The 55,000-nt window shown below is 42.1% G+C and overlaps 2 protein-coding genes across 2 annotated transcripts; both read left to right on the top strand.

Annotated features, from left to right (window-relative positions):
* Window positions 1–6,606: 6,606 nt before the first annotated feature.
* tspan18b (tetraspanin 18b) lies at window positions 6,607–40,521 on the top strand. Its single transcript, XM_080729948.1, has 8 exons — window positions 6,607–6,731; window positions 34,133–34,216; window positions 34,591–34,785; window positions 36,055–36,129; window positions 36,469–36,567; window positions 37,780–37,944; window positions 39,077–39,160; window positions 39,756–40,521. The coding sequence occupies exons 2-8, from the start codon at window positions 34,154–34,156 to the stop codon at window positions 39,801–39,803; spliced, it is 729 nt and encodes a 242-aa protein (XP_080586074.1). The 5' UTR covers window positions 6,607–6,731; window positions 34,133–34,153; the 3' UTR covers window positions 39,804–40,521.
* Window positions 22,037–23,854, top strand: LOC308288388 (bifunctional polynucleotide phosphatase/kinase-like; the record flags this gene model as incomplete). Its single annotated transcript, XM_080729811.1, has 1 exon — window positions 22,037–23,854. The coding sequence occupies one exon, from the start codon at window positions 22,037–22,039 to the stop codon at window positions 23,852–23,854; it is 1,818 nt and encodes a 605-aa protein (XP_080585937.1).
* Window positions 40,522–55,000: the final 14,479 nt, after the last annotated feature.

Raw genomic sequence — 55,000 nt, 5'->3', positions numbered from 1 at the left:
CTGACAGAACTTATACAATCTCACTGTTACAGTGGCTGTCCCCTGTCAGCTGCTGGAATGTGTCCATACTCTGATGGACTTGGTTGCTCTGTGCTATCTCAACGTGTATTCCAGGTCCAAATTCACACTTTATGGGTCTGTAACTCGGAGGGTGTGTACAAATGGAAATATTTGAAATCTTTGGAACCCATCCACACCGTTAATTCAATTCAGAGTTACAGGTCCGGCTATGGGGCTCTGATCTGCTCGCAGCTGGGCCCGAACAGAGTCCCCCCTTAGGAAGTGTATCTGAGAAAGAAGCAAAGGAAGGTTAGTTACTGTGGATGCAGATGCAAGGAAGGTTAGTTACTGTATATGAGGAGGAGAATGGGGTGGAGGTGGGATGCGAGAAACTGAGCAGGAAATGCCGGATCCATATGTGGACCCCCTGGGTCGTTGAGAACCTGTGCTTTAAGCTTCCTTAAAGGTTTGTAGACTTGGTATGGGATCATTTTGTGGAGGTGTTTTTGCACTTTTGTGGTTTGAGTGTATGGTATTTCAATCAAGTGTTTGTGGCTGTGGGGCGACCCTATAGCTGAATGTTTAGGGTGCATACCACATGGGCTCTAATGCCTGACAGAGAGTCCCTGCTTCCATCCCCGGCCTGACGGACAATTTGATGCATGTCACTCCCCTACTCTCTCTCCCTCTGTGTTTCCTGTCTTTCTACTCCAGAGATTTCCAGAATATGAAAAATGCAATACAACAAGAATGTCATGGTGTTTTTTCTTTAAACATTGACAAGTGGGTTTTCGTTGTGATACCAATTAAGTATATGATCGTTCAACTGATCAAAGCCGGAGCACAATCGATTGATTGACCATGAAGATAAACATGCTTTGAAAATGCACAAAGCCCACCCATCTGACCACTTTTTAGAGTGGGCCCTGCTGCAGAAAAGACAGTATACTATGAAAATAAACACTCAGAAAAAGCCCCCCAAGAATAAAATAACTGTTACTGCTTGTGATAGACACAAGAAACAAACTCTTGTTTATCGGATGTTTACAAAATCTTCCAGAAAGCATTCATACATAATCTTTCAAAACAGGAGAGCTTGCTGCTAGGTTTCACCTGGATGGTAAACGTGTATATTACTCCAGGCAACCAGAAAGTTTGTATTCTGAAATTAATTTGGTGAAAGGGACACGCCACTGTGCTAGTTGGTCTAGCGGTCCAGGTACATACCACATAGGTTCTGATGCTTGACAGTGTGTTGTGGGTTCGAGTCCCGATCCCGGCGACCTTTGCTGCGTGTCACTCCCCGTCTCTCTCCCTGTTTCCTGTCTACCTACTGTACTATCAATAAAGGCACAAAAAATTAAAGATAAATTGAATAAATATTAGGTACAATGTAGGTACATTATAGTTAATGACCAATTAATGTTCTCTCTCACTAGGAAAATGTATTTCTTTTAAATCAACATGGAACAACATAAACTATGTATAGGTCCTACAGTATACCGTATGTATATAGACCATGGTTTTGCTCTAGAATCGTTTTTATGACTTATTAACAACTAGATTCAGACCTGGGTGTGACTACACACCTAAATCAATCTAATCGATGCACAACAGGATGAATCAGCCATCCCCACACACACATTCAGAGGGAGAAACAGAGCTGTCAGGACAAAGTGTGTGGTGTGGTCGCTTGGAAATAAAGAACTTTGATCTCAGAACCTCGGCTGTCATCTATCCTACCTTTGAGCATGTCACAATAACACTTTAAAAGTTTAAAATATGTATCTGTTGTCTATAGTTAGCCCATGGTATGTCCACCTAGAGAATTACAACTAAGGGCCCAATTTTGGGTAAATAGGTGGACCAGCACATGGGTGAGGCTCGGTAACAGACCTTTGGTATTTTGCAGGCTAGAGAAGGAGGGAAAATTATGCCCAGGCCGTAAGGCCTGGGCAAGCGCACAATAAACGCATGAATGGGATGAAGATCGCTTGCTTTACAGTCTGTTCGCCCAACTGGAAATTACAGTCGGACGTTGGACAACTGGGACTAGCCCAGAGAAGGATAGAGGACCCACAGTGCAGTGGAGATGTGGGTTGGATGAGGCTGAATATATTATCAGTGGATGTGTTGCAGATAGATTCAATCATGACCTATCCAATAATCATTGTTCATTACAGTTAATAAGAGCAGTGCACTGTGCTATGGGCTTTGTTCACAGTATTGTGGAAGAAAAACATCATCAGAAACAATTTCACACGAGAACAGCATTTGTTCTCCCACACAAGGGCATTTCATGTCCTTGTGTGGGAGGTGCATCAACAACAAATCTACAGCACCTCAAACAGACCAAACCAAGAGCAGATGATGTCAAATGATCTCTGGAATGTAGTTCATATGTCTGGCACTGGGAAGCTTTTCATAAGAAACAGTTATGTGATGTCCAGTGATGAGCCAAATAGAAACTGGCACTGGTGTGTGTAATAATCTATCTAGGCCAGTCAGTAGGCTTTTATGAATATAAAATCTATAATGTATGTATCGCCTCTGTCGGGTGGTAACTTCATATGTGCAAAACTTGAACATTTTCAGGATTCAAATTCAAAAATAGCAAATGTAGCAGATCTGCTACTTTTGATCATTTTGTGTGATGCTGTTGTATGATCAAGTAGGGTATTAAAGTTAAAAAGTTAAAATATGGCGATTAGAGGTCACCAAAATCAATAGGGTTCATCCTTCAATCTCTGTATGAGATATATTGTATGCAGTGTTGATATTTTGCCCTGATGGTGCCATGGGGTCACTCAAATGTGATAGAACATGTCAACGTAGAAAGAGGATAATTCAAGCTTTCCGTACAGCTGCAATGTTGGTGAGTTTAACGTTGTTTAATACAATCAGATAAGACTTTTCTATTTGGATTCATGGGCTGTCAATGGTTGACAGATTCAACATATCTAAGAGTTGCATATTTATATTTATTTAAACGCATACTGTACAGTTAAAAGTTTCAATTTAAAGTTTACCTTTTTTTAACACAGGCTTACATAGGGGAACAAAATAATCAATCTGCTCATTCTGCCAAGCGCCTGTGGGCAGTCTTCCTGTTGCCAGAGTCCTTCGTATACTCTGGAGACCTGTCAAAGTTCATCCATCAGACACCTGCAGTGGGCATCTCTGTGCCAGTGTGCCCAAAGTAACTGACAGGGGAGCACGTGGAGGTAATGGGCATAGACAGAGCATTCACTATCTAAAATGCACTGAACATAACTCTCTGGCTTAGAGAGGAGGGAGAGATCTCAAGATATCCTTTGGACAACACACAGTGACAATTTTAGCTTCAACAAACAAGCTGTCTTTTGGGATGAAAAATTATGTTTTTGTCTGTTGAATTGGGTTCTTTCATTCACGTCTTTATGGAGCCTATTTTTTATGCTTTCTGTATCAAATGGCAGTAAGGAAATTGGGGGAAAGCCTTTTGTGTATTTGGAATCCTTGGCATGGAATATGCTCCCTAATGACTTGAAACTAATGAATTATAATCTTATATTAAAATTGGCTAATGGACAATGCGGTCGGTCAGTCGGCCCTTGGGGGCCCGACAGCTCTACTGCAGCAGGTCTCCACGTCAACCATGACCATATATGGAGTTCCGGGTTGACCATTATGTTCGCATATGATGGAGTGTATGAAGTCACTCACTGTAAGTTATAGTAACCTAGGTCAACCCTAGATGATGTGAAATCCACCGTAAAACGTAAAATGCACATAGTGTTGGAGTCAAATACATATAGCTCCTGTCAATGCACTGATGTCACATCAAATACATAATATGGAGATCAACATGCACTGATGTCATAGCGGTGTGTCTAGAGTGGTTTCTGCTTCTCATATTATTGTTATTTTTCTTAATATTTTCTAAGATGGAGATTAAATCAAACATTTCATATAGGGTAATATAGTTGGTTATGCATGCTACTGCCTTTAGTATTGGTTAATTATACACTTCAACACTTTTGACTTACAGTAGCTGTGAAGACGCAATAGTAGGCAACGTTCCTTTCGGAAAGTCTAATTGATGGTTGGCTTGGGGCAAGGAGGCAGAGTTGTGAGTTAAGTTTTACATGTCAGTGATGTGTTCTGTTTCCCGCTGTGAAACCTGCTGTGTTTTCTCACCCACTGCGAGAGTGGAGAATGTCTTGCATTATTTAACACACCCTCCAGACGCAACCTGCGAGCCAATTGGAAAATTATTCATAGCTCTTTCTCTCTAAAAGGGAAACATAATAACAAACCATTGATCTCTGTTGTTTTTGATTTGTTTTTCTGTGTTTTTTAATAACTTTTTTTTTACATCACTTGGACCACACACAGAGAGAAGCTGATACTGCTCATGAATAGACACTGAACACATTCTAGCAGATGGTTGCTCTCAGGGGCGTCACAAGGGGTAGGAAAGTGGGACTGAGTTACTAGGGCCCAAGTTGGAGGGCTTTAGCTATTGAAAAATAGCAGATATGATATACGAGTGCCGCGCTGCGAGCTTGTAGATCTGCTATTTTTGAATAGTCGTGAAAATGTGTGCAAATCTTTGAATATATGTATTTTTTAAGCGAACGTTTGTAACTCAAATTTTGCTTCTGGGGTGTCCCTGGAACTAAATATTTTGAGATGGGGGTCCGTGGCCAAATACATATAATTTTGGGGTCCTTCACATGAAAAGGTTTGAGCACCACTGACATGGAAACATAGGTTTCTTGCACACATTTTCACAATTTTTCAAAAATAGCAGATCTACAAGCTCGCAGCGCGGCACTCGGTGCCGCGCTGTGAGCTTGTATATCTGCTATTTTTCAATAGTTAACATTCATGGGGGGCCCACAGTGAATCCCTGTACCCAGGGCCCAGAATTTGGTGTGACGCCCATGGTTGCTCTGCCAGCAGTGAAGGGAGCTGTAGGCATTTAGCAGACACTCTTATCCAGAACAAGAACAACTTCCAAAGAAATGTACCAGATCTGAGTAAACAACATGAACCAACAGCATATAATAAATGTGTGCTGTAAATATCTTCTGATTAAAACAATGGGTTTTGTTAAAAGGTTGAAGTACTGTATTCTGATTCTGATAATCAAAGAAATATCACTTAAACAGCCCCAATAAGTACTACAATGTTACTACTGTTGAATAGCACACATACTTTATGTGCATTAAACCTAGTATCTGTCTGCAACCATCTGTGGACAAAATAAACTTTGGATTAAATGAGAAGAAAAACAACTCACACAGTCCACAGAATAGAGTTAGATTAGCAGTGTTAATTCACAGAGTATACAAATGGAACCAAATGGAAGGTTTTGCTCAGGTCTCAACATGATCACGTATAGGCCTGCTCATGTGATTTGTTGTGTCAGTGTGGTTCTCAACCTTTTCAGGCTGTGAACCCCCCAAAATGATCATGATCATATTTGAACTGGGAACCCCCCACCCTGACAAGCACTTGGAATTGTAGGAGTTGAGGCATTACATTTTGTTTGGCTCGGTTCTGTGAAGATAGCTGGTCTACAAGCTCACAATGTCTTGTGTTGCGAGGCGTTGTTAGCTTGTAGATCTGCAATTTTCAATCTTTTCCCCTCTTTCTTATATTAATTGAACATTTGGCCAATGTTTTACCAGTCTTTATATATCACTTATACACTTCACTGTCATCTGGGTTGACCCCCGCCCAAAAATAATATGTGAGGATGAGGACCCCCCTGGGGGTCCCGACCCACAGGTTGAGAACCACTATGTTATGATATCTATCCAACAACAGTAATTATAATGCTTTAGAACAGTGGTCACTTTCAGTTTTCCAAGGCTGTTGTGATCATCCAGTGCCAGATGCCAAACAACCATTGCTTTTATGTCTTATTCGGAGCATTACTGTATGTTAATGACATTATGGCTCCACTATTCCCCATAATGTTTACTTCTTCTCGCAAAGGACTCGAAAAGCAACTGTTGGGCAGTGAAAACCTGTCAGATTTCAAGTCACAACCTTTGATTGACTGTTTATGCAAATAATGACTCTATAGGCATTAACAATGACATTTGAATATTCAATGACAATCTGAAAGCTGTTCAGAATTGCATGCATTAATATAGTTTTACCCCCTTTTCTCCCAAATTTAGTCGTTAAGTCATGTCAATTAATTCCTCCCACTGCTGCTTGCCACTGCTGTTGTACCCTACTGGCTCTCAGAGAGAGAGAGAGAGAGAGAGAGAGAGAGAGAGAGAGAGAACCACTAAGTTAATTATTTTACACCAAATATCACCAGGCGGGTTTTAAAGATCGTATAACAGTGGATTGGATGAAGCATTAGCTAATTGGACCCACGTACACATTCACAGAAAACAACACAACAGCAGCAGAAAACCTGCTGTTTTTATGGCTGGTGGCCGTGGTGGGCGTAACTACATGCAGCCTAAATAGTCCGTTGTGAGACAGTGGCGCTTCACCCTTGCACGATCATGAGTATGAAGCTTTTACGCGCGTGTACACATACACAGACTAGACTACTGCCGACCACTGAATAGCCTGTACAATCTGTGCAATCGTGGATGTGGATTTATGATTGTGCCGAAAACAGAGAGTCGTTGGGACACATCTGCACGTGACGTGACACTTCTACAATCAGAACGATTTGAGCGACTGTTGGGATTTTCAGAGGACACGCTTTTATTGTGGTAAGATGCGATTCTTTCATTTGTTATTATCTGGCTTAGTTTGTAACTGACAGCATCATTACCACGTGCTGTTGAAATCAACCAATTTTAGCAGTTTTTTATATATCATTGTCCAGTGGTTCTCAAACTTTTTCTTGTCGAGGACCCCCAAATTGACACTTAGCCAGCCTATTAGCCCGCGGACCCTGGAACAGATATGCCAGGGATGGAACCCCCATAAGAGAACATTTTTACAGCTCTAGCTGTGATTTTCAACCATTTTATTTTCAAGGACCCCCAGTTTGACATGCTATAGGCTACGGACCCCAATTTAATTGAATTTCTATCTCTGAGACCCCCATTTGTATTGTAAAATTAATGTTAATTTAACTCTGAGAGTGTAGCCTACCTCTCTGAGTTAAATAGCATACCCATTTGGTTCCTAAGTAGGCTACTACTTAGTAGACCTAACCATCATTTAAATGGGAACCCCCTGGAACTCCCTCAAGGACCCCTGGGGGTCCCCGGACCCCACTTTGAGAACCAATGTCATAGTCTACTCCATGCTACTATAAAGTGCTTCTGGCGCCTACAGGTTCACAACATTGAAGCATTTGTGCAGGAGTTGCTTTACAATTCGGGAACCCTTTTATGTCTAGGCTACTTTCAGCTTTGCAAATGCATTATGGTCAGAATGCTATTTAGAAACGTGCAGTTTTCTAAACAGATCGCGTGTATTTAGGTTACTTTGGGGTTTGATTGACGTTGGAGAGTGGAACATTTTAAAATATATGACTGACAGGTGAGCGTGAAATGGTGTGCGTGGTGGTAGTGTGTGTGCGTGCGTGTGTGTGTGTGTGTGTGGGGGGGTGCTCTGGGACTCTGGGAGTATGGATAAAGTTCAGCTGAAGGAAAATTGGGAACAAATAAAATAGATAGACTTTCAATAAATGCTTTAAGCTTTCATTCTTGAGTGTATAGAGTGTTTTTTACCAGTAGCCTAATTACATTAGATAAAATGCATGCTAGAAAGTGATAGGCCTACATAATAACTTAAAGAGTTCCATTGTTATTGTTTCTACAATGTAGATCCTGATGGATCCAATTTACTTTAATGAGCTAATTGGATATTATTTTGAGATTTAAGTGTTTAGTCTACTCTAAACCTTTCATGATTCATCTATTTTTACTATTTCTCCCCTCTCCCCAAATTACTTCCCTCAATTAACTTAGTTCTTGAATACATCAGATTCTTCTGATGCACCTGAACACATCATCAGTGATGTAACCTGAGGTCGTCAGATGTTTCGGGTCTTACAACATCAGACATCCTTTCTCAGGCGACTCAGCCGCGGCTGATCAAACCGCGGCTTGTGTTCAGGTGGCATTCACTTGTCCCCATGGTTCTCCTCTCCGAATCCAGAGCCATCTCAAAGCTTTCTCAGCTGCTTCGGTGATGTTCTTGATGGCTCTGCTCCTTGCTGTTCCCGTGATGCCCAGGGCACTTAGGGCTTTGTGGAGTGAGTGCCCCACAAATCCTCTGCTGCCAACTTCGATGGGCATACACCTTGCCTTCCAGGCCTGTGAACGACAGCCGATGACCAGGTGTTCGTATTTGGTCCTCTTCCTTTCATGGGCCTCTCCCAAGCGGTCCTCCCATGGCACTGTCAGCTCCATGATTATGATGTTCCTTGTGCTCTCTGAGATCAGAAGGATATCTGGCCTCAGGGCGGATTAACTTAATTAACTTGTTTCTTAATTATTTCCCCCCATTCAGTAGGCTACATCAGTAGTTCAATATTTGTGCCTTAAACCACTTGGAAAAATACAGTAGCCTATATACTTTGTTAGCTTAATACATCAGATCTGCTAGTTTAGCTGAATGTTAGCCATTGTTAATGATCGTGCCCTTTTGGGCAATGGGGTAAAGCACTTTGAATGGCTTTGTATGAATGAACTGTGACTTTCAGTGAAGTCTGTGTGATAATGAACCATAAATGACATATCTGATTGGACACATGCACTATTTATTTACATCAGTGGTTCTCAAACTTTTTAATTTCAAGGACCCCCAGAACTCTGAGAGTTACAGACCTCTAAGGGCCCATTTGGAATCCCCTCAAGGAACCCTGAGGGGCTTCTTCCACTTTGAAGACCACTGATCTAGATGCCAGTGTGCCAATGTTGTCTGGTCACGTGACCAATGTGTGTCTGGTCATGTGATTCACAGATCCATCTGTCCCCCTCCTTTCATTTGATCTATTTGTGGATCACAGTGTGTGTGTGTGTGTGTGTGTGTGTGTGTGTGTGTGTGTGTGTGTGTGTGTGTGTGTGTGTGTGTGTGTGTGTGTGTGTGTGTGTGTGTGTGTGTGTGTGTGAGTGTTGCCTCGCTTGACAAAACCAGTGGGTCACAGAGTGTTGAAAGACCATCCATGCCAATAGAATCACCACAGGTCAGGAAGCACGCTGCTGTGTGCACTCACATGGAGCAGTGAGTGCACTGTGGTCACCAGACCAGTGCCCATGCTGCACCGTGGTCAATGGTGCACCGTGGTCCATGGTCCAAGAGCGTGGGGCAGCAGTGGATCAGCGGTAGAGAAACCGTCTTTAGAACACAGAGGGTTTCCGGAGGGTTCCAGAAGGGTTCCCAGTTCGATCCCGGGCTCCCCCAGAGTTAGTGTCGAAGAGTCCTTGAGCAAGACTCTGAAGCCCTAGTTGCTCCCGGTGAGCAGGTTGGTGCCTTGCAACAACCATTTACCCGGAATTGGGTTGCGGGGGTAACAGTTCCAACTGAGACTTCCAGATTTCCTTATCCCGAGCAACTTCCTCCACTCCCTCAGGGAGTATACCGAGGCGTTCCCATGCCAGTTTGGAGATATAATCCTTCCACCTGGTCTTTGGTCTGCCACAGGGTCTCCTTGCAGTGGGACGTGCATCGAGGACCTTCCTAGGAAGGCGCTCGGGGGGCATCCGTACTAGATGCCCGAACCACCTAAGCTGACTCCTTTCCAAGTGTAGGAGCAGCGGTTCTACTCAGCGGTTCTACTCCACTCTCTCGGGTGACTGAACTTCTCACCCTATTGTACCATCTACCTATGTTTTTCTTAGATTAGCCTTCTATTTCTTTTCATTTGATGTATTGATGTTGATGTATTGATGTACTGTATTACCTTGCTTATTGTAAATCGCTCTGGATTAAGAGCGTCTGCTAAATGCCTAGATTGTAAATTGTAGTTGGCACTTAGTCCTTCATGTAATAATAGGCAAACATTCTGTAAAAATATAGGTAAACATTCTGCGTAGTCCTTCATGTAATAATAGGCAAACATTCTGTAAAAATATAGGTAAACATTCTGCGTAAGTAGCCAATCTGCAAGCTCAGAAGGTTGTTGTGAGGTGATTTTTCAGGGGAGAGATTATAGGCAACACAATGGAAACAAGTCCCCAGGACTTTTTCGTGTCATCCTTTTAGTCTAAATGTCTTACTGTACTGTGTGCGGTTTACATTTCTGACTAATAAAGTGTTTAATTAATCAAAAAATCAATCAATCAATTTGATGTAGAGGAAGAAAGGGAGGTGAGTAGTAGCAGTACAGACCCCTTGGGGGAAACTGGTGGGTTTAATCATGTCGAATCTCAGCACTACACCTGATTGGTTACGTTTCATTCTTACAAAATAAGTCTGGGATGAATCTTCTTTTGTTTTGTTTTACACTATTAGGACTGCTGGTAATTAGCTAATGAAGAAATGGTATGACAGAGTTATATGGCTGGCCCTCTCCTGCTTAAAATGCTGGTTCTAATAACATAAACGGACCCATCCTTGAAGCTGCTGATTAAATGACCACGCTTCTTGAACAATGCCTATTGACATGCAGTGATTTCCCAAAACACACTGAGGACAGCAGGACACATCATGCTAAATGCTAATGCTGGCCTGCTCTTTCAAAGACTTCCACTCATAATGAGATTAAGTTCAGTCAAACTGAGTTTAAAAGCAGATGGTCACCCTGTCACCCTGCACAGAAGACCCCACCCCCCACCCCCAAAAAAAGACAGAACACTATTGCTGTTAAAGGTTCAAGGTTTCTTCAGATTGTGTTACATCTTGTGTACTGGCACATAAGAGTACACACCTATTTTGTTGTAGGTCCTCAGACATTATAGCAGCAATAATCATAGCCCAATAGTAACGGTAAACATGCAACAACAAGGAAAATAGCACAAAAAACTAAACAAAAATTTGTCAAGAATCAAAGAGTCTGTAAAGAGAGCTTGTAGATCTGCTATTTTTGCAGAATGTTTGCCCCAGAACAGGGACGCCAAGGACGGGGTTCAATACGGTGCTTGTTGAAGGTGCTGTGTGCAGCGTTCATTAGGGGTTTAGAGCTAGAGCTGTTTCACCCATGGCAGTGGCTGTGGATATGTCATCATGTGGTATGATAACTGTGGTTTTACTGCGCTGCAACCAAACGCATTCAGTTATTTTACTACTGAGTTACAGCTGAGACCCAATGATTAAGAGCAGGATCTTGTTACGACAAAGCACCCATAGACACACATACCCCCCCCCCCCCCCCCAACACACACACAAACACACATACAGTACACATTTGTATTACTATACTTATGAGAACATCACAATTTCAGAACGCCAATTTTATCTATCTGCACTTTTTTTTTTTTTTTTTACATTTTAGAGATATTAACCATACACCTCAAGACACCTAAATATACATTATGCATAACTCCAACCCAGCCCCTAAATCTAACCTCTGAATTCCTAATCCTAACCCTTTCTCTTGTGAGGATCAGGAAAATCTACTATAGGCTGCTGGTTGGGGACGTTTGACCCTCACAAGTATAGCACTTCAAGCCCCCACCCCCATCCACCCTCCCTCCATGCATGTTCAGAGTGTATCCTCCAGAAACGGAACCAGATGGCGCTGGCTGTTACCATGAGGCTGCTACAGCAGCGGCTCTCCCTGTGTGGTCCTGCAGGCCTCTAAAACAGTGGTCCAATGGCTCTGTAAAGAGTTGCATAATCTTTATGAACGGTTCTGATGAGAAACCCACCCACCCATAAACGCTGATCCACACAGCAACTGCCAAAATGCACCTGGTTGCTATAGGGTGTTCAGTTTCCCCATTGCAAAGTCAGACATGTCCACAATATTGGTTTCAGTTCCGTTCAGTGGTATTACTATACAACAAGCACTATAGCATACTGCAGTGGTCCTCAAACTTTCAAATTTCAAGGTCTAACTCTGGCAGTGCCAGAGTGATGGGTCAATTTAGAGCCCCTTAAAGGAACCCACAGAGTCCCTGGAATCCACTTTGAGAACCACTGCCATACTGTGTAAGTAATATATAGTCTGGCACAATTGTTCAGTTATTGTTTTTCTCAATCACCTGGTCAATAATAGTAATACACATTTTTGTCCATCCAAGTTGTACACGTACATGATAACACATAGAGCTCTGATAAGGGCGCTTGGGTGGTGCAGTGGTAAAGAGCCTGCCCAGTGCCCACCCGTGGTGCATCCGGCATTGTCAAGCATCTATACGGGCGGGGAGGGTGATATCACTGCACATACTCCTACAGGCTTGGGCGGCACCTGTCAGCATGGAGTGTTGAGTGGGAAGGCTTTACGTCCTCTTGATGGGGACTCTAATAATATGTTTTATAGTACTTATATTACTGCATGGTTATTTAATAAATAAATAAAACAAAAATAACATGGCTGTTGTGATTTAGTGCTAGAGGTTTTCATCCACATAAAAACAACCCAAACTCGACCTGCCAACCTGCAAAAAAGGAAGAAAAAATTAACTAAATGAAGAAATAAATGAGGCAGCTTTTACACACACACACACACACACACACACACACACACACACACACACACACACACACACACAGTAGGCTCAAAATATAGACATTCACAACATGACATATAGAAACAGAGTGGAGTGGTGGGCTGCCACGCAGCAGCACACAGGGAGCAGCTACCAGCTAGTAGTTTGGTTCCTTGCTCAACGGCTCCTCAGTACACAGGAGGTGAATTGGCACCTCTCCAGTCCACACACTCCATGCTGCACTCTGTGCTGGACTTGAACCAAGTCAAGTCCCTACAGACTGAGCTGCTGCCTACCTCCTCCAAACATGACAGTTCTTTCGATTATCCAGAAGTCCTGTTGCATAAATTCTTCTTTAGGAAATGCCTTCTGCAGGAATATGAAACATGAAAACAGCACCGTTACCTATTCAGACAGAAGTGATATTCAATGTACTTTATTAAGTGTAGACGTAGCAGCAACCTGAAAAGCACAAACTAAAGATGAAGCTTACAGTATTCGCGTTGTATTTGCCCTACCACCTATGCCGAATAAAAGTCTTATTGGATTTGCAAATTTTAGTAATCGGAACAAATGGCTGGGGTGGATGATGAAGCTAAACGTTGCGCATCATGCTCACCCTGGGCCTGCTTGACTCTGGTTGGTGCTGGTGGAGCACTGTCTGTGTCCCCATGGAAGCCCCTGAATAATGTTAACAAACCTTTCAACTAAATCTTGCAGATGTGAAATGAATCAATATTGAGCAACCTGCAATACTGCATTGTGTATTTCTCACCTAAAATGCTATCAGAATCATTTCTTTGTTGGACTGTACATGTTAAATAGATATCAGCAGCTACACTGAGGGGGCTTGAGTCTATCTGCAGTGGAAAATGAATTAAAGCGAGTAGAGCAGTGGTTCTGCTTTCCGAATGTTTTCTGGATCAGATCCCACTTGTCGCATTAAGTGGGCGCCCAGTCTGTCTGACTGTGTGTGTTTGTCTGTCTGTCTGTCTGTCTGTCTGTCTGTCTGTCTGTCTGTCTGTCTGTCTGTCTGTCTGTCTGTCTGTCTGTCTGTCTGTCCCAATCCATTTATTCTCTTAGTGGTTTGACCAATCAATCTGAACTTGCACATGGGCATTGACCATTGCAGGGAATGAGGAAGCTGATTTTATACCTTTCACAAATGTAAGCTGTTTATTAGCATTTTATTATGGGTTATGTAGTCACAGTCACAGCCCCATAACCCAGGCCAGAAGGATGGACTAATTGTACTCTCCTCTTTAGTAGTGTGCCGGACCTGGTCTCTGTGTAAAGTCATAAAGGACTTTGATCTAAAAAGGCATAACAAGCAGCAGACCCAGAGAGGCTGGCCTGTTGTTGTTCATGTTCACGAGTGCAGTCAATCAATTAAGTGCAGATGCTTGAATTAGAATTAATTGTGTTGGCAACGACCCACCGTAGCACTCAGCATTCTAGAGTGACATAATGACAAATAATGGGAGACAGGGACATCCATACAGTTATGTGGCTTTTCTCAGGCATGTTTCTCTTTAGTATATTGATATAATCTGATGTGATCAATGGATCTGGTCATGGCCACATATGCAGATCGATGAAGGAGATTTTTAAATCTTGAAGCTCTTCATTATAATTTTGCCATGTTTATAGATGCTGTAGTTGCAGTTGATGTGTACACTTCAACAGGTATGGACTAGTCTTATTGTCAGATGCAAAATTAGAACATACATGTTACCTGAAGAACAGTTCAAATGAGTGTGTCAAGGAATGTTGTATCAATCAGTCCAGTGTAAGACATAAGTTTCCCATAAACTTCATGGTTGAAGTATATTAAACACTAGTTTGGAGGATAAGTTCTCCAAGGAAAGTATAGCTCTGTACATACAAAGATAATGGAGGAACTGCATGTGTTACAGGATCATGTTATTCAAATGGTGAGAACATATCTTAAGGCCAAAGGTGAACTATCATAATAACAATATAAGGTGTAATTCTGCCATAGAGGTGGGATCCTTGCACACCTCCACATATTTGATGTTATGACACAGAGAGAAAAGCAGTGCGAGTGCAACATTAGTCACTTTTTATGCATAGAAAACCCTTGTAGCTTCTCAAACAACATTGGAGGTAATTGAAAGCAGAATAAAGGGGCATGCAAGGTGTGTGGGATGTGGGAAGCATTGGGTCAGTGTGAGTCATGTGTGTTTACCAGGCCTGTCATCCTTAGCTATCTGCTGTCAGCAACCTGTAGCTGTTGGCTGCTCAGATGACCACTGTTCTGCGTTTTATCAAGTAAAAACACTTAGCTGCTATACGTCGTTTTCTGTTTACCACTTGGAGAGGAACATGTTTTCTACACGGCTACATTTTACAGATGGACCCAAAGTGTGTCACAACAACACTGGTCCGCAACGCAGCAGCAGTGCTTTCTTTCATGTGAACAGAAACAGTAGAAGCTTACATACAGTAATTGTCTCCACCAGCCGAAGGCTGAGGGGAGAGTATGTTTTCCCCTCCGTCCGTCCGTCCGTCCGTGCGTCCGTCCGTCCGTCCGTCCGTCCGTGTGTCCGTCCGTGTGTCCTCGCAGTTTGTGTGCAGCTAATCTCAGTCGCCGTTGGCCCGGTCGCTGCCAAAGTGAGCACACACATTCCCTGGATGCCAATCTAGAACCTCTGCCCTAAATTTTTCAAATGGGCTTTTTCTAGCGCCACCTAGTGGCCGATGTTCGCAAGACATATTTCTGTGCACTACTCTTACAGATTTGTTCCAAAAATCCTACAAATCGGTAGGCAGTATCTCGACAGTCATGTGATCGACACAGATCTGTCCGATTTTTCATATTCCATCCTGATTGGCTAAGATTGGCTTCCAAAGTTTGTAGGATTGAGCCGTTTGGAACAAAATGCCTCAAATCCCAAACGCAAAGTGCAATTATCATGAAATCGCGCACACACGTTCCCACTAGGTCAAATAAGAAATGCCACTTAAATGTTTTGAAAGCAGCCTCATGGTGGCGCTATAACAGGCCGATTTGAGGTTTTACCTATAACTCCATCGATCAGTTTCAAACTTTGTAAGCGCATTCCCTAGAGGCCAAGGAAAAACCCTTTCCCTGCATTTTTCACATCAGCCTTTTATAGCGCCACCAGGAGGCCGACTTAAGTAAAACACTATTTTTCCTATTATTCCTTGAGACTTTATCCAAAAATCATGCAAATCGGTACACAGTATCTCTATAGTCATGTGATCAAGTACGATCCGTCTGATATTTCATATTCCATCCTGATTGGCTAATATTGGCTTCCAAAGTTTGCAGGATTGCTCAGTTTTTGAACAAAATGCCTCAAATCATCAACGCAGCTTGCGATTACCGTGAAATTTGCCACACATATTCCCACTAGGTCAAGGAACAAATGTTACCTTTTTCACATTGGCCTGTTATAGCGCCACCAGCAGGTAGACTTTAGCAAAACACATTTTTGGAACACAATGCTTCAAATCATGCATGCAGTGTCCGATTGCCATGAAAGATCTAAGGTGAAGAACATATGCCACCCTTTTTACATTGGCCTATTATACAGTAGCACCACCAGGACGCACAGCCTGGTGGAGACCTGTGCTCGGAACTCTTTAACTGAGTGTAAAACATGGGTGGGTGTAATACATCATCTGCTCTTCCCTTGCCAGCAAATCCGAGTGTTTTCACATACCTTTGAAAAATCATAGAATATTACAGTGATGTTACTAGGTTTTCAATGTAATGGGTCACGGGACCCACAGGTGGTCATTCAAATGGGTCCCAGAATCCTCAATACAATGTTTTCGAGCGCTGTGAGCTTGTAGATCGGCTATTTTCAAAATGTTTGCTTCTGTTCTGTTTAAGACTTTCTACGTGGATTTTATTTGTGTTAACGTAGGGTAAAGTAGGATGCTTTCACCCATGAACAATGGTGGTGTCTGTGGAATTTTAAAATGTTTTTCTTTTACCGCGACCCGGTAAATTATTTTAACATGGACTCCAATGGAGGCGCATCCCCGGGACCCCAGGACCATGACATGAATGAGTCCCTGGGCGACTTGAATGAGTTTTTGATGCGGGATGCGCACGTAATGACATCACTGATAATATTATGCCTCACCACGTTCCATCCGCGGGTCTTCTAGTGTCAGGGAAGAATTAGCCAGCCTCGATGCAGTGCAGATATTTCTCTTTTTTTGGAAACGAATAGAAGGTAAATCATCAGTTTTGTTCAGATCACATGACTTCTGGCTGCACTCTACTTGGTGCTGCTGGGATCATTCACAGACTGCAGAAAAGCGCCGTCTATGCTTCCATGCCCAAATAAGGATTTGACGCTTAAAATGACAAATGGACTCGTCATAGGCGTTAATACATTAGTTTATTTAAATAGTTGCAAAAGTTTGTTGCGACCGAAGGTCGCATATACTCTGAAGAATCGTGTCGCTTGAGTGTCCTTCCTTCCTTCCTTCCTTCCTTCCTTCCTTCCTTCCGTATCCTCGTGACCGTCCTTCCGTATCCTCTGTGATGTCAGTGTGATGTCAGCGAGTTGTGACATCACTTCCTGTACAGGGCAGCTACACGAAATGTGGATAACACTATATATGGAGATAGTCCAGTCCATCATGTCATATGGGACTACCGTCATAGAAAGTAGCCATTGTTAGGCCGGAGTCATTGGCTGTCTAAACATGGAGATGTGGATAACACTATATATGGAGATAGTCTAGTCCAATATGTCATATGGGACTACCGTCATAGACAGTAGCCATTGTTAATCCGGAGTCAATGGCTGACTGTCTGTACAGGAAGTGATGTCACATGACATACTTTTTATGCCCATATATGAGTCCTAACATGGAGATGTGGATAACACTATATATGGAGATAGTCTAGTCCAATATGTCATATGGAACTACCGTCAGACACAGCCATTGACTCCGGCCTAACAATGGCTACTGTCTATGACGGTAGTCCCATTATGACATGATGGACTGGACTATCTCCATATATAGTGTTCTCCACATTTCCATGTTTAGGCCCCATCGCTCACACCCTCGATGGGGTTGGCGATAGGGCCTTTCTGTGTGGAGTTTGCATGTTTCCCCGTGTCTCCTAGGGTTGATACCCTCACAAAAACATGAACAAACTCCCCCCAGAATGATAACAACTAGAATCGTCAGAGAAACACTGTGGTTGGCCAGATAGTCAAGAATTGGCGCGACCTCGCCCTTTAGGGCGAGGTCGCATGTCACCCTGAGGTGTCTTACTAGTTTATCTAAAGGCATGTTTTCACTACAGTTCCGGAATTTTTCCTGCAAAATAATTAGCATAATAATTTTCAACCTGCCGGGAGTTTTGTTTTTTGGGTGTTTTCACATGAGCAAAAATGCAGGCATTGCCATAAAATACATCGTTTTCACTAAAACCATTGTCACGGTATAAGTCCGTGTTGCCAGACTTTGCGAGAGAAATAAGCAACCAGGTGTACGAAAATAAGCCCAAAAAGTGATATTATCTAGGCCACAAGAACACTTTAAAACTAAACGCATCGCCGCATCAGCTACTTGAAAAGTGATCTAGAAGCTTACAACAAATAAAACGCAACCAGAAACGATCAAATTATATATAAGCAACTTTACGGAAATCAAGCCCATAGTCGCTTATAAGTAGCAGGCATGGCAACACGCCATACAGTCTCACTGCTTGTTGAGCAGCCGTAACGGGTGCTTCGAGTCTTCGCTTCTGTCTTTCTTTTTCTCTCTCACCCGGCCTAGTGCTTCTAGTTAACTCTTTAACTGAGTGTAAAACATGGGTGGGTGTAATACATCATCTGCTCTTCCCTTGCCAGCAAATCCGAGTGTTTTCACATACCTTTGAAAAATCATAGAATATTACAGTGATGTTACTAGGTTTTCAATGTAATGGGTCACGGGACCCACAGGTGGTCATTCAAATGGGTCCCAGAATCCTCAATACAATGTTTTCGAGCGCTGTGAGCTTGTAGATCGGCTATTTTCAAAATGTTTGCTTCTGTTCTGTTTAAGACTTTCTACGTGGATTTTATTTGTGTTAACGTAGGGTAAAGTAGGATGCTTTCACCCATGAACAATGGTGGTGTCTGTGGAATTTTAAAATGTTTTTCTTTTACCGCGACCCGGTAAATTATTTTAACATGGACTCCAATGGAGGCGCATCCCCGGGACCCCAGGACCATGACATGAATGAGTCCCTGGGCGACTTGAATGAGTTTTTGATGCGGGATGCGCACGTAATGACATCACTGATAATATTATGCCTCACCACGTTCCATCCGCGGGTCTTCTAGTGTCAGGGAAGAATTAGCCAGCCTCGATGCAGTGCAGATATTTCTCTTTTTTTGGAAACGAATAGAAGGTAAATCATCAGTTTTGTTCAGATCACATGACTTCTGGCTGCACTCTACTTGGTGCTGCTGGGATCATTCACAGACTGCAGAAAAGCGCCGTCTATGCTTCCATGCCCAAATAAGGATTTGACGCTTAAAATGACAAATGGACTCGTCATAGGCGTTAATACATTAGTTTATTTAAATAGTTGCAAAAGTTTGTTGCGACCGAAGGTCGCATATACTCTGAAGAATCGTGTCGCTTGAGTGTCCTTCCTTCCTTCCTTCCTTCCTTCCTTCCGTATCCTCGTGACCGTCCTTCCGTATCCTCTGTGATGTCAGTGTGATGTCAGCGAGTTGTGACATCACTTCCTGTACAGGGCAGCTACACGAAATGTGGATAACACTATATATGGAGATAGTCCAGTCCATCATGTCATATGGGACTACCGTCATAGAAAGTAGCCATTGTTAGGCCGGAGTCATTGGCTGTCTAAACATGGAGATGTGGATAACACTATATATGGAGATAGTCTAGTCCAATATGTCATATGGGACTACCGTCATAGACAGTAGCCATTGTTAATCCGGAGTCAATGGCTGACTGTCTGTACAGGAAGTGATGTCACATGACATACTTTTTATGCCCATATATGAGTCCTAACATGGAGATGTGGATAACACTATATATGGAGATAGTCTAGTCCAATATGTCATATGGAACTACCGTCAGACACAGCCATTGACTCCGGCCTAACAATGGCTACTGTCTATGACGGTAGTCCCATTATGACATGATGGACTGGACTATCTCCATATATAGTGTTCTCCACATTTCCATGTTTAGGCCCCATCGCTCACACCCTCGATGGGGTTGGCGATAGGGCCTTTCTGTGTGGAGTTTGCATGTTTCCCCGTGTCTCCTAGGGTTGATACCCTCACAAAAACATGAACAAACTCCCCCCAGAATGATAACAACTAGAATCGTCAGAGAAACACTGTGGTTGGCCAGATAGTCAAGAATTGGCGCGACCTCGCCCTTTAGGGCGAGGTCGCATGTCACCCTGAGGTGTCTTACTAGTTTATCTAAAGGCATGTTTTCACTACAGTTCCGGAATTTTTCCTGCAAAATAATTAGCATAATAATTTTCAACCTGCCGGGAGTTTTGTTTTTTGGGTGTTTTCACATGAGCAAAAATGCAGGCATTGCCATAAAATACATCGTTTTCACTAAAACCATTGTCACGGTATAAGTCCGTGTTGCCAGACTTTGCGAGAGAAATAAGCAACCAGGTGTACGAAAATAAGCCCAAAAAGTGATATTATCTAGGCCACAAGAACACTTTAAAACTAAACGCATCGCCGCATCAGCTACTTGAAAAGTGATCTAGAAGCTTACAACAAATAAAACGCAACCAGAAACGATCAAATTATATATAAGCAACTTTACGGAAATCAAGCCCATAGTCGCTTATAAGTAGCAGGCATGGCAACACGCCATACAGTCTCACTGCTTGTTGAGCAGCCGTAACGGGTGCTTCGAGTCTTCGCTTCTGTCTTTCTTTTTCTCTCTCACCCGGCCTGAACGGTTCCTGAACCCTTCAAATGGATTTAACAAGTTACAAGACATATTCTTCATGCAAAAACACATAAGGTTCAGAAAGGATCGCTGCATGATGCAACGTGTTGCACTTGTGGGCTTGTAGATTATTGTCTCCACCAGCCGAAGGCTGAGGGAGAGTATGTTTTCCCCTCCGTCCGTCCGTCCGTCCGTCCGTGCGTCCGTGCGTCCTCGCAGTTTGTGAACAGCTAATCTCAGTCACCGTTGGCTATAACAGGCCGATTTGTGTGGCCTGGTTGTTACCAGCTAATCTCCGGCGCCGTTGGCCCGATCGCTGCCAAACTGAGCACACACACTCCCTGGATGCTAATTCAGAACCTCTGCCCCACATTTTTTAAATCAGCCTCATGGTGGCGCTATAACAGGCCGATTTGTGTGGCCTGGTGGAGACCTGTGCTCGGAAGAGCACTGCTTCTAGTTAGCTGTGTTTTTTTTTCTTCACGCGGCACCATAAACAATGGATGACCAGAGAAAGAAAGAGACTTCTGCTGTGTTTGTCAATGCGATTCTAGCCTAAATAATTAATCCCCTATACAAGGTGAAGCTGTAGACTTACTTTATTTCTATATATTCCTTTACATTCAGGTCGTTTTCAATCCCAGATACAATGTTTTAAACTGTTAACTGGCTCCTTTCATGCACCTGGTTGTAAAAAAAAACGGCAAATTCGCGGCATGCGTTTTCACTGGAGGGAAATGTGTATTGTCACGGTACTCTCAGCGAAAATTACTAGGTATTTTCACGTCACGTTTGGGGCACCAAAACTTCCGGCACACAAAATAGGTGGCCGTTTTCACATGGCGTGAATTTCAAAATTGCCGTAATTTTGGAAAAAACTTCCAGAAGTTTTGCTCTATGAAAACGGGGCTTTTGTGAGAAGTAAGCCGCCTGTACGTTAATTACTTGCGCCAGCAGAGTGCACAAGTACTAGGTTCGGCTGCGTATGTACGTATTTACGTATGTATGTATGTCTGTCGGTGTCTGCCTGTGTTTAAGCCTGTAGGCCAATGAGGAACCAGCATTCAGTGTTGATGTCACTGGCATCGCCAGTGGTGATGCCAGTAGTCAGCGCACCTCATGGCACGTATTGCTGGCGCACAAGTAGGCCATACAGGGCCTACTTGTGCACAAGGTGCAAGTTGGCACCTCGACAGAGTGCAGTTCTAGTTATAAACTATATATACTGTACTATACTAGAAAGATGCAATCCTGATAAATTGCGAGTGTGGTTGGCGCTTTTGCATTTTCCCATTCAAGTCAATGGGGTTACTTTATAGAGTAACCTTTAGCCAATGAGGAAGCAGCAAAAAACACTTTTATCCAATGAGAAAGCTGCATAAAGGTGACGTCAGGAGAATGCTTCATTGAACATGAACAATAGTGTGTTGCCCTATAGGCAACCACACTAATTACAGCTCTTTAACAAGCTCACATTGCGCAGTATTCGTCCAGAGTGTTAGATGTCGTGCACACTGGTGGGCGTGGGTGGAGTCAGCATCTCGTTACCGGACGGTCGTGCGGTCATTCTGGGCAGAGGACCCGAGACCGGCGTCACTGACAAAAAGTGTTCCAGACACCAAGTGAAGCTGGTGGCTTGTTACAAAGACCAGGATGTACTGGTTACCCAGTTGGGCCCCAACCCCAGTTCCCTGAGCAGTGAGCAGCTGGGCAGGGGTCAGTCTGCTAAGCTGACCCACGGAGGTAGCCTATACCTGGTCAACCAGCAGCACCCGTTCACCCTGTGCTACGCGCTCAGCTCCAACGGAACGGCCTCCACAGAGCAGCACAAGTCCCTGAAAGCCAGAGACAAGACCAAGGAAGGAAGGAACAGCAAGGACAAAGACCCTCCTCTGTCCAGTATAGGGTCCAAGCGCAACATCAAGGATTTCTTCTCTGCTTCTCCCAGGAAGTCCTCTAAGAGATCACTGAGCCCAGAGGGGAGAGAGGAGGATGTGAAATGCCATAGGAGACACCAGAAGTTGTGTGATGAGGAGATGAAGGTAGAAGAGGAGGAGGAGAGACTGGCCGAGGAGAAGCTGAGACACTTGCAGGAGATGGCAGAGCAGGCCATGGGAGGCAGCATCGTTGGCAGTGCCCAGCAGTCATCTTCATCAGCATCTTCATCAGCCTGCACCAAGAGCAGCTGGCAGCAGATAGGAGCCCTGATGCTCTACACTGCAGCTGAAGTCAGGGGCAGCGACAAGATTGCTGGCTTTGACTTGGACGGTTGCATCATCACCACCAAGTCTGGAAAAGTGTTCCCCACTGTGCCAGATGACTGGAAGATTCTGTTCTCGGAGATTCAACCCAGGCTGGCCAGCTTGTTGAGGAAAGGATTCAAGGTTGTGTTCTTCACCAATCAGATGGGCATCGCTAAAGGTAAACTGAGACCAGAGGTCTTCAAGTCTAAAGTAGAGGACATCCTAAACACTCTGCAACTACCTGTACAGGTGTTTGTAGCAGCTGGTCCAGGTATCTACAGGAAGCCAGTGACAGGGATGTGGGATCACCTGTGTGAGAAGGCTAACGGTGGAGTGTCAGTTGACAACAGACAGAGTTTCTATGTGGGAGACGCAGCGGGTAGACCAGTCAACTGGGCTCCAGGAAAGAAGAAGGACTTCTCCTGTAGTGACAGACTGTTTGCTCTGAACATTGGACTACAGTTCCACACTCCAGAGGAGTACTTCCTGGGCTGGAAGAGCGCCCCCTACAGCATGCCTGAATTTGACCCGAGGAAGCTGGACTCCAGAGACAACCTGTACGACCCCCCCTCCTCCCCCCTCACCACCGCACACACTGAGGTCATCGTGGCAGTGGGCTTCCCTGCTTCCGGTAAATCCACTTTCTTCCACAGCCACGTCATTCCAAAGGGCTACGTCTATGTCAACAGGGACACACTGGGTTCGTGGCAGAGTTGTGTGTCGTCATGTGAGCGCGCTCTGAAGGAGGGTCGCAGCGTTGCCGTGGACAACACCAACCCGGACGTGGAATCTCGCAAACGATATGTGGACGTGGCTAAGGCAGCAGGAGTTTCCTGTCGCTGTTTCTACTTCTCAGCCTCTATGGAGCAGGCACGACACAACAACAGGCTCCGAGAGATGACTCCTTCCGACACCAAACATGTCAAAGTGAACGACATGATATTCCACAGCTACAAGAAACGTTTTGTAGCTCCTGACCTATCAGAGGGCTTCTCGGAGATCCTCCGCGTCCACTTCGTCCCACGCTTCAAAGACAGCCAATCAGAGGCTCTGTTCCGTCAGTTCTCCGAAGGCTGATTGGACAGCGGGTGCCCTAGTAGACACTGGTTCTCAACATAGGGCCCCGGGGACCCCCCAGGGGGTTCCTGGTGGACCCTTGTGGGCCCGTGGCTCTGAGAGTGTACGAATTCCAGAGTAGAAGAAGAAGAAGGACCCAATTTTAATATATCTAACTATTAATTTACCAAAACATTACTTCTGAGACTCCTACGTTCAGTCCCTCATCGCACACCCCCGGGCACAGGACTAGTAATACAGTTTTAATCTCCGGGACCTCAATCAACACTATATATGATCCTCAGTGGGTAAGGGTTACAGACCTGTAAGGTTCCATTTGTACTCTCCCGGAGTTCCAGACCTGTAGAGGTCCATTTGGTTCCATTTCTACACTCTCAGAGTTACAGACCCATAAGGATCCATTTGGTTCCATTTGTACAGCCCTGGACTGGGATTATCCATGGCTTTGGACCGCCAGTATTCTTCCCTCTACATCAAATCTCTCGGCCCGAAAATGGATGATCTACCACCTCACAACGTATCAAACATTGAGCTTGTAGATCGGCAATCTTTTAACCGAATGTTTGCCTCCAGGATAAGAGACACTATAGGGGTTCATGTGGTCCCAACTTCTAAGAACCTTGGTGTTGTCCGCTGTTTTGACCTCACAGGCACCCTTACTTGTCAAACGGCTTCTGCTCTGCACCAGAGCAGGGAGAGGAGAGGCTAGAAAGGGAGGGGAGGGAGGGGTCGGTTTGACAAGTAAGGGTGCCTGTGAGGTCAAAACAGCGGTTTGGTTGGTCTCAGGACGTTGTGTAAACACAATCCAATAAAAAAATACTAACTTTGAAGCTGAAGAAATAACCGCACTAGTATAAAGGCTATACACTCTGTTAGTTATGAGAGAGCCCGCGAAATCTAGCAACAGGGGCAGCTATGAAAAAAATGGAATAAAGCAGGTATAAAGGGGTATGATAAAAGACAGATTTAACCCTATATGTGTTTTGGTCTGGATGACTCCTTTAATCAAACTCGACTACTGTAACTCTCTCCTTACTGGCCTCCCGGCATGTGCACTTAAGCCTCTCCAAAATGATCCAGAATACCGCAGCACGCTTGGTCTTCAACCAGCTGAAAATCTCACATGTATCCCCCTTCTCCGTTCCTTCCACTGGCTTCTGGTTGCTGCCCGCACAGATTACAAAACACTTCAAAGCAGCCAAATGCCCTCATTTCTTCAACTATGCAACTATGCATCTGCTATAAATGCCTAAATTGTAAATTTTTCTGTGTCAGGCATGTCCAAATATGGAGTCTATGACATCATATTGATGACATCAGAGTACTCCCATCTATAGTGATTTTTGTTTTATCTATATTTTCCGACTTACGAATATGAAGTTGGTCAGTCCCATTGGGGCATATCAGTTGAATCGGCGGTGAAGCCCCCTATTGTCAAATGGATTAAAATAGAAAGAGCTGATGATCTACAAGCCAAAACGCATTGTGCCTTTTGAAGGTTTTTGGGGACAATATTGACCTGACCAAATTAGGGACACCAGGGTGAAAGTGGTTTAACTGGCACTAAATATACAGTATATATATATATATATATATATTGGAAATGTAATGAAAATAGATAAATCATTTCTTATTTTCTCTTTTCCCTCTCCCTCCAATTGGCGGTCTGACGGCCGTTTGGGGGGTCGCGCCCCCATTTTGAAAACCAAAGGGTCAAGGTCACAGTATATATGGCGTGAATCCACTGTGTACCGTAAGAAATGTTCCATTATTGATGTGACGTTAGAGCCTGGGGCGTTTCCTGGTGGCATAGCATCACAACATCAGCAGCATCCATCATGATTTGGTCCTCCTTTCATGTGTTGGTTTCTATAGAAACAGCCAGGCGATGTAGCCTGCATGCCCTTTATATTATGTTGTGTGAATTCAGCTGAACCTCTGTCCTGAGGGAGGGAGGATAAATTGTTAAGCTCTACGCTTGGAATTATATCGTTAATCATATTGAATATTGTGAATCATGTCATGAATCATGTTAGTATACAATATGTACATTATACAAACACAGACACGCAGACAAACACGCACGCACCCACACACACACGATGTTTCGATGTGCCGTTGATTCAAGCGGCCAGTAGTCCGAATAACCTGCCATCGTGGGTGAACGCTAACCTGCCGACGCAGGTGAATGCTAACCTGGTGAATAAGTCTAAACCTTAATTAACCCTAACCAACCCTAAACCTATTCCTAACCGAAATAGTGGGACATCGAAATATCGAGATTTAGACATGTTATTTAGCTTTCAGTTAAAAATGTGATTCAGTCAAATGACTTTTGATCAATTATTGATCAAAAGTATTGTTTTTTGGCAACCTTAACAGAAGATCGATAGAATTGAAAAAGACAGACAGTAAGTCGCTCATCCTCCCAGTGGGAGTCATTAATGTATATATCGCTACAATAGCTGGGCCTCAGGGTCTACACTTCCTTGCCTTTATCTGTTTGGAATACAGAAAACACTTTATGCATGTTCTGTAAAGGTCTTAACAAGATTACAAAATGACAGATTTGTACGTCTTTAGTTGTTAAGGAACAGACTGGAGCCTGGGTCACTCACAAAGACATGACGTGCCAATATTGGACATATGTTTTTTCCATACATGTTGAAGTTATTATGTTTATTTAGTTAAGCTAAGTAATACTGCACTTCTGTATCTGAGTAGCAGAATACTGTAGTGTGTCCAAGCATTCTTGCTGCACTGTAAATCACAAAAGCAGTTTAGCCGAACAATTGCTGTCCAGTTGCCATCATTCAGTATTGTTCCCTAGAGCGAACAGGACGTACTTTCCTCTGAGTAAATCCTGCTCGTTTGAGACACAACTACTCAGCCTAACGACTCCCAGTGAGCAATGGCAGAACAACTTCTCACCTATAAACCAAGCTCATCTCCTCTGGGAGGGAAGAGGAGGGGTGTCTGGTCTTGATGAATCCTCAGGGGAATAAAGAGCAGTTAATCAGCTATTGATCACTGCTGTGGAGCCTCATCATTGATTCCACTGCGCCACTGAGGGGGGACACTGGGACAGCTTGCCACAGCTACAGTAACACATGATGAGTTGTCATATTATGTCCATCCTCTTTTTTTTTTCGTGACTTGTTGAGGTGATTGTGTATTCCCAAAGCTGAACAGCCTTTTTCAACATTCAGAACATGGTAGACAATGGCAACCCAAGTAACAGACTGTTGCAGCAGTGGCTCAGGGGTAGAGAAACCGTCATTAAAACACGGAGGGTTCCCGAAGGGTTCCCAGTTCAATCCCGGGCTCCCCCTGAGTTAGTGTCGAAGAGTCCTTGAGCAAGACTCTGAAGCCCTAGTTGCTCCCGGTGAGCAGGTTGGTGCCTTGCATGGCTTCCTCCGCCATCTGTGTATGAATGTGAGTATGAACTATGAATGTGTGTATGTGTGTGTGTGTGTTGTTGAATGTAATGCACAATCTCTGTAAAGCACTTTGGATAAAGGCGCTATATAAATGCACCATTTACCATTTACCTATGTGATTTGGAAAGCACTGGAGGTGTTCTCATAACCCGGGGCTCAAGGCTCAGAGTTGTTGTACCCCCCTGTGGCTATCAGAGCCCTGAATGAATAAACCAAAAATAAAATGTAGTCAGGAACACTCATGTCAAAGTATGTAATTAACCATGTATTGCAACAAATGGAATACAGTTAGACTTGGCATTAACGGGCTCCGTGTTCGGAGATGTTCCCTGAACTTTGTACACCCATGCTTGCTAAGCAAAATCGGGGAACTTTAAGCGAAACCCCCCATAGGGATACAATAGTAGTACTATAGCAATACATTGACATATTAGCTTGTATCAGCAGACTTAAAATCGCAAGTATTTGAGCCTATGCCATACTCTAATCAAAAGGTGGAGGAGGAGGTAGCTAAGCAGCAGCAGATGCGAAGCTTTGGATGAAAGACGAGCAGAGCTATTATAGTCAACGCAAGACGTATTTAAAGGAGCATCCCTTACGGAGTGAGAGCTCTGATTGGATTAGACAGTGTGAGGTAATGATTAGCAGATCTGTGAATGAGGAGTAGGAAAGGATCTGACTGACAGCTGATTACAGCTGAGGCGGGCGAGACTCACGTGTCCTGCATAAACTAATGCTATGCTTCATTAAACCAAAAACTGTAAGAATCCCTAGCAGTCACTCAAAATGTTACTTGCACATTTACATAGACAAGTTAAATAGACAAGTGAAATTGATGGCATACATTATTATGTATCCCTTCTTGCACATTCTCCAATGCTGCTAAATATATCATATCTGCCTGGCTGTACTTTATTTCTAACATATATATAATGTTCTTATTTTCTTATTTATTTTTTGTTAGTTCATTACATCCAGTATTTTTTATTATCTTGTTATTATATGGTATTGTTGTGTTAGAACATGTACCACCAACATTTCACAGTTTGATTGTTGTCTCACATACAGTACCTCCTACCCCTTCTCTCCAGCCACCCAAAATATGAAAAGCAATTCAAGATAATTGATGTCGATTCTACCAGGGCCTTTATCTCTCTGAAGCACGGTGGCAGGCCTTTAAAGGTTGAGAGAGAGAGAGAGAGAGAGAGAGAGAGAGAGAGAGAGAGAAACAAAAGGTTCTTTGAAAACACTCCCCTGGGTCTTGATATTCAGAGCTCTCTCCAAATGCTCTGAATTGGTCTAAAGCACATTGACCCTTAAATCATTCGACACCACAGTGATTTACTGGTTAACAGGAACCACACAGAGAAGTAAATCTGTACTTCAGTTTCATGAAGCCAACATTATCAAGACATAATGGCTTCAGAAAAAAAGCTGGGTCTCGGGACCCTCTCAGGGCTCCTTGAGGGGGTACAAATGGACCCTTACAGCCAGGTCTGTAACTCTGAGAGTGTACACATCTCAGAGATATGGAGGTCCTTGAATTTGTTTAAAAAAAAAAAAAAGTTAGGGAACCACTGAGAAAGGCCAGACTGGGAATCCTAAACACTGCAGCTGTGATTTGAGGTGTCGTATATCTGACCACACACTCGCTGGTATCATTCAGTGAGCAGAGCGTTTCCCTCATGTTTTGTCTCCAGCATGGGAGCAGAAAGGAAGGGGGTTTCCAAGGTTAAACACAGTATTCTGAGGCTTTAGTCCATCAGCCAACATCATGATGGTGGAATTCTTGTCTCCTTTCACTTTATCAAGACATTTCGACACAGAAAGGAAAATCGACACAGAAAGGAAAACAAGTTTTGTTCATTTAACTCTGAAAGACACCATGTTGGACAAAGTGTGGGAGTGCGAGGGATAAGAAATGAGTTTGTTAGTAGAAATGAGAAAAGTAGGTTCTCTGCAGCAACAAAAAAGGCAATATATCGTCACTGTCGGGCAGAAACCTTGTATCTCCAAGTTTCAAAATATTATAAAGTGTTCACTCTTTCATAAATTCAAGAGTGTTGCACAAAAGTAGTGAAAACAGCAGATCTACAAGCACACAACGCCTCGCAATGTGAGGCGTTGTGTGCTTGTAGATCAGCTATTTTCACTAGTTTAAATCATTTTTAAAATGATAAATACAAAACGGTTTTGGACATTTCCACCCGACAACGACGATATGTTTCTGCTCTATGGCAATAGAGACAATATACTATATATTAACACAGGTAAGGAAAAAAAATCTATTTGTGGCTTTCCACTGATGATAGAAAACTAGACTATCTTTCTCTGGACACCACAGGTAATTAATCACAGTGGTTTATAATTAGCAAAATGCCAGGAAGATTGACCGTTTACATAAAGCATTGCTTTTGTGCCGGAAAGAAAAGAGAGCCTCGTTTTATTTCAGATGAACCATTATGGGAATCGATGGAACATTGCATTCAGATTAACAACTTTAAACCCTATATACTTTGTTGACCATGGGTCCCCCATGTGGGGCTATTTTGACATATTATAACATGCCCAGAATAGCTAGGGTTCATGTGGATTAAATGGAAAATGCATTGAAAGATAACACGCAACAACTCTCCCCTCAATGTGTGTGTGTGATAAAGCCAGGTCACGTTCCTCATTAAGGAACTGGAGGATCACATGTAGTGCACACGGATTCGCCTTGTCCTCCCTGTTCAATACTGCAGAGCCCTCCTCTGTCCTGATGGATGAAACCATTCCCAGCCTCCCTGGCAATGATTTATTGCAGTGCTTCTCAAACATTTTTATGTCAAGGACCCACAAATTGATATGCATTTGACCCCCACCTGAAAAGATTTTGTGCCAGAGACCCCCATATAAGAGAAGATGTGTATGTTGAATTATTTTCTTTTACATAGATTTTCTCTTTATTATTACTTTTTTTTAGAAACATAAAAAAGGCAGATCTACAAGCTTGTAGATGGGCTATTTGTGAATAGCCAAAGTATAAACGGTATAATAGGGTTTAAGTGCTTAAACTGATTGTGATATTAACTACTTCTGCATGCTGGGGACCCCCTGGAACCCCCTCAGCCCACTATGAGAACCAGTGATTTATTGGACTGGAGGCGTCCCAGGCGGTCAGCAGGAGGTTACCAGTACCTAACTGGAATGCTGCTTTGTGGCTTCAGTCTGGTATCTTGTTGCACTGATACAATGTGCTGACACTGCACTCCTCCCAGCTGTGTGTGGACTCCATGTGTTGTGAATGCTAAAAGAAAGCTCCATGTAGTATGAAACCAAATGATGCGTGCGTGCACACACACCTGCATCTTAGTATGCTTATAGTGCTATACATAGGGTCCATCCCGGGATGGGTGGATAAAGCCCAACACCTCAGAGACATACTACTAGTATTGTACTGCAGGAAGCATCCCTGGAGAAATACGCATGAAGATGACTGAAGATCAGCGTGTGTGTGTGTGTGTGTGTGTGTGTGTGTGTGTGTGTGTGTGTGTGTGTGTGTGTGTGTGTGTGTGTGTGTGTGTGTGTCTGTGTCTGTGTGTCTGTGTGTGTGGTGCGTGCGTGCGTGCGTGCGCGCATGCATGCATGTTTATGAAGGCAAAGATTTATTTATGAAGTCTAATATCAACGGAATAAAAAGTCTGCCACAGTAGTCTCGCGAGCCAGTCCGTCGTCATACATCTGGAGCACGGAAGCGCTGAAAATTATCCGCAGGGAAAGCGGATGTGACGCCTCCAACCCACAAATATCGAAATAATCAGAAATGGAAATTCAAAAATAAAATGTAAAGATATTTTCGTGAACGGAAATGAACAGATGACAGTTTCAGAAAGTTTTGCTTTCCGGGGAGGTGTAGTTCCAGACTATATTATAGCATTCAGAGATTGTGGAATAGTTGTCTGGCTACGCAAGACTGCTGCCACAGTATAAAGTCGGCAATGAATGTAATGATAGATCTGATGCCATGTTTTCCACCAAATATTGACATGCATGCTGCATGCATAAAATGACAACATTGTGTGTATGTAATGCATAAACGATGGCCCTAGCTGAGAGGGTAGAGAGACTTTCCGGTAATCAAGGTCACCTTCCAGCCCACATGTCTACTTGTCCCTGAGCAAGGCACTTAACACTAACAGCACCTAACCAATAATCACCACCCACAAGGCCCTCAACAACCAGACTCCCCTCTCTGAACTCCTCCAACGTCATGGCCACTCCCGCTCCCTCAGGTCTGGTGATGCCAACCTCCTGGACATCCCCGGGACAAAGAAACCAACCTGGGGTGACAGGGCTTTAGCCTCCTCTCGCATCAAAGCTGGCCCAACCCTCGCCACGTTTAAAACCACACTCAAAACCCACCTTTTCAGACTCGCATTCTCTACCTAATCCTAATCTCCTGTTGAAACCCAAAACTGTCAGGTGAAAAGAAACTGCTGATGTCAATGTATGTAAATTGGGATAAATAATAATAAAAATCTCTTTTTGTGTGATTAGGCCTATGATTTCCTCTCTCCAAAGCAGACAGTTGTTTTGTGATTGCATCAACCCTTTGTGTAGCTGCCTACTCATGTTGTTCTTTGCTGTCACATTTCTCACTGCCATAATGCTTTCATGCTTAGTGTGTCTTGTCACAAATTAGCTATAATTGTGCCTTTTCTAATCTTTTGTAACCATGTTGTGCGGGTTTGCTATAACTCGTGTTTTTGTGGCGTGATTCATGTGTAGCTGTCTCAGGATGCTGTTTATAGTTCTGTGCACATCTGTCTATTTAACACATTTTCATCACATAGTTGGTCTTGCTTCATTAACCCAAAATCTCACCCAAAGACGTTGTAATTATCTTGAGTGCACTGTCAGACACAGAGCCTACATTTAAATGCACCCAGCATTTACTTAATTAGAATACGAGCCTCACACAGACTGGTCAAATAGGCAGTAAATACACAACTTACACAGCTGAGTGCCCACAGACAAGATTGCAAATAAGCATCAATTACCAGTGCCAATGAGCATTGTGTCTGTGCCTTTTACAGATATCAGGTTGCTTCCTCTCCCAGTTGATTTGATGACTGACAAAAGAAACATTGCAATTAAGTCACACATCACCAGGCCCACGACAGTTTGAAATGCCTGATCAGTGAACCAAATGAAAACGTATTTCTTGCTCTTCTCTTACAAGTGATAGGTGCGATTCCACCTGATGGCATGATGATCTAAACCAAATACCACCAATAAGTAAGAAAACCACTGGTTCTCAAAGTGGGGCCTGGGGACCCCACGGGTCCCCCAGCAAGATGTGTTGATGATATTGCATCAAAATCTGTCAAACTGTCAATCTTCAACCCTATATACAGTACATAGGGTATTTGAAAATAGCAGATGTACAAGTTGTAAGATATTTTCAAAAGATCTTGAACATTTTTGAGTATTTTCTTAAACATTTTAAATCTTGTATAGGGTTCTCTGGCACAAATGGAGGTCTGCAGCCAAATACATATTCATTTGGGGGTTCTTAACATGAAAAGGTTTCAGAACCACTGATCAAAACCAGTCAATGCAGTACCATCAATAGCTTTATCTGAACCAATAAACAGCACCAGGGCCAGTAAATGCATCGTTGACCGTCTTCACACCCTTGCTGACGGCCAACTTACATGAACATGTCGCCCTCCTCCTTCTCACACTCCGTCCCACGTCCTCCCACTCGTCACACAGGCACCAGAGGGACAGGCTGTCTGTGTTGCACAAAACAAAAGTGTTCCATCTGACAGTTTGCTAGCTTGTGCTTGTAGGTCTAACAGCTGTGTCCCTCATGTTCCTTTTGTATTGACTGATTGCAGTGGTTGACACTCAGTCACTATAAGTACATTCACTTCAGTCAATGTTTTGAGTGTCTGTACTTTACTTGTCTGTACTTTTACTTGTTGAGTGAGTATTTATATTTTTGGAAACGTATGACCTTCTCCCCACTACATTTCCAAGACAAATATTGTTCTTTTGATTCCACTACTGTTCTAGGAAGGGACCCCCAGGAGGCCGGGACCCAAACTTACAAATATACATCATAAATGAGTCATATTTCCAAACTATTGAAAGTCACAGATGTACAAGCTTACATTGAGCTTGTTGATCTGCTATGTTGTTTTCAAAGCATGTACTTTTGAATACTTAAAGAGGTGGTGCCATAGTTTTGTACTTTTTTTCTGTTTTGGATGTGTCTATTGAGTTAACATAACTCTATTAGAGTATCTTTGGTTTCTTCCTGAAAGCTGAAAGGTCCAATTGAAATACACTGATATAATGACATCATAATATCATCCCCTCCCCCTTTTTACCATTCAACACTGTGGGTGTGGCTAACTTCAGCTGTGTCACCACCCACCTGGCAACCAGGCATAGGCCTACTTAAGGAGCAGGTGGGTGTGGCCACATAAACATAATTTTAATACTTTCTGTACACTTTTTTGAAAAGAATCTTCCTCCAAGTATAATCATAATACCTGACGATTATGTTGTAGGGGGAAAAATCACGGCACAATGTCTATGTATTCGTAAAAGCAATTACACCAGCAATTTGACAGAGGAACCTTCACTTGTAGTGGAGTAATATTTGACCAGGAGTATCCATACTTTGACTCAAGTACTTTATAAAGTATGTTTGGCTCTGTGCGTCTCCAGCCATGTTTAAATTGTGTGTGTGTGTGTGTGTGTGTGTGTGTGTGTGTGTGTGTGTGTGTGTGTGTGTGTGTGTGTGTGTGTGTGTGTGTGTGTGTGTGTGTGTGTTTCTATCCAGGGTCAAGGGGAGGTTTCAGCCATGGAGGGAGACTGTCTCAGCTGTATAAAATACCTCATGTTCATATTCAACTTCTTCATCTTTGTGAGTTCACCACATCCTCCGCACACTGCATGCATATACACACAAACCATTAAAATACCATCTTTAACTTTTGTTAATTTAAATGTATTAAATTTGTGTGCCATTTTAACCATTTTCAACCTGGCGTCCGCGTTTGGGCATGTCTTTATTGTCCAAAAATTGTCACACAAAGATAGTGGAAAATACCTGAAAGGTCGATTTTGTAGATTTGCAGAACATAAATAAAATAAAATGTATCGAAATGCATCACTTTGCATCGGCTATCTAAGGCTTTCCGGCACAGAGAGGGAGCTGTTGACACATAACCAATATTGATAATCTTAGTCAACATACAGTAGGCGTACGTAACTCCCCCTGTGTCTCTGTGTTTGCAGCTGGGCGGCTCGCTTCTGCTGGGTGTCGGCGTCTGGGTGCTGGTGGATCCAATGGGTTTCAGGGAGATCGTGGCTGCCAACCCTCTGCTGTTCACTGGCGTTTATGTGATTCTGGCCATGGGCGCCATGCTGTTTCTGCTGGGCTTCTTGGGCTGCTGTGGAGCCGTGCGCGAGAACAAATGCCTTCTGCTCTTTGTGAGTCAATATATATCGTCAGTAGATGTCATTCATAGACGCAGAGTAGTCTATATACAAAATACAAAACACTGCTACTGTGCCATACTGAGATAAGGACATTTGCCACTGTTAGTTTTGTAATACTGAAAATACATGGTGCAAATGTGCCCCCTAGAGGAGTTGAAATGAAATTGCAGCCATGGTCTATTTTATATTTCAATATCTGATATGAAATAAACAAACAAACATGATTTCATTTTATTTTGATGTTATTAGTGTGTGTGTGAGTGAGTGAGTGAGTTAAAGGAGTAGTTCACCCCCAAAATGATTTTTTTTCTATTGATTACACATGCCATGGAGAGGAGACTTCAATAATAGTTTTTGTATTTGTCGCATTCCAAAGACAAAAAATGTATTATAGTAACTGTACCCCCATTGTTTCCGGATGGGGACCCAAATGCATTTGATACCCATCCGGAATCAATGGGGGTACATTTATTGTAGGCTAATCAAATTATTGTCTTAGGAATGCGACACAAACCCAAACAATATTATTGTCTCCATGGCGTGAGTAATCAATAGTAAAGAAAAGTCATTTTGGGAGTCCGAGTGAACTACTCCTTTAATCTTGCAAACTGCTGGACCGGTTAGAGTCAAGCAGTTGTGTAAAGTAAGTATACTTAAGTACAATTTAGTACTTGAGTATTTCCAATTTCCAATACTTTTACTTCTACTCCAATACATCTCAGTTGCAAATATTGTACTTTTACTCCACTCCTATTATTTAGAAACTTTAGTTACTAGTTACTTTGTAGATTATTATTACAAAACATGCATTAACCACATTCAGCTCTATATACCGGTACATTTCGTCTATTTGCCCTATATACATTGTGAGCTTGTAGATCTGCTATTTTCAAAAGATTTGTATACATTTGAAAACTTGAAATGGGACATTCTGTATGAGTACTTAATACATTTTTACGCCAATACTTTTATACTTTTACTGAAGTACATTTTGCTGAACTTGTAATAGAGTATTTCTACATTGCAGTATTGATACTTTTACTTCAGAAAAGAAGATTTTACTTTTTTTCCACCACTGGCGTCAAACATTTCGTGCATGCTGCCAGTAGGCTCAGAAGGAAGATACTCCACCTGTTGTTGTGATGGGAGTCACAACTGCTCCAAACCTTATACTTGTATATCATATCATGTAACAATAAATGATCTTGACAGTTATGCATATAAAGTTATAAACCATATTTACACCTTCTTTCATCTCAGTTCTTCATGCTCATCCTCTTCATCTTCCTGGCTGAGCTGGCAGCGGCCATCTTGGCTTTCCTCTTCCGGGAGCAGGTGAGAGTAACTGGCTGCTTTTTCAGTGTCTTTGATCTTTGACTGTTTCAGTGTTTCCCTTTTGATCAATGTACTGTAATGTGACAATAAATTACATCAAGTGACTTTTTAAGTGTCCTGATATAAATAAAAGGCGCGTTTTGCTGGCGCACACATGGCCACAAGTGGACCCTGTCATGTTCTCTCAGCATTAAGCTGTTGTGTATCTGATCTGTGTATATCATACGTGTGCACCTGTGTTGTGTACCTGCTGTATACCCGTGTTGTATAGATATTGTGTACTTGTGTGGGGTAGCTGTGTTTACAGTATATACCTGCTGTGTACCTGTGTCTATGCAGCTGAACAGAGAATACTTCACCAGAGAGTTGAAACGTCACTATCAAGGCCACAACACCACCGATGTCTTCAGCTCCACCTGGAACGCAGTCATGACCACGGTAAGCTTACTTACTCCATCACCACCATGGTAAATGAAGCGTCAGCGATAGTTTATGCAGGACATGGGAGTCAAGTCGCCGCCCAGCTGTAGTCAGATGTCAGTCAGCTCTGTTCTCATACCTCATTATCATATCTGCTGGTCATTGCGTCACATGACTGCCATACTCCAATCAAAGCTCTCAATCAGTAGGGAAGGCTCCTTTAAATACGGCTTGCTTTCTCTACCTATGCTTGGTTTCCGAAGCTTGGGAATCATTCGCTGCTTGCTGCCTCCTCCACCCCAGCCTCCACCTTTGCACGATCAGTCTGGCTAAGCTTAAATTTGTGTGATTCTCTGATTAAGTTACCTGTCATGTTGGTAAGCTCAAATACTGTGGTTTTGACAAAATTTCATGTCAATATTGTTAAGCACAATACTGTGATTTTGATTAAGTTACATGTCAGTGTATTGCTATGATTCTGCTATTCTATCCCTATGGGGGGGATTGCTTAGCGTTCCCTGATTTTGCTTAGCATGCTCAGAAAAGCTTGCACAAAATTCAGGGAACATCTCCAAACGCAGAGCCCTTCAAACGCCAAGATTAACTGTATTCCATTTATGCAATAAATGGTTAAATCTACTTTGACGTGAATGTTCCTGACTAAACCTTACTTACTGATAACCTTACTTACTGCGAGGCCTTGTGAGCTTATAGATCTACTATTTTTGGCTGAAGTTCTCAGAATATGGACACTAGGGTTCAAGTGGTTAATATAAAAAAGGAGAAAAAAACTTTCTGTCACTCAAAGATTTGGAGGATCCCTGTAGTAACTCTGAGGAACCCCTAGGGGTCCCGGACCCCCTGTTGAAGACCCCTGTAGAGTAAGTATGCTTGCTTACTGTATCACCATGGTAACGTTACTTCACAGCGGTACAATATTTGCCTCTTTATGTAAAGGCCCGGGATTCTAACATAGGTCTCCCACGTGGAATGCTAGGGGAAGGGGAACCCCCCCCCTCGCCCTGGGGTGATATTTGGCTTTTGATCCTCAGGCAGAGGTTCTGAGCCACCATTGCTACATGTAGGTGTAGTGAAGTAGCACTATATGGAAATACTCAAGAAAGTAAGAAAGCAAATACTTCAAAAATGTGTGCTTATGTACAGTGAATATACTTAGTTACTTTCCATCACTGAATCAGTGATTCCTGACCGTCATGTTTCTGTGCACAGTTTGACTGCTGTGGCGTAAGCAGCCCGGAAGACTTTGAGGAGAGCTTCTTCAGGCTTATCAACCAAAATAAGATGGTACCTGAAGCCTGCTGCCAGAGGGCACTTACTTACTATGTTGATAAGGAGCAGTGTGTGGCTGGGAACATGGCCTTCCGCTACAACAAGGTATGATACTAAGAACACATTCACTATTAGCACTGATTCTCAACCTTTTACATTTTCAACGACCCCCAGTTGGTGGTTCTCAAACATTTTCAGGGTAAGAACTCCCGGGTTTTATATGCATTAGACCACGGACCCCCATGATGAAACTATTTATCGCCTGGGACCCCAGTCTACACTGTAAAACTTCCTTGGTGTTACTCCAACGGTGTACACATGTAACCAAATGGACCCGCAAGGTAACATTTGTACATTGTCTGAGTTACAGACCTGTAAGGGTCCATTTGGTTACTAACCAAATGGACCCAAATGAAGCCCCTCAGGTACCCCTGGGGGTCACTGAAACCCAGGTTGACAACCAGAGACTTGTAGATCTGCTATTATTGAAGAATGTGAAAATATGTGCAAATCTTTGAATTTATATTTTGTAATTGTAAAGCAGACGTTTCTGTACTCAAGTCTTTGATTCTGGAACTTCCCTGGAACATCATATTTTGAGATGGGGGTCCGTGGCCAAATACATACAGCATACTTTTGGGGGTCCTTGACATGAAAAGGTTTGAGAACTACTGATATAGCAACATAGGTTTTTCAGAAAACTGCTAGGCTTTAGAAGAATTCTTTTTTTAATGGCTTGTGCTGTTATTAGGGATGGGACAATAAGCGATATTGTCGTTTATCGTGGTAAAAAACACTCAGGATAATCGTATCGTGGAGATTTAATTTATCATGATATCGTCCTCCATCGTGCACTGCGATCAATTCACCTTTTATTTGCTGAGCTGCATATCCGGTACCACTTAAACCCTCTATAATTGGTAAAAGGTACTTATAATATATGTACTTGATACAGTATTTTTTTCACTCTCTATCAAATGTCTTTTCCAAAAAAATAGCCGATCTACAAGCTAACACGTTGCTAGCTCACAACGCGTCACTATCTTGTAGATCTGCTATTTTTTGGCAAACGTTCCGCACCAGGAATGGTTAATGGATTTTATTATCGCGATAATATCGTAAACCACGATTTATTTTGTCACAATAATCTTGATGTGAAATGTTCACAACGTCCCATGACTCCCATCCCTAGCTGTCATTTGAATGTCATTTTTCTGATACTCACATTTCCATGCAGGGATGTTACTCAGCGATGATGGACTACTTTGAAACCTACATTTACATGGCTGGAGCTCTGGCCATCATGGTGCTGACTATTGAAGTATGTTCATAGACATCTTTATGATCATGATAATCAAGGTTGCATTTTTCTGCTTTTGATATCCCACTCATAAGCCATTTAGATGCTTTTATTGAAAAATAGCAGATATACAACTTACAAGCTCACTGCAAGCTTGTTGATCTGCTATTTTTCAAAAGTCATGAAAATGTGTGCAAATCTTTGAATATATGTATTTTTAAAGTGTACATTTTTGTAACTCAAATTTTGCTTCTGAGGGGTCCCTAGAAGTAAAACTTTTGAGATGGGATCCATGGCCAAATACATGTCATTTTGGGGGGTCCTTGACATGAACAAGTTTGAGCACCACTGACATATAAACATAGGTTTTTCAAAAAACCTTAGAAGGATTTAGGAGACACTTATAGAATAGGGCGGAAATATCCAAAGACTTGCACACATTTTCAAGATTTTTCAAAAATAGCAGATCTACAAGCTTGCAGAGCGCCGCGCTGTGAGCTTGTATATCTGCTATTTTTCAATAGTTAAAGCAAAACATTACGCGCAATAATGTGTACCCGTCTAAATGGGTTAAATTAGCCATGTCCAACATTTGTCCTTCTCGTTATCTCCCCAGCTCTTTGCCATGGTTTTTGCCATGTGTTTATTCCGAGGAATCCAGTGACCTCCATGTTCAGACGAAACAGACCATGAAAGAAAAAGAAGACAAGTCAAAGTCATAAAACACGCAGTAATGTTTACTTTTCATGTGTCTCGTGGAAGTGAGATTTTGAATTTGTTCCTCACGGTTTGGCCGTCTGAGCTACAGTAGGGCTGGGCAATACTGAATACTATGGTTATCTTGATATGAGACTAGTAATATTGTGATATGGCATAAGTGTTGTCTTTTCCTGCCTTTAATAATTTAAGCCTTATTTTATACATTTTAAAATGGTCAAAAATAGCAGACCTGTCTTTGATTGAAATTGATATTATCGTCACAGTATTTCTATTGAGATATTTTTGGTCAAACAGACTGTGTCATATTTGATTTTGTCCATATCGCACAGCCATAGTTTAAGGTACCTACAGCTTGAAGCTGTAACTCTTCTGACATCTAACAAACAAAATGAAGTGTCTTAGTTGAGGCCACTCCTGCTCTGGTTCCATTTGGTTCCATTTATACACTCTCAGAGTTATAGACTTGTAAGGGCCCATTTAGATCCACCTCAAAGAACCCTGATGGTCCCTGGACCCCACTTTGATAACCACTGAGTTAGACTGAGGGTTTGTACATTCAAGGTTCTGTGTGAAGTATTATGACAATGGAGTGTTAAAGGGCCAGTTCACCTCTGGGACAACCAGATCTTATTTTATTGTTGTTTGGTACAAGATCAACACAATCCTGAGTTATTTTTTGTGTTCAATCTGTGTTTTGAGATAGTATAAACAACAATAAAATAAGATCTGGTTGTCCCAGAGGTGAACTGTTCTAAAGTACTGAAGTATGTCATGGGATGAAATTGATACATTTTCACTTAAAGGAGCTGCAAGTGATATTTTTTGGTTACAGCAAAGATATTTGTTTTGTTTAAAAAGCTCTGTGTTTGATGGTAATCATTGACAGGGGTTTGTTCATTAACATGGGTGTCACTGTCTCTCTAGATCTTTAATAAAAAGAAAATACATTTTAAGGTGGGTCACCAATTTCATCCAATAAGGATGAAATTGGATTATCAGCTTCAATTTTATAATGTCAGCTCATTGTTTTATTGAATCACTTCCAATTTCACGTGTTTATCCTGTATCCTCAGATTCAGATTCAGATTTCTTAATTAACCATTGTGTAATACACATAGAAATTTGCTTTGGCATACTACATTTTTGCATTCAAATCAATTTTTTCACATATAACATAAACAAAAACAAAAACAAACAAACACAAAAACACAGACAGAACGCAACACACGTAGTCACCACAGCAGCCATGGGCGGCGCTATCTTGTTCTCTCTCTTGATTAGACGAAATTGGTATCCTAAACTGAAAATGTATTTTCTATTCATTAAAGAGCTATAGAGACAGGGAGAAACTTGTTACTGAGCAAACACTAGTATAGCAATGATTACCATCAGAATATTGAGCTATTTGACGTGTATTAAAAAAAGGAAATCACTTGCACCCCCTTTAAAGTGTGAGTGTGTGTGTGTGTGTGTGTGTGTGTGTGTGTGTGTGTGTGTGTGTGTGTGTGTGTGTGTGTGTGTGTGTGTGTGTGTGTGTGTGTGTGTGTGTATGTTGGGCTTGCATGCATTCGTGCAAATGTAGATATTAATAAGCAGGCCTGTGCCGGTGTACAGTATTGTTTTCATGTGCCATTGTGTAATGATGTTTATCGCATCATTTGTAAAAATGAGACTTTTTAGCTGGATAATTTCTGTACATGTGTTTTAAAATTGGTGAATTGACATTAAAATGTCTTCTGTGATGTTAACAATGTTACCAGTTTCTCATTTATGCACACATATAAGTATATGCATTCAAGCATTAAATGACATCCTAAACCTGATGGCTTATTTATACTTGGTTGTGCGTGCAGATCGCAGATAGCAGATCTACAAGCTCACCACACATCGCACTGCGATACGTTGTGAGCTTGTAGATCAGCTGTTTCCGGTGCGCAACACTGGTGCACAACTAAATTCACTCTTTAGGGACCTTCCTACGTGGTAACCATAGATTTAGTAAACAGTCACACTCAAGCCGAGGCATGTGATGCTCAAATGAAAAGTGACAGTTGGCAGGTTTCACTTCTTAAGTGACCAGAGTGTCCCAGAAAACCCTAGTCATCTCTAGAATGTACGCAGATATTTAAAGAGTAGGGTCCACCGTCCAACCAGAACTAGATGTGGCGAGCTGCATTTCGTTGGCATACCTGGACTGCTGTGCTGTGTTTGGGGTTGGTCATGTTACACCTGGTTGGGAGGGGTAAGTTTGCAATGCAGAGAAATGTGACTGGCATGTATGATAGACATTTAGTTATGAACAGTATTCTACTCCCCAGGTGCATTTATATTCCTTAAATACATGATGATCACTAGGCCTACACTAAATCAATGGTTCTAAAATTGCAAGGCACACTGGTGTGTTGTGGGACAAGTCCAGGTATGCCATATGTGATTTTGTGACACTATTATTACAATATACTGTATATCTATTCAAAAATGTACTGTATCACCAGTACTATTTTGTGTGCATTACCGAGGCAAATTCTATCCGTTAAAACAAATTTCATTCTGGCGTCCCTATTTTGGGCATGTCGTTATCTGCCACAACACAAAAAGAAACATTGTAGCATCAGCACTAGTCGAATGTAATTTTGACTATGCCTGTACCTCCTGGTATTCCAGCATCCCTAAAGTCCTCAAAACAAAGCTACAGATCTCCCAAAACAAAATGATTAGACTAATCCTGAGACTTCATCCCAGAACTCATCTTCTCCCAGCACATTTTCGTAGCCTAAAGTGTCTGCGAGTCGAGGAGAGAGTATCGCACACAAAAATGCGTATGGTCCACAGAATTAAGAACAGGGATTTACCCAGGTATTTGGTCAAATATTTTGTAAATGTCAGAGACACCCATCGGTATAACACCAGAGGTAGCTCTACTGACTTTGTACCATACAAATTTAACAGCGGTATGGGAAAGAGCACATTCCTAAACTCAGCAGCTGTTATGTGGAATGGACTTCCTAAAAAACTTAAATCCATAGTCTCAAAGGACAATTTTAAATCTGCACATAAAAGATGGCTAAATGAAAAAAGTACTTTTTCATAACTATGTCACATTTGCAACATCAGTAAGATGTTTTTAAAGAATATTGTTGTACTGTATTATTGTCTCCACCAGCCAAAGGCATGGGGGAGAGTATGTTTTCGCCCCTGTCCGTCCGTGCGTCCGTCCGTGCGTTTGTGCGTGCGTGCGTGTGTCCTTCCAGTTTGTTACTAGCTAATCTCCGGCGCCGTTGGCTTGGTCACAGTGAAACTTTGCACACACACTCCCTGGATGCCAATTCAGAACCTCTGCCCCACATTTTTCACATGGGCCGATATTTGTCAAACAATTCTTTTGACGGTAATCCTTCAGATTTTGGCCAAATATCACACACATCGGTAGACATAATCTCTACAGTCATGTGATCAACACGGATCTGTCCGATTTTCCATATTCCATCCTGATTGGCTACAATTGGTTTCCAAATTTTGCAAGATTTCTCAGTTTTGAACAAAATGCCTCAAATCATGAACACAGCGTGCAATCTTGGTGAAATTGGGCGCGCACGTTCCCTCTAGGCCGAGGAAGAAATGCCAATTCGAATTTCTCAAATCAGCCTCATGGTGACGCTATAACAGGGCAATTTGTGTTTTTACCTTTAACTCCACCGATAAGTGGAAAACTTTGTATGCGCAATCCCTAGAGGCTAAGGATAAACCTTTGCCCTGCATTTTTCACATTTGCCCTTTATAGCGCCACCAGGAGGACAACTTATGTAAAACACATTCTTCGCTATTACTCCATCAGATTTTCTCCAACCATCATGCAAATCTGTACACAGTATCTCTATAGTCATGTGATCAAGTCCGATCTGTCTGATATTTCATATTCCATCCTAATTGACTAATATTGGCTTCCAAAGTTTGCAGGATTGCTCTGTTTTTGAACAAAATGACTCAAATCATCAACCCAGCTTCGATACCGTGAAATTTGCCACATATATTCCCACTACGTCAAGGAACAATTGCTACCCTTTTCACATTGGCCTGTTATAGCACCACCAGCAGGTAGGGCGCCTGGCCTGGTGGAGACCTGTGCTCGGAAGAGCACTGCTTCTAGTTGTATTATTGTATTACCGGTATATTATCTTGGAAAGGACCATAATGGAAATAAGCCTACCGGCTTTCTTATGTTCATCCTTTTGGCTATTTGTATGCTTGATTATGCTAATATGTCAATAAAGAAATCAATCAATCAATCAATCAATCAATAAAAAAAAGCAGATATAAAAACTCAAAGCATAGGGACGCATTGTGATCATGTAATTCACTATGAATAAAAGTGTGACTTGATATTTTTTCACTTGCACATTGGTGTGCCTTGGGCCCAGAAAGATTGAAATCCATAAAGCAGAACATTCTGTACTGCCATCAGTACCATGATCGATATTATTGACAATGCAATCTGTTCACATGGTTTCTATCCCCAGGCAGCATTGTGAAAGTGCTATCGCAGCCTGGTGAAGCGGTCACTCTGCCCTGTGTGTACCACTATGAAGACCTCATTAACATCACCCAGCTGTCTGTGCAGTGGAGAAACCCACACAATGCCCTGCTGTGTCACTACATCAAACACAAGAGCTTCCAGAACTGCAGTGTGGGCTACAGCATATCATACACACCAGGCAGGATAACTCTGACCATCCAAGCAGTCAAAATGGAAGATGCTGGAACTCACCTCTGCTCCGTCAGCAAGCCACACGAGTTCTCTGATGTCAGCATTGATCTGGCCCTGATGACAGGTGAGTGTTTGACACTGTAGTATAGTGGTTTTCAACCAGTGGTCCGAGGGGACCATCTGTGGTCCTTGAGGGGGTTCCAGGTGGTCCCCAACTAAAGGATGGAGAGTTGGTAACCAAATGGACCGTTATAGGTCTTTTACATCTGCATTACTTAATTTGGTCAATGTTTTGCCTGCTACCAAAATCAAATACAGCACGGAATTGTGGACCAAATAGTGTCAACGATATCAAATTATTCAAAGTTTTGGGTCTGAGAGACTGAACCTCATCAAATGGTGATCAGTGCCTCAAATGCAGAATGTACCTTGATGTGAAAAGGGTTGAAAACCACTGTAGTATGATGAAGTAGGACATTATTTAAGTTATATGTGATGACAGGTGAGGTTGATGTGATGACAGTTTGTCTGCTTTGTTTAGAGCCCAGTGTTTCACCACCTACAAGCAGTTGGGAACAAACAGGTATGTTCTGTAATTGATAGTTTATTATTAATGTCTTCAATGTATTATTTTGAGCAGTAATATTGTTGCTAGTGTAGCACAAAAGTAGTGAATTCTAAAAAGGACCGTCTGGACAGCAACAATATATGGTAGGCTAAGTAGGCCTAGAACTAATGATGTCAACCTTTGTTTCCCCAGGGAACACAAACAGGCTCATTCTTCTGCATATGTTGGCTGTGATCATTTGCATGTAGATATTCATCATGAATTATGTCTTCAAATGTGCACTGACTGCACCCAATAAAACCTGCCCCACACGTGATGGTTAAATGGCACGTTGTTTACATTGCTGTCATTCCATTCCTAGAGAGAGAGAGAGAGAGAGAGAGAGAGAGAGAGAGAGAGAGAGAGAGAGAGAGAGAGAGAGGAGGGGGGGGGAGTAGAGGGAGAGAGGCGGGGAGGGAGTTTTTCCCCCCCAGTCTTTCACATGCCTCTACATGAGGTTTGTGGTTGCGCTGTAATGGCAGGGGAATTTGGAGCATTGGTTTGTGATTGGACAACTCACGTGTATATTCCCCCCCCCCCCCCCCACGCACACGCACACGCACACGCACGCACGCGCGCGCGCACACACACACACACACACACACACACACACACCAGCACTCCAAGGCCTCTCCCTCTCTCTCGTGACAGAGGTAAGAGTCTTGCATTGCAAGACAAGCTTTTCTCCTAACATTAAACTACTGCGCTGCACTCCGTAACATTTTTTAAATTAGTCTCCTAAACGTTTGAGATTGGAGGGGACGCGGCCATTTATTTCTGTTTCAATAACAACATCACATACACTAGTATCACTAGATTCACTACTCGACTATCACAAATGCTGCAATATTGCAATTGTCCACTTGAGGGCGACGTTATTCCTCCAAGTATCACATTCCAACAGACAGGCTACAAGACAAGCGGCATGACAGTCAGTACAGTTTGGCTAAATGTAATACCCATACTGCTGTGCTGTAAAACCACTAGGATACTGGTGAACAATGGGAAATAAAATTACATGGACAAAATGGGCACTTTAAGTCTTAAAGGAGTAGCCTAGTTCCAGACCCTGAATCGCTAGCCACACCCCTTTAAATTTTTTGTGCTTTAATTTTTTTGTGAAACGAAATGTCAATTCAGGCTGAGTGTCAGGCTATTAAAGGAGTAGTTCACCCCCAAGATGACTTTTTTTCTATTGATTACTCATGCCATGGAGAGTAGAGTTCAATAATATTTTTCGGTTTTTGTCACATTCCTAAGACAAAAATTTGATTCGAGTAAATTTACCCCCATCCGGATGGGGACCTATTTCGAAACGGGTCCCCATCCGGAACGAATGGGGGTAAATTTATTGTTATCACATTTTTGTGAATATTATTGAACTCTAGTCTCCATGGCATGAGTAATCAATAGAAAAAAGTCATTTTGGGGGTGAACTACTCCTTTAACCATTAAGATCTTAATTATCTTCGTTTAGGCCTAATTGGTCCGCAGACTCTGCACTAATGCTCATTAGCCTATGCAGGGCATTGAGAGCAACCAGACTAATAGGCCTACTTGTCCAACTTAATTCCATCTTCCAGCGTCCTTTTGCGCGCTATAGCCTACTTCTCCCAGGCTCCCACAGTTTTACGTGTGCTATTTTGCTAAGAGATACGTTCTAGTTTAATTTATATACATTTATTCCTGAAAGAATTTTCTCCATTGACTTTAATTACAAATTTAACTTTGTCCTAAATATGGAGATTATAGATGTCTGACATCATAGACCACATGAGACTGACACATGTCCATATGGGCTTTCCAATATGGGATTAATATTGATGACATCAGGGATCTCCATATCAGGCCCGGCAAAAATCACGCAAATCGGTAGACAGTTTCTCTAACACTGCTTCTATTACTATTTCTTATTGATCATGATACTGACTTGACACTGACCATGATTCTGACATATTGACCATGATACTGACCCTGATATTGACATGATACTGACCATGACACTGTCATGATACTGACCAAACATACTGACATGATACTGACATGATAGTGTCTCAATAAAACAACCAAACAAGGAAAATAAATTAGTGAACGTCTTAATACCAGTTATAACTGGTAAAAGCTGCAATCTGAAACCAAATGTAACCGCCATGCACTGGGGATGACACTAGCCCAGATATTGGGATGACTAATAGGGATGAGGGGTTTACTATATGGAGCAGTAGTGGTGGCCTCTGCTCACTCACTAAGGTGGTCAGAATCCAAAAACAATCAAATGTATTGGTTCCTTTACACCACATCTCAACTGCTCCTCATCAGCCGCTGAGAGGGACAGCGACTTCAAATTCCTTGGAGTTCACATACTGTAGCTGAGAAACTTACCTGGGATGCACACAGTGAACGGTTTGTGAAGAAGGCACAAAACACCTTGAAAGAAATTCGGCATGGGTCCTGCAGGCCTCCTACAGAGATACCACTGAGAGCATCCTGACTGGCTGCATTACTGTCTGGAATAGGAACTGACCTCTACTGCAATGCAATGTAGAGGGCCATGCGGCCAGCCAAACACATCAGCGGAGGTGAACTTCCCTCCATCCAAGACATAAATGATAAATGCTGTGTCCGCAAAGCTTGCAGAATCATAGTGACCAGACTGTTTCAGATGACGATACATGGAAAGCATAATACTGTAGGTATGTTTTGAAGATATTTGCAATGTTATTTTCATGAACTCTTCCTTTCTAAACATTCAGGAGGTGTAGTTTCAAGCTTTATGGGAATGCTAATAAAATGTATTCACATGACATGGACGGTATGTTGCTAAACACACTGTAGGAATGTGCCCTGCCCCTGTGACAGTCAAGTGAGTGCTAAATGACTGTTTCCCCAGTCATAAAAATCCCTTTCACGTTATGGTACATTAGCAGTCTAGACATTTTCCCCCCATGAAAGCACACAGTGGCTCTTGTCAGTATAGCAGTACCATCATTTTAAAGATGAAGGCATGTAGTTTATTGTTTTCTATTTCTGCTTTTTTCGTCCATGCCTTAGGCCTACCCCTTATCTCAAATGCCATTTTTTACTATTTTGAAAAACATTTTTAATATTTCAAATAGCTGATCTACAAGCTCACGTGTCGATGTAGATCGTATTTCAAAATGTTTTACAAAATAGTAAAAAAATGCAAAGAGGTTTATGGTTAAGGCATGGACAAAATATTGCTCTTAAAGTTATACCATGTAACTTTTTTTATAAAACAAATCATAAAATTGTCCTAACTGTTAAATCGCTAAAGTTTTAGAACACCAACTCTGTTAATTTCATCCCCTAAAGCCTTCTGTAAATATGTTTTCTATGATTCTGACCGGGGACCGGATTTCGCGGCAAAATTACGTCATCACACTACCGGCCAATCACAGCGAGGGTTATACACTGCCGGCCAATCACAGCGCATCTTGAAGTGGGGTCGCTATGGCGGCCATATTTGTAGTCGCCCGTGTGTCTCTATACTCAAAAGGTAATCTCGCCTACCAGGCAGGATAAATGGTAAATGTGCCATTAACCAAATCTGATTTACACAATACTAATCATTCAAACATTCCATATAGCATAGGCTACTGATATATATACATTAAAAAAATAGCTAATAGAGCATGAGCTATGACTTGAGCTGGCTGAACAGCAACAAGACCTAATCATAACCATCATTTAGGTGAGTTGTACCAGGTTCCATATACCCATGTTTTCATTGTACTGTATTTGTCTTCTGCATTGGACATTGGCTATGTTGGGAGAACTTGTATTCTATGAATATACTGTATATTTATTGATTGATTTTATTGTATTGTAATGATCCCCCCCAACCCCACCTCCCACCCCCCAAGTGGCAGGCACGCAGGCACGCACCTGCCCCAAGTGTGCACGCACGCACGCACGCACGCACGCACGCACGCACGCACACACACACACACACACACAGTTCCCTCAACAGAAATAAGCCCTGCAGGCTTTATTGTGTTGATCCTTTTGACAGATACGTGCGATCATATATTCATGCACATGCATTATGTCAATAAATGTGTCAATCAACCAACCCATCAGTCAAGTTTCTTTTACTGCATGTCATAAATGCATTTGACCCCGGGTGCAAAACGTCCCGTGATTGAATGAACAGTAAATATTTGACAATAGTGATGTGACACGTGCACGCAGGCCACTGTTTCTGGATGCTATGCACAACACGTGGCTGACACACACTTTATTACATAAAGGCCATTTGATTCAGGCTGGCAGTCCTCCAGCTTGTCCTCAGGCAACCCCAGATTGTGCCGTTGACATCAGTGGTGGAAGAAGTACTTAGATTATTTACTTAAAAGTAGTACAGTAACTAAAGTTTTCAAATACTTGTAGTGGAGTCAAAATTACAATAATTGTGGGGTACAAATTTTAAATACAGTACTTGCGTAAATGTACTTCATTACTTTCCAACCACTGCTTAATAACATCTTGTGTGCTGGCATTGTGCTGTAAAGGCAGCTACAGCCTATAGCGCTGGTAAACAATATGTATCCATGGCCTCAGTTGAACCAGAACATCTGCTAGACGCAGTTGTTAGAATATGTAGCCACGTTATGTAGGTCAATAACATCCGGACAGCCTGTCATAGGAATGTATTGTAAATCTCTCTCTCTCTCTCTCACACACACACACACACACGCACACGCACACGCACGCACGCACGCACGCACGCACGCACGCACGCACGCACGCACGCACGCACGCACGCACGCACGCACGCACGCACACACACACACACACACACACACACACACACACACACACACACACACACACACACACACACACACACAGTAGTACAGTAACTAAAGTACAGAAACATGGCACTCAAACTAGACATAACTTTGGTTGCTTGCTGTTGAACATTGTTCAATAATGTACATTACATTCATCTACCTTATGCCATGTTAACCACTTGAACCCTAGCATTACATTGCAATAGCTATGCATTGTGAGTTTGTAGATCTGCAGTTTTCGGCAAAGAGATTTGCTAATTATTAGTATTCAATTTCCAAATGTCAGATCTGACATTAAACTGGACTGTTAGTATGATTATTATGTAAATCTTAGCCTATTTTCTATAAGTAGAATTGTATATGGATGTCACATCATATGCCCCTTCACAGCACTGAATGGCAGGGCTGTCATGTCCCTGTCACCATGACAGTATCAGCATCTTTACGGTATCATGGTCAGTATCATGGTCAATATCATGGTCAATATGGTCAGTATCATATGAGTATCATGACAGTATCATAGTCACTGTAATGAGGCAGGAATTTTTGATCTTTTTAAAACCCAAAATGTAGAAAATTCAACTGTACAGTAAAATATGTTAGACAACAATAGAAGACAATGAACAGAACAAAAAGACAGGATAAAATATTGTATTTTAAAACTATTAAGTAGATGTTGACAATTGTCCAACTTTCTCACATTTCCTGTTTTAGAAAGTCCATTTCAAAAGAGAGTGGGACCAGTGGGACATTATTAATGTATTATTATTATTATGCATCATTATGCACCATGCCATTCCCATATTGTGTGTGTGTGTGTGTGTGTGTGTGTGTGTGTGTGTGTGTGTGTGTGTGTGTGTGTGTGTGTGTGTGTGTGTGTGTGTGTGTGTGTGTGCGCGTAATCTTTGAACTCTCTGCGGATCTGTGTTAAACCTTTTGTGCACGCTGCCAGTATTGGTATGACTGGTATAGACGCTATACCAGTCATACCATTTACATTTTGGAGAGTAACTCTTGAACCGTAGGTCATACCTTCAAAATGTAGATTTGCACATGTAGTAAATGAAATTTGCCATCTGCATTTCACCCAGCCAAACTATTAGGAGCAGTGGATGCTAATAATACAGAAGCAGGGAAGCAGTTGACTGTCTTGTTTCTATTTCAAGGAATAGTGCAACATCCTGAGATGGGATAGAACCCAGATAGCTCACCAGACCGAGAGAGCTAAACATTTTACATTTTGCTTAAAATTTACATAGCATAATTATTAATCTTATTACATTTCTAATTGTATTAAAAGCACCATAGATTACAGGAAAGCTCCATAGAAGCTTTTAAGCAATAGGAAGCATCATAGACAACAGGGAAGTACCATGGGAAGCACCATCGATGACATGGAAGCGCCATAGGAAGTGCCATACTGTAGAAAAATGTGGGGTTGAGGTTATTCCTTGGTCTACTACTGGGAGTGTGTGCTCAAAGTTTCTCACCAAACGGTCCAGTGGTGCTGGGCCCCTCCTACAAATTTGCATTCATATAGCGTTTTGAAAAGAATAAAAAATAAAGGAAAAAACAACCCTGCAATGGCTGAAAACATGTCAGGTGAAAATGGGCATGGCTTTTTTGGGCAGTTGCGTAATGATCAAGGAATCCAAGGGAAAAATCATTTTGATTGTATGACCTATTTGTTTAAGGGTTATAGGCCAAAACATGAATCTGGCATTTCATCCTTGGCCTATAGTGGGAATGTGTGTGTAAAGTTTCACGTCAATCTGACACTGCGTCCATGATTTTAAGCACTTTGTTCAAAACTGGCCACTCCTGCATGCTTCGGAAGCCAATCCTATAGCCAATCAGGATGGAATATAATAATAATGTAGCCTAATATATCTCTGAAACATTTAGCTTTAGGTCGAAAGCTTGAACTCTGCTACTGATCAACACTAGAATAGATTGCTTTGCTCCTTTTTTAATCTGTATGATTTATAGAGATTTAAGAAATAAAGCCTCAATCAAAGTGTGTGATTCAGTGTGTTTCTGATGCATGTCTTTCAAAGCCTACTATAGATTAGAACTTTGAAAGCTTTGAATTTGAATGGAACCACACATGTAAAAGGGCCATATGTCTCATTCTCTGTAGCCTAATCTACTGGCATTTGTAGTGTACTTTATTGGGCAGTCTCTGGTCTCAGGATCCTTACTAAAGGCTATAAAAGGCTAAAGCAAAATCACAGAGCAAACATTAATCACACCATGACCCTGTAGTTTCCCGGAATTGCTATAAAGCTGAGATTTATTGCAATGAGAGAAGTCAGGCGTGTTTGAGACGGGCTGATTTGTTATAGGGAGATGGAGGGAGTTGCCTAAATGGTCTTACATCCTGTGTAGGACGTATTGTAAGCTCTGACTGCTATAGTCATATGATCCATGACCCTTTGTTTGAACTCACTGCAAAAACAGACAAATTAGGCTACAGTCTGCTGAATAATATTACATTTGTGAATATTATGGGGGATATACAGTATCACATACCTAAAGCAGATGTGTTTTTAAAAGGGGTCAAGTGAACCATACAGTATAATGCTTACATCAGTATGGAACAAAATGGGTGTTGTTTGTAAAGTGATCTGCAGTTGGCTTTCAAGGGTTCATAATCTATACTTCTTAGCTACTGTATCTTCACCATCTGTTCTTTTCATGCTAAGACATGCTAATTGACAGACACTGGTTCATGGAAAGACTCACTCAAAATAGGGCTGCGACTATCGCCTCAAAATGTTTCTATAAATGTTTTGATTAATCAAATGACAGAGAAGCACTTTGTTAATGCATTTTTTATCAATCAATGAATCAGCATGAACAAATTCAATAGTTATTTTTAATCGACTACATCGATTCATCTGATTAACCCCATAAGCCCTATGTTATAATTTGCCATGCAGCAGTACCGTGCAAATACTATACTGACAATAGCCGATCGACAAGCTCACAAGACGTTGCAACGTGTCGTGAGCAAATAATCGATTATATTGTTTATATAATGGTTCAAATCAATTAGCCTATTCAATTCAATATTGCACCCCTAATTCAAAATAAGGATTTGAAGTGGCATTCCTGCCTTATGACATGCCAATATGTTAGCAGTGTTGGGTTATGGCCTTGCTTTATGTTCAAACGTACTGATGACAATCTATGTTCAGTGCTTATTACAGTACAGTAGCCTACCACTGCACTGTAGCCTACACTGTGATGCTTATTACAGTAGGCACGCACGCGCGCACAATCATACGTGCACGCACACGCACACACACACACGCAACCCTGAAATGAACTGCTACACACACACACACACACACACACATGCGCGCGCACCACCGCTCACTTCAAACTCGGTTTGATTTTTTAATACATTTTGGTATTTTTCAAAATTCAAGATCAAAATGCAAGACTTTCAGGTTCAAATTTTATTTTTCCACTTAGAGTGCTTTTAGTAAAATGATCAAAACTTATGGTGCTAAAATGGCTCCATAGGCCTACTATGTACACTGTAATGCTTATTACAGTAGGCTACTTAGGATCTCTTTTGATGTGAGCCAGCTCCGGTCACTGTGACAGGGCGGGTGCTTGGCTATTCACCAATGTGATTAAACAACAGAGGATTGCACCAATAATTCAATAGTTCACTTTCAACTCTAGTAGATAAATTCCTTTTGCATCTGCTGTGTAGGTGCGTAGGAGAGAAGAGCCCACGTAGATTAAAAAGAAGTGGTCCCACACTTCCAACCTTCACTTGTTTATTTAATGAAGAACAACATTTGGGTCAACATGACTTTCATCAGGCATCACAGGGGATTACGTGAGGAAGGTCAGATTGACCGAAACATTGTTTTCTATTAAATAAACTTTGTAAGTGAAGACAGTGTGTGCGACCACTTCTTTTTAATCATACTATACAGTGTTACATCAATGTTGTACACTGTTGTAACTCTGAATTATTAATGACCGCACAAACAACTTAACTTTTGCTATTGATAAATGATTAATTGCAGCACTGAAAGGCCACCAGTCATGTCTCCATGTCAAGGCTTCATATAAAACACCATACTCATGAGATTTATGTTAAACCAGTGGTTCCCAACCTTTTTCTGGATCAGGGAACACTTGTTTGCTGTTCATCTGACCACTGAACACGGCAGCCATTTCAGTGTTTTTTTCAGCAGGTGTGTCTCACCAAAGTCTGGGAGCTGCGAGCTTGTAGATCTGCTATTTTTTTTAAATGTTTCTATGTCAACCCTACCCTCCCCTGCCCCTTCTTTGTATATACTGTTTGTTTTAGACTTACTGTCTTCTTTTTTTTTTTTTTTTTTTTTTACATATCTACTGCATAGTACTGTGTTCTATTTGTCTGTCATTCAATGTTATATGAGATACTTCAATGGTTTCCAGTGGAAATAAGCTTAGTCTTTTCATGGATCTCCTTTTAGTAGACCTTGTACCAGTGAACTGTACCGTCATGAAACTGTACCTTTTCCTATGCAAACTTCTAATAAAGTCTTCAATCAAAAATCAATCAAGTCAGTGGTGCTGCAACTTTTCCATGTGAAGGTCCCCCAAAATGATATTTGGCCACTGACCCTCTTCTCAAAATATTTAGTTCCAGGGACCCCCAGAAACAAAATTTGAGTTACAAATGTTTGCTTAAAAATACATATATTCAAAGATTTGCACACATTTTCATGACGTTTCAAAAATAGCAGATCTACAAGCTCGCAGTGCGGCACTCAGTGCAGCGCTGTGAGCTTGTATATCTTCTATTTTTTAATAGCTAAAGTATAAAACAATTAAGGCCCCTCCACCTTGGGCCCTAGTAACTCGGTCCCACTTTTCTCCCCTTGTGACGCCCCTGGTGGTCAGATGTATCATGGGCCGTTAAACCAGCAGAGTTAAACTAGCAGAGGGCATGAAGCTTTACTTAAGACTCTGAAGTGATACCATCTTTGAAAAACAAACAGACA

The sequence above is a fragment of the Nannobrachium achirus genome (assembly GCF_963921795.1).
Source record: "Nannobrachium achirus genome assembly, chromosome: 7".
In the NCBI taxonomy this organism is placed as follows: domain Eukaryota; kingdom Metazoa; phylum Chordata; class Actinopteri; order Myctophiformes; family Myctophidae; genus Nannobrachium; species Nannobrachium achirus.
This window is presented reverse-complemented; position numbering and strand designations above follow the sequence as displayed.

Bases quoted from the DNA above. Each gene is read 5' to 3' on its own strand.
- tspan18b (XM_080729948.1), top strand. From the start codon at position 34,154: ATGGAGGGAGACTGTCTCAGCTGTATAAAATACCTCATGTTCATATTC. The intron at 34,786-36,054 runs GTGAGTCAATAT...CTTTCATCTCAG, and splicing joins ACAAATGCCTTCTGCTCTTT to TTCTTCATGCTCATCCTCTT. The intron at 39,161-39,755 runs GTATGTTCATAG...TTATCTCCCCAG, and splicing joins TCATGGTGCTGACTATTGAA to CTCTTTGCCATGGTTTTTGC.